This window comes from Hyperoodon ampullatus, assembly GCF_949752795.1.
Source record: "Hyperoodon ampullatus genome assembly, chromosome: 2".
NCBI classification, from domain to species: domain Eukaryota; kingdom Metazoa; phylum Chordata; class Mammalia; order Artiodactyla; family Ziphiidae; genus Hyperoodon; species Hyperoodon ampullatus.
This window is the reverse complement of record NC_136915.1, coordinates 7,061,991-7,132,752: the sequence shown is the minus strand read 5'-3', so window position 1 is coordinate 7,132,752 and position 70,762 is coordinate 7,061,991. Positions and strand designations below refer to the sequence as shown.

At 55.8% G+C, this 70,762-nt stretch overlaps 1 protein-coding gene across 1 annotated transcript; it reads right to left on the bottom strand.

Annotated features, from left to right (window-relative positions):
- Positions 1-21,224: 21,224 nt before the first annotated feature.
- Positions 21,225-30,116, bottom strand: SPSB1 (splA/ryanodine receptor domain and SOCS box containing 1; the record flags this gene model as incomplete). Its single annotated transcript, XM_079698655.1, has 2 exons — positions 21,225-21,352; positions 29,423-30,116. 2 exons carry the CDS (start codon positions 30,114-30,116, stop codon positions 21,225-21,227), a joined length of 822 nt encoding a protein of 273 aa, XP_079554781.1.
- Between the last annotated feature and the right edge of the window lie 40,646 nt (positions 30,117-70,762).

The window sequence follows — 70,762 nt, the reverse complement described above, 5'->3', positions numbered from 1 at the left end:
GGGCTTTTACAGAGTGGCCCCGAGGGTGGCAGAAGGCAGCAGGGCAGCAGCCAGGGCCGGGATGCTCTCTTGGGAGCCCTTTCCTTTCCTTCCCCTTCCTGGGCTTAGCTGAGACCAGGACCCTTCAGCAGGGCCCAGCCCCTTGCCCACAAACACCACTGCTGGGGCCCAATGGCTGAGCAGAGGCCGCCAGGATCCTGCTGAGTGTGCAGTTCCATCCTGGACCTGCCAGCTCAGGGAAGGGTGACCATTTCGGAACCGATCCCCTTCTCCTCTTGTAAATCACTCGCTTTTTCTTCTTTTTAAAAATCTCTTTATTGAGTCTGGAATTCTGACCCGAGTCCACGTAGGTGGGTCTGAGAAAGTGTAGGGAGCAGCTGGGTTCCCTCCCTCCTTCCAGTGGGCCCTTCCCCTGGCTTTACCTTCCTGTGACTTCCTGGGGAGCGGGGGACAGTGATGCACCAGGCACCATGTCCTCTTGGCTTTCAGCATCATTGGGCCTCTCTTCCTCCACCCCTGGCCTGTTTTTTGAGAGGGTTCTCTGTCTGCCACTGGACTGAGTGCTGGGCCCCGTTTGCATAGGTCAAAAGTCGGGGCAGGATCTAACAGGCAGGATGGTTCTCTGAGGCAAGACTGAATAATTTGTCACTAGTAGGAGTTAGGGCTTGAACATTAAGATGGATATGAGGCTAATCCTCGCAGGGGATGTGGTAGAAGAAGAGCTGCCCAGAGATGTCTGCTTCCGAATCCCCAGAACTGTGACTATGAGGCCTTTCTGGCAAAAGAGATTTACAGATGTGATTAAGTTAAGGATCTTCAGATGGGAGATTAACCTGGATTATCCAGGTGGGCCCCCTGTGATCACAAGGGTCCTAACAAGGGAGAGGCAGGAGGGCCAGAAAGAGAGAAAGACAGTTATGGACTGAACGCTTGTGTCTCCCCAAAATCCACATGTTGAAGGCCTAACAACCCCCAACAACTCCAGTGTGGCTATATTTGGAGATGGGGCACCTAAGGAACTAACTGAGACTAAATGAGGTCATAATGGTGGGGCCCTGATCAGGTAGGATTAGTGTCTTTATGAGACATGGGAGAGGTTGTGCTCTCTCCCCCTCCCTCCCCCTCCCCCCCATGCTTCCTCTCCCCTCTCCCTCCCTCTCTCTCTCCCCCCCTCCCCTTCTCCTTCTTCTTTTGTTTCGAAGTCTTTTTTCTATAAGCTTTTTCTAAAGTTTTATTTATTTAATTAATTTATTTTTGGCTGTGTTGGATCTTTGTGGCTGCCTGTGGGCTTTCTCTAGTTGCAGCGAGAGCGGGGGCTACTCTTCATTGCATTGCACGGGCTTCTCATTGCATTGGCTTCTCTTGTTGCAGAGCACGGGCTTTAGGTGTGCAGGCTTCAGTAGCTGTGGCACGAGAGCTCAGTGGTTGTGGCTCATGGGCTCTAGAGCGCAGGCTCAGCAGTTGTGGTGCACAGGCTTAGCTGCTCCACGGCATGTGGGATCTTCCCAGACCAGGGCTCGAACCCGTGCCACCTGCGTTGGCAGGCGGATTCTTAACCACTGCGCCACCAGGGAAGCCTCTCCTTCTCCTCCTTCTTCTCCTTCTCCTTCTTCTTTCTTCTTCTTCTCCTTCTCCTTCTTCTTCTTCTCCTTCTCCTTCTTCTTCTTCTCCTTCTCCTTCTTCTTTCTTCTTCTTCTCCTTCTCCTTCTTCTCCTTCTTCTTCTTCTTCTTCTTCTTCTTCTTCTTCCTCCTCCTCTTCTTTTCTTCTTCCCCTCCTCCTCCACTTCCTTCTTCTTCTTTTTCTTCCCCTCCTCCTCCTCCTTCTTCTTTTCTCTTCCCTCCCCCTGCCCCCTCTGTCATGTGCATACACTAAGGAAAGCCCACATGAGGACAATGTGAGAAGGTGACTGTCTACAAGCCAGGAGTAAAGTTCTCACTAGGAATTAAATTGGCCAGCACGTTGGTCTTGGACTTCAAAGCCTTCAGAACTGTGAGACATAAATTTCTATTGTTTAAGGTATTCAGTCGGTGCTATTTTATATGGCAGCCTGAACAGAGAGAGAGACAGAGAAAGAGCAGGAGAGAGGGAGGGAGGAGATGGAGGAAGAGGCCATGAACCAAGGAATGCAGGTGCCTCTAGAAATTGGAAAAGGCAAATAAATGGGTTCTTCCTAGAGCCCCAGAAGTCAGCCCTGCTGATACCTTGATTTTAGGACTTCTGGCCTCCAGACTGTAAGATAATACATTTGTGTTGCTTTAGGTCATTTTGTGACAGTTTGTTATAACAGCATGGAAAACTAACACAGGGGTCATCGAGGTCTGCCCTGCTCTGTCCGGCCTTCCTTCCCCTTTCCCTGGTGGCAGCTCCTGGACCTTCTTCTGGGAACCTCCCGTCCCTGCTGTCACTCCCTCCCTGTGTTGGGTGGAACTGACCCCAGCCCCCAGCCCCTGAGTGGAGCAAGTGACCAGAAAATGAAAACATCACAACATCACATCTCCCCAGCCCCAGGGCAGGTGACCTGAATCAAAAAGGCTCTATCAGGCTTCCCTGGCGGTGCAGTGGTTGAGAGTCTGCCTGCCGATGCAGGGGACACGGGTTCGTGCCCCGGTCCGGGAAGATCCCACATGCCGCGGAGCAGCTGGGCCCGTGAGCCATGGCCGCTGAGCCTGCGTGTCCAGAGCCTGTGCTCCGCAACGGGAGAGGCCACAGCGGTGAGAGGCCTGCGTACCGCAAAAACAACAACAACAACAACAACAACAACAACAAAAGGCTCTGTCCTGGGACTTTTGCAGAAACCGTGGAGGAGAGTCACTGAGGATGAATGGGAGCTGGGAAGGCTGGCGGCCATCAGCCCCTGCCGGGGGAGGGGCCTCCTTGAGATGGAGCCCACGCAAGAAATCAGGGACCCAGAACTGAGAGGGGGTCCAGGTGCCTCCTGACCTCTTGGTCAAGCCCCGAGCAACCCGATCCTGAACTTGCTGACACATGAACCACTAGACCCCCGACTGGCTTAACCCAGTTTGAGGTGGGATTCTGTCACTTGCAATAACGATGTCACCCCCTGCCATTTGTATCGAGGTCCGTTTTCTCAGGAAAGAAAGGGATGGAGTCACAGCCACAGCGCGGGAAGTCCTCCCCAACCTCATCCTGCCTCATTCCTATGGCGGCCACTGCAGGGCTTGTCGTGGGTAATCAGGAAGTATTGCCCTATTCCTTGGACCATTTGACTCGGGAGCTTCTGCGATAACCTGAGTGCTCCCTGCTTGGATGTGCCCACCCATCACTGTGTTGCCTGGAAGGAAACAGAGAACTACCCCTCCCCAGGTGGCCCCCACCTCAGTCCTCCCAGACCCCCTCCTGGCGAGGGAGGCCCTCTTTGCTGATGTTTTAATCCACGATGATCTGGAACCGAGGGCTTGGGCTTGGGGCACGGGAAAGAAAGCACGTGGTGTCTCGCTGGCAAATCTCGTGGATGCCCAGGTTATAATAGGCAGAGAGTGATGTGCACAGATACCAACATTACCATCCTCAGCACAGACACGGGTGGCAGGACTCCTCACGCCCTCGGGCAGGCCAGGGTCCACCGAGGTCCCCGGGGCTTCGGTTTCCACCTCCTTGGGGATAGAAGAACCACAGCTCTCCCTTTGGGATCGGGGTGGGATGTCCTGTAATACTAACTGTTATCTAGTATCTTCCACTTGCCCCTCCAGATCCTGGCCTCAGCGTTCCTGCCTCAGAGGCTGCCTGTATGAACCACAGCGGGTCTGTGCCCTCCACCTTCTGGCTGGGGAGCCCCACCACAGGCTAGAGGGAGGGAGGAGGCTGAGACAAGGTGTTCATTCTCCCGGGCCCCTCCTTTCAAGGCCTGTGTTAGTTTCCTGGAGTGGTCACTATGGGCACCACAGACTGGGTGGCTGAAAACATCAGACATTTATTCTCTCGCAGTTCAGGAGGTCATTATGTTTGAAATCAAGGTGTCCTCCAGGCCACGGTCTCTCAGGGCTCTAGGGGACAATTCATCCTGGCCTCTCCCAGCTTCTGGCGGCTCCAGCTCTTCCTTGGCTGTGGCAGCATCACCCAGTCTCTTCCTCCATCTCCACACGGCCTCCCCTCTGTGTGTCCTCTCCTCTTCTCATTAGGACGCCAGGGAGAGATTTAGGATCACCCGAGATCCAGGGTGATCTCATCTCGGGATCCTTAACAGATTACAGCCACAAAGATCCTACTTCCAAATCAGGTCACATTCTGAGGTTTGGGGAGACATGAGTTTTGGGGGGCAAGCCCTCTTAGACTGGCTGTATCCCCTGCCTGAAGGTCACTGCCCGTTAAGGTGTCCTGCCCTGCACGCCTCTCTCTCATCATTGTCCTCTTGGACCTCGGGTGGTAATGGCTCTCCTGGTGCCAACCCTTGTTCCCACGTTCCCCTTTTCTCCCTTGAGGTTCCCCAGCTTGTGAATAAGCCCTCCCTGAAGGATCCAGAGGAGCCATCTGCTTCTCGCTGGGATGCCGATGACGGGCACTCCTGCCCCTACAATTAGTATCATCCCCACTTGAAAGAAGAAACAGGCTCTAAGAGGCTAAATGAGTTGCCCAAAGCCATGTGGCTGAGGTGCGGGGCTGTAGGACTTCTCCAGGCTTCACAGTCACGGACAGTACCCTCCTTCTCTCAGGGTCCCAGAAAAAGCCAGTTCTGCCTCCAAGAGGGGTCCTTCAGGGTGTGGAGATGCAGCGAGAGTGGGGTCTGACCACCTGGACTGCTTCAGACTCGTGTCGCTGCAGGTGATAGAAGCCCAGCTCTCACAGGCTTCGGCAGGAAGAGAATTTAGTGGCTCATGTGCCTTAGAAGCCCTGGGGGTGGCCTGGCCTGAGGCGCCTCTGGATTCAGGTGTGCAGATGATGGCCCGGAATAGGTGTGTTTCCCTCCCCTCTCTCAGCTCTGCGTCCCCCTCTGCTGGCTCCATCCTCCAGCAGCTCTGCCCGGGGAGGGCCCAGGTGGCTCTCATCCTCCCAGCTTCAGCCTCTCAGCAGAGAGTTGCTTTCCCACCAGAGCCTGCAGGAGTCCCAGGGCAGACAGTGGTGGATTGGATCACATGCCGGGCAGGCACCTCCCCCGGCCGAGGAGAAGTCAGGGTACCAGGGAGACTTCTGGAAAGGTCAGGTGCAGCGTCCTCCAGCTTGGTGAGGTAGGTGGGCGGAGGTTTTATCAGTCACCTGCAGCAGTGGGGGCAGGGCGGGCAGACGTGGGCCTGGGGCTTCTTCCTCCTTCGTGCCGGGGTCCTGCCTGGCCAGAGATCCAGGAAGCAGGAGGTGGGCAGTCTGTCGGGGGCGGGGGTAGGTGCCAGCTCCTGGGTGCTGGGTGCAGGTGGACAGGACTTCAACACCATAAACCCTCCTGAGGGACAGGGCTGCTACTTCACAGTCTGCCCTTGAAGCTCCAGACACTGCGGGCCCCTAGAGCTCCCCAGCTGCGCCGCACAAAGGCTCTGATGTAGTGAGAGAACAGGCCGGACCCCTGTCTGCCACATCCTCGCTGCATGACCTGGGGTTGGCCCCTCTGCCCTCTGGGCCTCAGTTTCCTTTGCTGTAAAAAGGAGGCCCGCTGCCTTTGTCGGGACAACTAAGTAGGACACTTTGGAGGAGAAAAGGTTGCCGGGGGCCTCAGCAGACATTCACGAGCACCCCGTCCCTGTCCGAGCCTGAGATCCCGACCTCTGAGTTCCATCTCCAGGCCTGGGATGGGCTGGTGTCTGCAGCTGAGGTCTGTGTTTCCGGTCCCCTCCGTGTCCTTCTCTTCACCGTGTGCCCAGCCAGGCCCATAGAGGTTGGGCTGCTGGTCCTCTGCTGTCCCTGCCACCCCGGCGTCTTCAATAAGTGCTTGTCGGGAGGCTGACGTGTGGGAGTGGGGCAGGGACGGCTCTGTTTTCTCCGGGTCGGACGTTGAAGAAACACGTCTTATTCCGACCCGGTGCCAGGCGGCGGGGGGCACGGGGAGGCGTAGGGGCCGGGCAGCCTGGAATCAGAGCCGCCTCTGTCTGAACTCAGGCCCCTCCCACCCTCCCGGCTGCGAGTCTCGCTTTGGGCCAGCCTTTCCCCGCCCTGGGCCTCAGTTTCTTCCTCTGTAAAACAAGGACAGGCAGCCAAGCTCCTGGAAGTGCGGCAGCTTGTAAGTGAGGCAGAACGTTCCAGTGCCCTGCAGGGGCCAGGTCCCCGAGCCGCAGGCTTCGCGGCTGGCTCATCAAACAGCCTGGCGTGGTTGGCCTGGACTTTGCTCCCATCACTTGCCTCCCCGCTGTGCACTGTCAGACCGCTCCTTCCTGGCCCTTGACTCGCAGATTTTCAATCACTTTCAATTTTACAAAGCGGAGGCCTCCGCATGCTAATTCTTTGGTCTCCTCCTTTGCTCTCCTCCTTCTGCTTCCCCGGCATCAACAGGTTGGAGGCATGAGAATCATCCAACGGGGGGACGAGTGGCCCCTTCTTTGTTTCCCTCCCCAGAATTTCCCCGGACCTCCTTCCTTGCAGCCAGGGAAGGAAGATGCCTGGGGGGGCTGGCCCCCCAGTAAGGGGAGGGCCTCGGGCCCTGGTGGTCGGAGTCTGTCTGTATGACTGGGGGCGGGTGTAATCTGGGGCAACAGGAAGCGTCTCACTCACTCTCCCCTTAGAACGTGGTGTTACTACCGAATGCTCGGGCCAGAAATCCCCTTGTTTTGTGCGCGCTGTCTGTTGGTGTGAGGGGAAAGAGAAGGCGAGGAGAGAAAAAGCTCTCAGGAGTGTGCAGTCTCCTTCCCGAAGAGAAAAAGGCCTCTGCCAGGACTGCCCCTTTGTCTGAGGCAGTCCTGGCAGAGACCTGTCTGCAGCCAGAGGGGCGAGTGGGAGGGTCCCTCCTCATGGCAGAGCTGCTCGGCATGGTTTGGGGAATTGCCCACTGAACATTCTGGCCTAAAGATGCCCTTTAGTTCCAATAGGCCAGAGAGCCCCCGCAGAAGACACCACTGCACCCTCCCGGCTATTTCTCTGGGGAGCTGGGGAATGGCCCAGGTGCACGAGTCTCATGGCACTGACCCTTTCCGTTCTACCTGTGGCCCCCATTTTCCTCTGACTTGGATTCCAGAGGTCCTGCCCGGTATGGATGGAGCCTCCCAACAAGCGCTCATCGAAGACGCTGGAGTGGCAGGGACAGCAGAGGACCAGCAGCCCAGCCTCTATGGGCCTGGCTAGGCACACAGTAAACAGCTCACAACTCCCTGAGGCCAGGGTCCATCTCAAAGCATCTGCCTTTTGGTTCTGTGTAAATCTTTCTTCTGCTTACCCAATGACCCCCGGGACTCCTATAGCCCACACCAGAGGCCACACTGACCATGGAGCAGCTAGATTTTCTGTTACAGAGACTCAATCTGGGGCAAGAGAGAGGAAGTGGCACAGGGCTGCCGTGTACAGATGTTCAGGTTGTGTATTGCACAAGGGCACCTGGCCTGTGAGGACAGTTGTCAGTGTAGATATAAACTGACCTATATGAGACCACGTGGGCAAGTGTGAGAATCCAGGCCTGTGCTTGTGGGGAGCCCCACACTGGCCTGGACACCCTCAGAGAGGTGCCTGCACACTCCTGGCACACACACACACACACACATGTACAGCTGTGCCATCCCCCACTGAGCTTGGGGGGTGCCCCAAATTTCCTCCACCTGCCTGCTGCTCCCAGGGCTCCCCGAGGGCAGACCTGAGTCAGAGTTTGAGGGACAAGCAGAGACCAAATAAGCGAACGAATGAATGAAGGAGGGGGCAAGTGACAGTTGGGGCAAATGATGACAAAAGGAGCGGGCAAGCGGCTGAAAATCCTGACCTTGTGCCTTGACTTCCTGGACTGAGCAGAGCTCTGGACCCTGGTCGGCTTTGGGGTCTGGGCTGGGTGGAGGGAACGCCCCTTCTCTTGGTTTAACCCCTGGTGATTCTGGGCTTGGGTCTGTAGCCTCTCTCAGCCCAGACCTGGGCCCAGGGACCAGTGGGTGGATCATTGACCTTGGAGTCCGAAGTTAAAGCCTCCAGTGGCCACCTGGGTGTCCACTGCTCCAGCAGCTGCCACAGGCCACGTGGAGAAGGGAGTACCGGGGTCCCAGCGGGCCCCTCCAGGGGTGCCTGGGCTCCTTCCTCCCCCCACAGGCAGTGTGGACTCCTCGGCCCCCCAGGTGCGGGGCTGGGGCTTGGAGGCGGGGCAGAGGCAGGCAGGGCGACGGGGAGCTGTATCCCAGCCAGCCCGCAGGGAGTCTGCTCTCCCTTCCCCAGGCTCTGGCGAGAGGCTGGAAGACAAAGCTATTTTTATTTATGACAGTGTCAGTGGGCTGGCCTCCGTCTAGACAGCTGGTGTTATCATTCGAGGCCATCCTGGAATGCGCAACCCCATTTATTGAGAACAGAAGACAGTGTGCAGATTAAACAGCTCATAAAAATAAGCTGGGAACAGCACTGGGCCAGGAGGACCAAGGTAACCCAGCTAGGTCAATGGTCCTCATTTGTTTTGGACATGGGGATGCTTTCAGAGAAAACAAGGCGTGATGTGGCCCTGGGGAAGCCCGCAGCTCTGCTGGTGCCCCTCGGCAGAGATCCATGGGGGGCTGGGCGGGGGGGGAAGCTGCAGAATCTCCCCCTCAGGGGCAGGAGGAGACAAAGGACTGCCACCTGGCCAGGACAGGCCTCTGGAGAAGCCAGGGCTCTATCTGCAGAAACCTTTGCCTCCCCGGGGCTGCCAAGCACCCAGCTGCTGTCTCCTGAGGCTCCCACCCTCAGCGCAGAGGCTTTTGCTGGTCATCCCAGTTATCTGGGCTTCAAGAGACAGCCAGGCTCTGGGTGACTGATCAAGGAGTCATGTGTCCGGGGCATACCTCCTATGTTCATTCATTCATTCACTTATCCATTCATTTGTTCATTCATTCAGTCAATTCACAAATATGTACTGAGCATTTCCCACAGGCCAGGCAGCAGTTCAGGTCTTGTCTTCAAGATGCTTCCAGAGGGACATGAGGGGAAATAGACGTGAAAACACAGGTTCGTGTCCTGGAGGAATGTTGGAGTGATCTGACCTCACTGCTCCCTTAGTTAAAGGGCTACCTGGTACCCATGAGGCAGAGGCGGGCACACCAGCCCAGGCTTCCTCACCACCAGCCTCATCTCTCCTCAGTGCTCGCCCCCTGCCTGCCTCTCTGCACCCTTCAGCCCAATGCTGGCGTCCCACCCTCCCCAGGGCCCCCCTTCCCCTCCTCGGAGCCTGTCCAGGGGCTGCTCACTCTCCTCTGGATGGTGTTTCCCCAGGTCCCACCTGGGGCACCCATCCCAGACGTGCCCACCTCGAAGCCCTGGCAGCGCCCACCCCAGGCAAGGGTTCTCACTGCCACCTCTGTGGGCTGTAAAGGCTCACTGTTCCCCTCGCCGTCTGACATCCTGGGAGGTGGGGCCTGGGGGCTGAGCACATGTGCGTGTGAGCCCGACAGGCTGGGGCCTGAACCTCCTAGTCCTGTGTGGACGGTGCAGCCAGCTGCCCTGTGCCTCAGTGTCCTCATCTGTAAAATGGGGATGACTTGGACCCTCCACCTCGGGGAGAGGACTGCGTGGATAAGAGAGCGCTGGCACGTCGTGGGGGCGTCCCAGTGTTAGCACTGCTATTGCTCTGTGTTGTCACTTGATCCAATTTCTACCTTCGGGGCCTACACAGAGTTGCAAGCTGGGTGTTTGCTGATGGCACGAACCAAGTGACAGGGGGAGGATTGCTGGGAAGTCTCCCTCTCTGTGAGCAGCTCCGGGATCAATTTCTAAGCTCCAAACACAGAAATGTCAGTTCTGGGAAAAGGGAAGGAAGAGAAGGCAGCAAGAGTGGACTTGACCCAGGCCTCCCCAAGGGGCAAGGCAGCTGCTGTCCAGGCTGCTGTGTGGACACAGCAGGGCAGAGCTGGAGGGGCCAACTGGGGCAGGAGAGAGCTCCCGTGGGGTTAAGCACGGCAGCACCAGCTCTGCCCCCAAATCCTGGCACCCCTCTGAGCCTCGGTTTCTGCTTCTGAGGAATGGGGACGCTAGTGGCTCCCCTGCAGGCTTGCCAGGGACGGAGCACCCGGGGCTTGGGATCGCAGGATGCTGCTTGGACACCTGGGTCCCAGCTTCTCCTGTGAACAGAAGGTCAGGGCGTGATAGCCCATGACAGATAAACCCTTCAGGCAGACTGGCCCTCCCACCCTGACCCCCGTCCAGTGCCAGCTGAAGGTACAAGTTCCCTCTTGGTCATTGTCTTAAAGGCTGCCCTGGCTTCTCAGTGTCAAGTCCTCATCCTAATATGGTCCCCTGCCTCATCCCCCGGGCCTGGGGCCTTTGTGGTCAGAGAAGACTTGGCTGCCTCTCCTTCACTTTCAGAAAGCCCAGGGGTTTCTCCTGCTGGCCCTCTGGGCCTTTAAGAGCTGAGCCCTGCATCCTAGTCTCTTGTTCACTCCATGTGTATTTGCTGAACATCTTACTATGTGCCAAGTTCAAGTAGGAAGCCAGACAGACACAATGCCTGCCCTCCCATTCCTGTGGCAGGTCAAGTCCACTCCGTGCCCAGGGACCACACCCAGGGCCTAACACAGCGTCCTGCACAGAGTAAGGGCTTGGTGGACACCTGCTGAATGAATGGGAGCATGGCTGCAGGGGTGGCAGAAAGCTCTCGACATCTTGAGAGAAGCAGTAGAGCCTGGGGTGACGAGTCCAGGATTTGGTGTCAGGGAGGCCTGGTTTTGAATTCTGGCCTCACCACTTCAGCTGTGTGACCTTGGGCAAGGGAATGAGCCTCTCTGAGCATCTGAGGTCATGGCAGCTCCTGTCACAGAGGGCTGCTGACGGGATCGCACGTGTTAATGCGTGCAAAGAGAGTCTGCTGGCCCAGGGCGAGTTCTCAGGGTTGCGTTTTTGCTTAGACATAGACATCGTGATCACACCTGCTTTGGAGGGTGGCTGCAGAGGCTCAGAGAAGTGCGTCATTTCCCTAGAATCAGCAACCAGTAGCAGAGCTGGGGCTGGAGACCAGGTCTTCACTCTAAGTCCTTTTTTTTTTTTTTTTTTGCAGTACGCGGGCCTCTCACTGTTGTGGCCTCTCCCGTTGCGGAGCACGGGCTCCGGACGCGCAGGCTCAGTGGCCATGGCTCACGGGCCCAGCCGCTCCGCAGCATGTGGGATCCTCCCGGACCGGGACACAAACCCGTGCCCCCTGCATCGGCAGGCGGACTCTCAACCACTGCGCCACCAGGGAAGCCCTCTAAGTCCTTTTTTGAACCCACGTCCCTCAGGAGAGGCAGACCCCAGCTCCTCCTGGACTCCCGCTCAGGAACGACTCTAGGGGGAAGGCAGCCTCAATTCACCTGGGGATTCTGGGCCCTGTTCCCCTGAACACACCCCAAGGTACAGCAGCAACATGGCTGGGGGCTGACCCACTGACAGCCCCGGTGCCTGAGGGAACGGTCACCGTGCTCAGAATAGGTCTGGGAGCACAGGACCCCCTTCCCGGGACATCTGCACTGCGCTGAGTGGGCTCCACGCAGCCACCGTGATGCTCCCAGACAAACCAGACACCAAAGGGCGGGGCTCAAGGAGCCACACAGATAGGCCTGGGCTCTTCTCAGGAGTATAGCCTCTGGTGGGTTTTGAGACTGGAGCACCCAGGGGAATTCAGAGCCAGAGCCTAGACCAGGAGCTGCCGAAAGCTGGAAGAACTTCTGTATGCAAGCAGAATAAAAGACCCTGGATTCCTGAAGTTCTGGGTTTAAGGTTCCTTCAAGGGGCTGCCCGTGGGAGGCAGAGAGGCTGTGAGCTTAGACAGCATTATTATTATTAGCAGTAGTAGTATTGCTGTTTCTACCCAGCCCTTAAATGGCACTCACTATGTGCCAGAAACTGAATCCTGTACCTTACAAAGAGCCACTCAATGAGGCAGGTCCTATCACCATCCCTATTTTACAGAGGAACCTACACAAATGAACTCACTCCCCTTCCCCCCAGAAAACTCCTATTCATCCTTCAAAACCCCGCTAGGGCATCCTTGGCCTGATCTCCTGGTAGAGTCCATTGCTCCTCACTCTGCCTCACTTGGATGCAGAGGCCCATCTCCCAAGTTTTTCTGAGTCTGAATCCCTGGTGTCCCCACGTGTCTGGCACAGACAAGGGGTCAAGATGGGCTTGCCTAATGGGATAACAAAGGCTGTGGCACCTCTTCTCCTCATTCCCACAAGGCTTCCTGCAGGAAGAGGTTGCTTTTCTCCCTCCTAGGTGGCCAGGATGACTTCAAGGGCCTGTCCTCCAGAGATGAGTCTGGGCAGGCTGCTGCTTCAGTTCATCCCCAGCTCACCCTTCCAGGAAGCTACGGGTGGGGTATACTCAAAGGGGATCTCCAGCTTCCAGGGATGGCTGCAGGGTGCACGAGGAGAAGCCATAGGACCAGAAGGACGGGTGCTTTCTGGGAGGGGCAGGCTTATCTAAGATGCTTATTTTTCCCACTTTCTTGTAAACAGATATTACAACCATCAGACCTCGGGCATGCTTGGGCTTTGCAACTTCTCCAGGCTTTGCCCCACACCCAGGCCTCATTTGATTTTTGCAACACCATGAGCTTGGCTAGAAGGTATCATTATTCCCACTTTACAGGAGAGGAAATTGAGGCTCCATAGGAGTGTCCAAGAGACACGGGGTTGGCAACTGATATTCTGAACCTAAATCCCAAACCCCAGCCCCTCCGCCCCCTTGCCTGGGTCTCTCTGTGCGTCTGTAGACTGTCGTGGGCTTCACCCTGCGGTGGGCAGGCCTGGGGACTTCCTAAATTCTGCCACCATTTCTGGACTGGGCACACGGGCTCTTGGGAGAGGGCACCCTGGTCGCCATCTCTCTCTGGTTCTCTGGAAGATTCAGAAGTTCAAAGCGAGCAGGGCTGCAAATGGGTGGTGCAGAGGTGGGTGCCTGAGGGCTGGCGGGCCGGCTGGGGCGTCTCCCCTTGTACCCCAGGAAGGCAGGCCGGCGAGCAGCTTCCCCTTCCCCACATCCCATCACCCACCCACCCCCGCCCCGCCCCTCCCAGCACAGCCCTCAGAGGCGTTTCATTCGAGGAGGGCGAGCCAGACACGGGCGCGCGAGCAGAGGATGTTTTCTTGCCCAGTGGACAAAACATTTCTGGCGCGTTCAGGAGGGGACTGAACACTCTGTCCACTTTGGCGGCCTTCAGGATTCCTGGACGGACACAAGTGTGCTTTCACATGCAACAAGATTAATTGCACAGCCCCCCTCCCTCCCGCCTCCTCCGCGCCCCACCTCTCATCCCCTCCCTTGTCCCTGGTCGCCTGCTCTGCTGCAGAGCAGACTTCTGAGAAATCATTCCAAGTGGCCTCAGGAAGTGAACACTTGGATCACGTGACTCTCGCCACAGGCCTCCTTGGTGGGGGGAGGGGACCAGAAACATCCCCTAACCCTGAGTCCTGTGGACCCCAACAGTCTCATGGGACTTCTTGGCCTGCTTGATGGGGTTGGCCTCTGGCCTGACACGGTGGCCTCCATCCAAAGGTTGGTCTTACTGGTGCCTCCCTGGAACTTCCCTGGTTCACTGGGATTTCCAGAGGTTTGGGAACCTTCCAGAACCACTCCCCTAAAATGAACTGTGGTCTCAGCCCCGGTCCCCTGTGGCCTTCTGTGCTCCATTGGAAGAGGCTGGCATCAGGTGGCCAAAGTGGGACCAGGACGGAAAAGCGGGGAAGAAAGGTTGAGGTCTGTGTCCACGCCTCCCAGGGGACAGCCCTGGCACTAGGGCCTGCTCCAAGGGGCGCTCACCGCAGAGCTGTCCTTGGGGGTCTCGAGGTTGGTTTTAGACCCTGCCTATACCAGGGGAACATTCCACAAGTTTCGGGTGCCTGCAAGATGCCCTGAAGTCAGGGCCACGCTGCCACCCCAGGTGGGTTGAATGCTTTGGAAATCGGACTCCCACTCCCGCTGCACTCAAGGAAGAGCAGGCCTGGGCTGCGCGGGGGGAAGTGGCAAAGCCTCTGAACAGAGGCCCGTGGGCCAGTGCCAGGGCCCCCGAACCCGCTGGGGCAAGATGAACTCCAGCGGGAGGCAGGCTGCTAACCAGTAAGCAAGTTGTAAAAACCCAGCTCAGACACAACATCTGGCAGCTGCTTCAAATAGTTCTCTGTCTGAAGTTGGAGTTGCTCGCAGCCCTCCAGTAAATCAAGCCATGTGCAAAGAGGAGCCCTGGGCCGACCTGAGACACCCTGCTTGGCCCGGTCCCAGCCTCGCCCCCGTCTCTCTTGCTCTTTAAATAGCCCGGGGTTCGCATTCCATTTCCTTGTACGATCAGCACAAGCGGGGCCTGGCTGGAGAGGCTGCAGGGATGCGAGCTGCCTCCTCCCAACCCCCCTGCGTCCCAGAGAAAGATGGAGGAAAGCGGGCAGTGAGACCCCACAGGGAACTTGGCACTTGGGCCTCCCATCCCTGGCTCGGTTTCCGAGGACCCCTGAGCAATGTCCACACCTTTCCAGACCTTGCGAGACCCGCTCACTATAGCCGGTCAGAGGGAGACCCGGAGAGAGGGGCCACATCCTCTGTCTGTGGTCATGCTTCAAGTTCTCTCCACATCCGCTGTGGTTTCCACACACAGCCTGGGCACCTACCTCACAGAAGACATCCATCAATTCCAGAGCAGATCTGCTCTCGTGGGACTGGCCATCAGAGGCTGGGACACAGGAGGGCCATGGTACCGTAGCTAGTAACTCTGGGAATTCTTGCATTTTTGGAAGCACCCATCACAGGTCTGGCACTGGGCTGTTTTCTATCTTCATCATTTCATAAATCCTCATGGTCATCCTATGAGTGGGTATTATTATGAACTCTGTTCTAGAGATGTGTGTAGACGGTTGAATGGTAGAAACATAGGTCTGTGTCCCAACCCTGGAACCTGTGCATGTGACTTTCTTTGGGAAAAGGGTCTTAGATGCCATCGAGTTAAGGATCTGAAGATGATTTCATCCTGGATAATCCAGGTGGGCTCTAAATCCAGGGACAATTGTCCTTATAAGATAGATACGGAGACACAGAGGGGAGAAGGGCATGTGACAATGGGGACAGAGATTGGGGGATGCAGCCCCAAGCCAGGGAAAGCCTGAAGCCACCAGAAGCTGGGAGAGGCAGGAAGGCTTCTCCCCTAGAGCCTTCAGAGGGAACACGGCTCTGACCACACCTTGATTTTAGACTTCTGGCTTCCAGAACTGTAAAAGAATCAATGTGTGTTGTTTTAAACCACCCGGTGTCTGGTAACTCACTGTGGCAGCCTCTAAAAACTAATACAATGTGGAGATTGGGGGTCAGAGAGAGTGGGCAGGACCACACAGCTCTTAACTGCTAGGTAGTCTGGCGCCCTGACTGTGAGACTGGTTTTTAGAAAAGTGACCTCATCTCCATCCAGAAGGACAGAAGCTCCCAGACCCAGGCAATTTCCCTGCAAGATGCCCTCCCGGGAAAGTCTCGTTTCCGACAGCGGCTTCAGGAGATTTTGTAGCACAGACAAGAGTCTCTGGGCGCCCCAGGCGCTGTGCGAATAATCACATCGGCTGCTTTTACTGACCACTTACTATGGGCAGGGCAGTGCTCTAAGTTTTTTACAGATGCACTTTAAAATGGTGAATTTGATGTTATGTGTATTTCACCTCAATTTCTAAAAAGAGCCAGCTGGAAAGTGGAGAGGCAGGGGTGCCTTGTACCAGGTTCCCTGATGTGCCCTGCTCTAAGCACACGGTGTCTCAGTGGACCCCCCCGGAGGAAAGTATTGTTCTCACTTCACAGATGGGGAGAACAAGGCTACTGGGGTTCTTGTTCCCTTCCGGGCAGTAAGGAGGGTAACTGGGCATGAATCCCGGGCTGTCCTGGCTCCGGAGTCCAGGCCTTTCCCCTATCAACACGCGAACCAGCAGAAAGGTGAGGTTCTTTGCTTTTTGGCTGAAGTTCCCTCTACCTGTACTCATCAGCAGCCCAGTGGTGGCTTTGCTTAACTGAAATCATCGGGAAGGCACTTCATAAACGGGCTCTGGTTGAAAATTTTTCAAAAGATGGGGCCTGGGGGTGCAGGTGGGAGGGGGAATGGAACGTCTGCTCCCTATGCCATGAAGAGACAGGGGCGGGCTGGGGGGTCGCCGGTCTGGGTGGGCGCTGAGCTTGTGGGAAGGAGCCGAGAGCATCTCCGGAGTGTCCAGCCCTGACGGAAGGCACGAGGGCAATGGCGCCTCTCAGCTCCTGGTTCAGCTTTCCAGGGGCTGATTTCCCTGGGGAAACCGAGGCTCAGGGGAAGAGCCCGGGCCTGAGGATTCCCCGCCCCCACTCCAGTGCTTCCCCTTGGACCCACTCCGTTCACTCCTCCAAGACAAGGGCCTCTGCGCCTGGGTGAGCTCTCTGGGGCTGTTGCTTACGCTCTGAAATAGTGGATGGAGCGGATTCTCATGGAACCTTCCACACCAGCGCTCGCCAAGCTTCTCTGGGTCACAGCCCCTTGCAGGTCTCTGAAGGAAATGAGGACCAGCAGGGGGTTCTGTATGGGTCCAACTCTGCAGGAAACTCTGGGGCCCCAGAGGACAACGTCTCAAAATCAGCTACAGGGTGTTTCAAGATGCAGATTCCCAGGCTCCACCTACTGCATCAAAGTTTCTGAGATCTTGCTTTCTCCCCAAGGTCACCTGGTGATTCAGATGCAGGAGGTACTTGAACTTCAAGTTAAGGTCCCCAGGCTAGGTCTTCTTACTCCTGTGCTTCTCTAAAACACATTCTTAGGGGTGGCTGGAAGGTCCACCCTCAGAAGAGCCAGGGAAGGGATTCGTGAGGCCTTTGCCGTTTCTGCTTACAAAGTAGACCCAAACAGGCTGCCGCTGGGCTGGGTGGGAAGACAGACCCAGGGCAAGGTCAGTGCCACCTTCCATCTAGCCAGCTGCCCTCGGCCTGGGCTTTTCTGGCAGGAACATCCCCTCTGCCCAGGAATAGCATTATCAGACCAGCAGCTGTTCTCTGGCCCAGGAAGAAAAGTTCCAGAGAAGTGTTAGCTTTCTCTTTTAGAAAGAAAGAAAGAGAGAGAGAAAGAAGAAAGAAAGAAAGAAAAGAGAGAGAGAGAGAGAGAGAGAGAGAGAGAGAGAGAGAGAGAGAGAGAGAGAGAGAGAAAGAAAAGAAAGAAAGAAAAGAAAAGAAAAGAAAGAAAGAAAGAAAAGACAGAAAGAAAAGAAAAAGTCAGAGCCCCATGGAGGGCTCGGAGGGCCGAAGCTGGGACAGGATTCTGCTGAGTACACCAGGAGGATGCTCGGGCAGTCCTGCCCGGCGTCAGCTGAACCCCAAGAAACCGTCGGAGTGTCCTGAGCCGCTTCCTCCAAGCTCGCTAGGCCAGGACATCATTTGTTGATTCTAGAGCCCAATCCCTAGCTCATGATTTCCTCCCTGGTTGCCATGGCCCCGCGCAGAAAACACAGCAAACTCCTGGCCCCAGGCAGCTCATTTATTTCAAATATTCCTTGCAGCTGGCCTCCAACCATGTTTGGGTGTCTGGACTGGAGCATGAACTAATTGCTCTGTCTTCGGCCCCCTCCCCAGCTCCCCCTGCATACTTTATGGTTCAGTACAGCCACATTCCTCATCTCGCCGCCGCCGAGGAGGAGCGGGAGGGAGGGCGGGTGGGAAGCCGTGCGCAGGAGATGGACGGTAGGAGGGGGCTCCTGCCATCTACGGCAAAGCCGAGAGCCTGCTACCTGCTCGAAGGCGGGGTCTTAATTACAACCACATGGGCCAGTCTGCACGATGGTTTTATTAAGACCACTCCCTTCAACACAAAACCCTGTTCCCCTACAAGTCTCCCGGCAGCACAAAGGCCCTTATTTTCCCTGTGCTTCTCCTGCCGCCCCCCGCCCCGCCCCCCGCCTCACCCTTCTCCTCCTCCTGCCACCCCCTTGTCAGCAAGCTGGAGTTCCAACCCGGACATGAACTCCAACCTAAAAATAATTTCAGCCCCCCCACCCCTTTTCCTCCAACTGCATCTGGGGAAGGCATCTAGGGGTCCCTTTTCTCAATACGCATCTTGATCTTTGGAGACTTTACCTGGGAAGAAAGAGTATTTGTCAGGAGGTTGGTTGAGGGATGTTTGGTTCATTCTCAGAGACCAATTCCAATCCGGGAGCTGCCATTTTCCAGAAGTGCAGGAGCTAGGAAGGCATTTGTTCGCATGCTTGCTCAGAGGCCCAGCCCTGTTCTAAAGCTTTATTTCGCTCTTGCTACCCTCCTCCAAGGTGGGCACTATGGTGACTGCCATTTTGCAGAGGCTCATCCCAGATCACACAGCTTGTGAGGGTCAGAGCAACACTGGGACCCAGGCCTGACTCAGGAGGCCACGTGCCCCTCGCAGGTCCAGCCATACGCCGAAAGAATTTCCCTTTACCCTGCAACTTTTCCAGAGGCGGAGCTGACACAGTCGCCAACAGTGGTCTCCAAACTCTCTTAGACAAGGTCACTTGGGGAGCTGGAGAAAACTGCACATTCCTGGGCCCGGCCCCAGAAATGCTGATTCAGTCCATCTCAGGCAGGGCACTGAGACGAGCATCTTAACAAACACCTCCCAGCTGGTGCTGATGCAGGTGGCCTGAGGAAAGCTGGCCAGGAGGCTCTCGGCGAAAGGGACGTGGGACCTTGGTGCCAGGGGTCTTGGGCCCTCAGACCAGGGTACTTTTCCCAGCACCACCAGATCCTGACATGCCTTTAGAATTTAAAGTGCCCACAGGGAGCTGAATGCACTCGTTAATTCTTTGGAAACCAGTCACTCTTGACTCTTCACTTTATCACTTGCCAATCCTCTGAGCCGGAATTTCCTGTCTTCTCTGCTGGGGTGTGGAGCAGGGGGACTCTGCCCACAGCAGTTGGCAGAAGGGGTTCACTCAGCATCCCTGTGCACTTGGCTCTGGGGACACAGAGACGAAGGAAGGACCAGCTCCTTCCACTGAGTGCCCGGCGCTTGGGCTCCGAGCCCACATCTGGGCTCCAAAAAGCCCAGTCAACTCAACGACAAGTTGGAGGCGCTTGCTGATGTGCAGAATCCTTTCTACTAGGTCAGCAGTTCCCTTACTCTGAGCTGCAGGCTCACAAGCTTCTGAAAAAGGATGGGGATGGTCTAGGATCACCCCTCTGGAATTCTCCTTCTCCTCCATCTGGGGCTGCAGCTGGCATCCCACCCTCTGCTAAGGGGTCGGGGTGGGGGGGAAGCACCCAATTATCTGTTGAAAACCATGGACCCGCCCTTTTCCCTTCCCCCAAAGCACAAAGAGGGACTCCAAAGCGGCTGTGTATTTTAATAAACTTTCCTTTATTAGGTTACTGACTATTATCAACCATCATAAAATAGAACGGGAGTTTCAAAACTGTACAGGCCACAAGGCTCTGGGCTGAGAGGAAAGAAGGGTGGGGTCGAGGTTCAGGGAGCTGGGGGGCGGGAGGTGCAGAGACACGGCAAGGACCCCGGTGATTTGTCCAGCGTCTGTGGGAGACGGCTGGGTCAAGGCGATAAGGCTGGCATCTGTATAAGTGAGACCCTCTCATGTGTAACATTCATCAGAACATGACCCACCCCGAAACAGGAGTGAGGGAAATCTTTAGAGGTCTTACAGGTTAGGTTCCCCCCACCCGCTGGGGGACATAAAACCTCCAAATAATAAAGGGGTAATTTACATTCCTCACCCAGTCTTGGCACCAATTTTGTGCTTTAAAAAATATACTCCACTGGAAGACTTTTTTTTTTAGAGGTACCCTACAGCAGCTGTTTAAAACATAATTCTTACAGACAAATATATATGCATATATATTAAACATTTTAGACAAATAAAGTCATCCACTGTACCTGTACAGAAATGAACAGAAGGCAGACTCTAAGAGAGGCGACTTCAAGACATAAGAAACGGTGACTGTGGCGGCAGGGGCCGGGGTCTGCTACATGGGGGAGCTGTGCATGGGAGAGTGCATCCCTCTCCTGCTGGCTGCCCGCCCTGACCCCCCGCCCCACCCCACGGCTCTGGGGCACCATGATGAACCCGGACAGGGGCACCAAGCGGAGACCTGCACTGGCTTCTCGGACACGCAACTCCGCTCCGGTCTCCCCCACCCCGCCCTGCTCCCGGCCTCTCACTCATCCTCCCGTCTCGGTTCGGCGGTCCTCAGGGAAGCTAGAGCTTCTGAGGATGCACGTGGCAAGTCTCAGGTAGGAAAGCAAAAACAAAACCCAACCCACACCGAAAAACCCCACAGAAGACTAAAGAAATAAAACCACGCGCAAAGACGGATGAGCCCTAGCGACGGGTGGCTGCCTGGAGAGATACGGGGCGCTGCCACTGCCCATGCAGACGGGTCCCCCAAGGCACTCATATTGCACGTGAGGCTGATGCCCCCTCAGGGGCCCATTCGGGCACTCGGAGCAGAGCCCCCTGGAAACTGTAGGTCAAGGGACCCAGACAAAGACACCCCTGTGCCCACGTGGGGACCCACGACAGACACGACCCAGCAAAACGGCCAGGTGAGGCACACACATCCCAGGGAGGGGCAGGTGGAAGAAAAGCAACAGAACACTCCAGAGAGAGGCGACCCGAACAAGGTGTCCTTTCTAAATGGAATAAATAAATGGCTTCTGTTATTGTTAAAAGAATAAATACAGGGTACGGGGGCACCGAAAGCCAGGACTAACGCTGGGTGCTCACGTGCCTGGGGAAGGTCCAGGTTGGGTTTCTGCCTCGGTGGCCACGGTGAGCTTCTGACGTCCTGAGCTTCGTCTGGCGCGGCTGCCCCGCTGGGCGGGCACCGGCCCTCATCTAAGCACCTCTTAGCACCCCCGGGATCTGCTCTCGGCGCCGTGGGGCCCGGCAGGTGCGGGAGCACCCCGGCCACCCCGAGAGCAGATCGGAGCTCAGTGCAGGCGTTTATCCTCTGTGTCCTCTTCCCAGGAGGGGCTGTGATGCGGCATGCGGGGAACTTCAGCCAGTGTCCGGAAGGGGGACAGAGGGGCCCGTGTCCAGAGCAGTCTGTGTCCGGCGGGGCAGCCGGGGAGGCTGCGGAGGAAGAGCAGGACTTCCATGCCGCAGACGCCGGTCCAGGGCGCGGGGCGCGGCGGTGGCTCAGTGAATTGGCACCGGGGTGGATGGGGGCGGTCGTGCTGGCGGTCCCGGGTGGAGCATCACTGGTAGTGGAGGTAGGCCTTGAGGGAGGCGGGCAGTGGCAGCGCATGGATCTCGCCCAGGCGCTCCTTCCCCAGGGCCAGGCGCACCGAGCGGCGGCAGAGATCCATGAGCGGCAGGGGTTCCGCTGCGGAGACCGAGGAGAGACAGAGGACGCTGGGTTAGCACAGCTCTAGGTGGTTCTAGAACAAACAACACCTTGACAACAGCGACAGCCATCATTGATACTGGTTTTAACGCCCAGATGAGATGACTCCAGATTAACTCATTTTACACTTTACATGAATTATTCGTTGCTAGCACGGAGAACTCACTGGACCAGGCCCCTTTGCAAGCCCTCATTCAATCCTCACAGTGGTTTATTATGAATGATTTGATAATCACAGGGAGATATACCATGACCATCATCCCCATTTTACTGATGAGGAAACTGAGGGACAGAATCCAAATAACTTGCCCAGGGCCACACCGCTGGTAGGACACGGAGCAAGCATTCCAAGCCAGGCCGTCCCTGCTCTAACCCATCACACTGGAGGCCCCCTCAGTGCACGTCCATCCGGGGCACACAGGATGGACTCTCCCCTGCACGTACCCCCAGCACCAGACCCCACGCGGACCTTTAGAAGGGGAATCATGTTGTGTTAACCCAGTTGCTCACGGGGACTGTTCTCCAGTCCCTCTTACAGCTGAAGGCGCTCAGGCGCAGAGGAGACCGAATTGCCAGGGCTACAGGCTGGGATCCAAATCCCGGCAGTCTGGGCCCAGCTCATGGCAGAGCTGCCTCAGGAATCTGGATTCGAGAAGGGCTTCTAGCTGCAGCCTGCAAGGGCACCTCTGTCCTTGTGTCCCGGAGGGCCTGGGGCCTAGCTTCCTGCAAGAGAGGCTCCGTGCAGCCCGCGTCTCAGATAAATTCTCAGCTCCAGAAGGAACCGGAAAGTCATGTCCTCCAAGGCCCTGGAGGCTGCTGGGAGCATGGTGGGCCCTGCTCACCCCGGACCTCTTGGAGCTGACTCCTCCTAGCTCTCGTACAGGTGAGCACACCGAAACAGCCTGGGGTCCCCCCACGGCGTCCTGGACAGGCAAAGAGGTGAAATGAGGGCATCTGTGGCCTCATCCACGGTCTCCCTTGTGTGACGGCCAGTCTGTTGCTTGCAAACAGGCCTTTTCCCTCCTTCGTGAACAAAATAAAGGTCAGACCAAAAAAGTGAGAAACTCCCCACCATTTCCCTTGAGATCTCATTCCACCAATAAAAAGTGGACGAAAGTTCTGTAATATTCACCAGTGTGTCTCAGAATATTAAAAATAACATTTAAATATTCAGTTATTGGGAATTCCCTGGCGGTCCAGTGGTTAGGACTTGGTGCTTTCACCGCCGAGGGCTTGGGTTCAACCCCTGGTCGGGGAACTAAGATCCTGCGAGCCACATGGCTCAGCCATAAATAAATAAATTAAATTAAATTAAAAAATTAAAATTCGGTGATTGAAGGCCAAATCCTAAGGCTGGGGGCGCTGGGGGAAACGGGGAGCGACAGAGTAGGGGTTCCCTTTGGGGTGATGAAAGCATTCTAAGATGGCCCGCAGCAATGGCTGCACAGCTGTGAGCATGCGGGAGACCACTCCATCATGCGCTTTAATGGGTGAAATGTATGGCATGTGAATTATATCGCAATAAAGCTGCCATTAAAAAAAAAATAATAATAATACATCTTAGGCTTGATAGTGCATTTACTAAATTCCAGGCTTTAAAAGAAGACAAACAATGGCTCTTCATCTCCCATGGGCAGTCACAGGAGACGGGATGGAAGCAGTAAATGTTTTTCATGGAAAGCTTTGAAACGGGGCCTTCCCTGGAGGCAGGAGGATGAACTAAATGACCTTCCATCTTTGTGGGTCAAGGATTCCACAGACCCTGGTGGGTTGGGCTGGGATCTTCCCACCTGCCAGCCCGCAGAGACTTGGGTCTCCTTCACTGGACCTCGACCTGCCTCGGTGGCCCCAGATCTGGCCCCTCACTTTCACCCTGCACAGCAGCCTGACCTCGAGCAGATGGCTCCCTCCACCCAGGCCTCAGTTTCCCCAGCTGGAAGATGAAGGATGTGGACCAAAGGCTCCCCGGAGTCCTACGGGCTGAGCTCCTGAAGGCCAGCGACGCCTCACAGCAGCTCTCAGCCGGACCTGTGGTTGAGGAGTGAGTGGTCCTCTGAGCAATCGAGGGGGAAGTTCAGCTCCTCTCCTCTGCTCAGAAGCTCTCCTCCATCCTCCTCCGGCACCCCCGCCCACAAGGATGTGGCTCAGCCCCCACTGGGAGGCAGAGGGGCTTCCCCTGGTGGCCGAAGGCACTTGAGAAAGTTCCAAGAGCCACTGCCTGTGGCCCGAGGGCCCTGCCGGGCTGGGCCGGGGGGAGGGCCGAGAGGGAGGTCCCGTCACCACCTCTTGGCTAAATGGGTTTCGGGTCAACTTACCAACACCCTCAGGAAGAAACGTTTCTAAACAGCAGGTCAGTCCCACCCCACCACCACTGATCCTGCGGGAGGCAAAACAGCGATGGCCAGGGTCATGGTCTGATCGCAGAGACCGTGCGTGAGGCTACAGAAACGGACATGGGCACGGTGCCAGGGAAAACGTCTGTCCCACAGATTTTGGTTGGTCGCTCACAGGACCCAGAAGGCCTCCCCGACGATCTCAGTCCTTTCGCCTGGGGGGCTGCAGGTTCTGCATCCGGCTCCATCCACGTGGCCAGTGCTTTTGCGGAGGCGCGAGGGGCCTCTGGCTGCCACGTCCGCCTCTGGGAAGCCCAGGTGCCCGCTCCTGTGCGTGGTTTATATGAATGAGAAGGGGTGGTGCTCAGGGACCAGAAAGCGAGGCAGGCGCTATTCCTGGGAGCAGAAGGTCGAGCAACTGGACGAGGCCACGCGCCCACGTCCATATCTCCAGGAGAAGCGGCCACCTGGTGGCCTGTTTGAACACGCACGGCCGGGGCCACCTCCCAGTTCTCCGAGAGACTGCAACCCAGCTGGAGCCCCAGAGCCCGGTGCTGGGTCCAGTTCACAGGCTGTGAATGAACTTGGGGTCTGTGAGGTCAAGGATGAACGTCTCAGGTCAGGAAGTGCCCGGTTCACTGACGTTCCCGCCCGCCGCCTTCACAGCTGCCGGGACTGGCCCTACGCTCCCTCCTGCAAGCAGCTTGCCGTGAAAACGCTCCAGAAATGTGTTCTAGAAAGTCGTGGGTGGAGGATGACCATCCCGGGACCTGTGTGTATTTTCCCTCTACCTCAAGGCGTTTTTACAAAAAAGAAGCAAAAGAAAACACCAACCCCTTGTCTTTGCCAACTGGGGAAGGATGCCTGACACCCGGTCAGGTAACGTGGGCACGCTTGGTTCTCTGGCCCCAGTTCTGAGAACCTGCTGTTCTCATGTGACCTTCCCCCCGCAGAAGGAAGCCCCTGCAGGGCAGGGTGATCAGTCCCCCCGACGAGGAGCTCGCCCAGAGCCCAGCTGGAATGGGGGAAGGAAGGAGCCAGCGTCAGGTGCGGGCATCCCAGGAGGCTGGGAGGACACCAGGAGGAGGTCACCAAGGCAAAAAGCAGGAGAAGAGGTGGGCCTTCCCTGAACCCGCAATCATGACAAACCACACCAAATGTATCTGGGAGCCAAAAAAAGGGAGAATTTGAAAATGCTGAACTGCAGGGCAATGCTTCCTTAGTGGGAGGCACCCTTAAAAGCAGGAGGGAGCAGGGAGGGAGGACCCAAGGGTCAGGGACTCTCCCTTGTGTGACGGCCAGTCTGTTGCTTGCAAACAGGCCTTTTCCCTCCTTCATCTCCAGGGAGCGTGGTGGGCAGACCTAGGGGCCAAGCTGGGCCCTGTCCCCCACCTACAATGACCATCACTGCCCCTTCACCCCAGAAAAGAGCAAGATGACCCGGCAACCCCTCTGGTTGCAGCCTTAGCCCTGGAAGTCTTGAGCCCCTAGAAAGAGTCAGAACAAGTAGCCTGTGATCAGAGGTGGTTGGACAGTGGTGGAGGTCACATAGGGACACGCTGCCTTTGCTCTGGCCTCGGCCAGCTCAGCCCATGGCCCCAGCACTGGGGCAGAGACTCTGCGGGGGAGGGTACACCTGGCGTCCCGGGAAAGGCGGGCTGGGAGGACAAAATGCCCAGCGCAGCACCCGGGGTGGAGGGGAGGGGGCTGGGCACAGGCCTCTGGTGACTCCGGCTGACCTGCTCTGCAAACAGCTGCTTCCTGCTGAGGTCAGGACCTGGCGGCTGGGGTGGGGTGGGGCTGGGTGGGGAAGGAGGGAGCAGACTTTCCAGACAAGCCAGGGAGCACTAACAGGTCAGAATCACCTCCAAGACTGTGAGAGTGAAGCCCGGCCCAGGCCTGACACCAAGAAGATGTATCTGGCCAGACCTTCTGGCTGTCACTGCCTGCTCCCCCGGGTGGACCCTGACATTCCTCCTTCCTCAGCTGCAGTGGAAAGCCAAGCAAACCCTCCTGGGCAGAGGACTTGGGTGTCCTTGACTTCACTCCACAGACACTCCACCATCTGAGCGCTGGGCTCTGTCTGCCTCTGTCTCGTCTCCCCTGCAGGTAGTAGCACAGGGAGGGGGACGTGCTGTGGGTGAAGTAGCACTGCCCCTCCCCCCCCAAATTCAGGACCATCTGGAACCTCAGAATGTGATCTTATTTGAAACAGGGTCCTTGCAGATGTAATTGGTTAAGCAGAGGTCATACTGGAGCAGGATGGGCCCTGTCCTTATAAGAAGAGGACAGATACAGAGGAGGTCACGGGATGACAGAGGCAGAGGCTGAGCGATGTGTCTACAAGCCAAGGCATGCTGGCGTGGGACGGACCCTCCTCCGAGCCCTCAGAAGGAAGCGACCCTGCCCACGCCTTGGTTTCGGACACCTGAACTGGCACAGAATACATTTCTGTTGCTTTAAGCTCCCCAGCTGGCGGTCATCTGTTCCTGGGGCCCCAGGAAATGACCACACCACCCTCCTCTCATCTCTACATCAGCCCCTCCCTCAGGCTTTTGAACCCACCCCATCCTGACGACCCTCGTCAAGGTCACCAGTGATCATCTCATTGCCAAAGCTGATGGACAAGTCTCAGCCGTGAGTGTACTTGATCTGGCATCACTGTGTCCTTCTTGAAGTATCCTTTCCTCACTGGGTGCTCAGGACACTACTCTCCCCTCCAGCCCCACGGCTATTCCGCCTCTCCTTCCCCGTCGTCCACCCGGTGACGCGCCCCAGGGCTCGGCCACAGCCCTCTCCTCCTTCCTTTCCTTGGTGACCTCATCCAGGGGTTGCAGGTTTCAGCTCCATCCCCACTGACCAATGTCCTGGACCCTGTCTCCAGACCCGCAGAGCCTCCAGGATGTGTCACTTCCCCGCATCCAGGGCACCCACCCTGGCCCTCACCGCCATCACCTCTTCCCTGGACGACCGTCACGGCTCCTCCCTGACCTCCCGGCGGCCACTCTTGCCCCTACTGTCCATTTCTACACAGGAGCCAGAGTGACCCTTCTAGGACTGAGATCTAACATCCTGAGTGGCTGGGGATCCTGCCCCACCCTCATGGGGTTTCCCATCCAGATCCTCCAAAGTCAGCCAGCAGTGCGGACTGGGGCTCTTTCATGTCTGACCAGGAGCGGGGAGGCGAGAAGCCACGGGGGCCCTGGCACTGCCTGGCATTATGGTGGGGAGAGAGGGGCGTCCTCATCGGTAACCAAGGCTGTCGAGGGGGCCCAAGCCTCTGGGCACTTCCGGGGCACTTCCCCCCCGCCCCGGGTCCAGCTCAGGGGTAGCCTCTCGTAGAGCATGCCCATGCTACTCCTCTCCCCCTCAACCCCCTTTTAAGTTTCCCAAACAAGAAAAATTGCGAAAGCATCTGACCTCCCATCTTATGCAGAGCTGACAGGGCATCTACTGATCACGCCCGTCTGGGCCTCCAGGACTGTTTCCTCAGAACTGCTGCTGAGCCCTGTCCTGACTCGGCAGGGGAACAGTTCTGCTTGCTCGTGCCCTGACTTGCCACGGGGGGCAACAGGCCCCAGCCTCCTCCCAGCCACTCTGGGCTCTGTGTTCTGCCTTGGAGCTGGGCATGTAAACAGTGGAGCCATGTGAACCCCCCAGCACTGATGGACTTGTTTCCCGAGGGGACAGGGTTGCCCCGTTCTTGTAGAGGCCAACAGTCTCAGAGGCCTGGCAACAAGGCAGCGGACCCAACAATTCACCCATCTGGCGGCACACAATGGGCATTAAAGTCCCCGGGGCCGTGGTCACTCTCTGTTGGGAAGAGGGAGACAGAGCTGCAGGCAGGGTCCCCTGAGACCCTAGGTCCTGGGGCTTCCAATCCCTGCCCATCCCCACACAGGGCAGATGTGGCTGTGGACCTTCTACCCTGTTACCTGGAGAGACAAGACTCCCAGCACTCGCCCTGCTGGTTCCCTAGACCAGGTCTGAGGCTACTTCCTCAGAGAGGTTATCTGCTGGATGCACACCTAGCCGCCCCTGCCAGGAGCCCCAGGACCTAGGGTGCTGGCTGCACAGGTGAGGCGACGCCCCGCCTGGCTGCGGGCTCACTGTCACGGCCCAGCCAAAGCCTGAGAGGGGCAGCGAGGGAAAAGGGGCGGCGGAGGCCTCCAAAGACAAACATTTTAAGAGTTTGCTCTGACTGATGGCTCTGGATGTTTCCTCTGGTGTCTTCCAAAGACTAAAGTGGGGAAGAGGAAGAGTGGGGGAACCTGAAGGTTTGGAGGCTGCAAGACCAGAGGAAGCATCTGTGCTCCTGACCCTTGGCCTCCCCCATGGCTCACCTGGCCTGCAGGTGGGGTTAGATCTCAGGTGCCAGGCCATATCCGCCCCTTAAAGAGGTCAGTGCATGGATGGACGAAGCTTTCCAGCCCACCCCCTTTCCAAGGTGAGATCTGCAGACGGTAGAAGGGACTCATGAAGGAGTGAGGGTTGAGCGTGGGTATGGACAGTTCTGGAACGCTGGGGCCTCCTGCCGCCATGGGCTCCCAGCCACAAAGCCACAGAGCCCTCCGCTTCCCAAACCAGGGCAGTGCTGCCACAGGCAGGCTATGTTCACACGTGGTCTGAGAAAGGCCACTCCCTTTTCCAAAGGGACAGGTGGAAATTGCCGCTGATTCAGCCTGTTTCTAATCCATGTTCTCCTCTCCAAAGGCCTCCTGACATCATAACTAAACAAACCCCCTGCAGGGGACTGTGTCCCAAAGGAGCCCACTCAAGGCTCCAGCACCAGGAAAGACCCTAAACCTGTCTAATGAATGAGAGGCCATTGGCTTTCATTTACGTGAGAGGCCCTAGTGCCCCCAAAGCTGCAAAACCCAGCTCAATAATATGCTGGTTACTGTGCTACAATGTGGTCAACTGCAGATCAAACCTGGAGGCAGGTCAACCAGAAACAAACCATGTTTATCAAAGACCATCCATCCACCCATCCACCCATCCACCCATCCATCCATCCATCCACCCTTCTATCCATCCACCCACCCATCCATTCACTCCTTTAGTGAGCCAGCCATCCATCCATCCATCCATCCATCCATCCATCCATCCATCCATCCTTCTATCCATCCACCCACCCATCCATTCACTCCTTTAGTCATCCATTCACTCCTTTATTCATCCATCCACCCATCCACTCATCCATCCACTCATCCATCCATCCATCCACCCATCCACCCATCTATCCATCTACCCTTCTATCCATCCACCCACCCATCCATTCATTCCTTTAGTCATCCATCCACCCACCCATCCATCCATCCATCCATCCATCCACCCACCCACCCATTCATCCATCCATCCATCCATCCATCCATTCACTCCTTTAGTCATCCATCCACTCATCCATCCACTCACCCATCCATTTATCCACCCATCCACCCACCTATCCATCCATCCATCCATCCACCCACCCACGTATCCACCCATCCATCCATTCATCCACAAGGTGCTGCCATGTAATCTGCAGACTGGCTAGAAATCCTCACTTAACCAGAGGTAGGCAAGAGTCTCCTCCGAGGATCTGAATGCTGGGATGTCTACTTAAAGACATTTAAATTTCAACAACTGTAAACTTCTAGCTGGGCCCAGCGAGGACCAAAGGGGACAGAGGGAGTCCAGGGACACTGCCACCTTGGACAGAGCAGAGGACACTTACGGTCAAGTCCATTCAAGTAGCGCATGCGGATCTCACAGTGGCCCCAGACGGCACTCACTACGGGATAAAGTTTTTTGCCCTTGAGTCCCCGAAAAGCTACTCCCATGTACTGTCCATCCACAATGAAGCTCAGGGTCCCGTCGTCCATATCCAAGGCCACCAGGAAGGAGTCAGGGACAATGAACGTCTCGTCCGGCTCCAGAAAGGCTGGGTACGTTTTGCTCGGCTGGTTTTTGCCGTCATGGTAGAGCCGGTTGCGCCCCAAGTCCCAGCCCCAGGACTCGTGGTTATTCCCCACGAGTGTCGTGTACCCCACGGAGTGCAGGGGGGCGTCTGCCGTCGCCACCCCCACCACGGCGTGGGTGCCGCGCTGCCTCATGGCCCACGTGATCTGCCACACGTGCAGCCCACGCGTGTACCCGACTTTGCCCCTGATGGCGTCCGTGCTCTGGGCCACCGGATGCCGGTGAAAGATCAGCTTGTCGTCCTCCTTCACAAAGACATTGAGCGAGCGGTCATTGTTGTTCCAGGAGTGGAGCAGCTGGACGTCGTAGGACACGGGGGGCATGTCCAGCAGCAGGTCCAGGCGGGTGGGCTTGCAGTAGTCCAGACCCTGGAGCTCCTGCTTCAAGGGCCGGTACGTGGGGTCCCTCATGTCCACCGTCTTGATACCTCCAGTGACCTTCTGACCCATGTCGGCCTCCCGTTTCACCTGGTCACCAACGTCCAAGGCAAACTCATCAATCACGGGGTCTCTTCTCCAGTTTTCCAATCAGGCCTGGACGGCACTCCTAAGGGAGTTTGCTAGGCGGCCTCTGCCCGGTGTGGAGCATCTGGTACTGCCTAGTGGATGGAAGGAGAAACAGGAGGCCAAGTGAGCAGGAGGTGCGGAGAGAAGGGGAGAAATTAACTCGGTTCGTATCACGCCGGCACGTCCCAGCAGTCTGCCTTCCGGGCTCCAACCACACCGGATTCCGGGCAGGCCAGAGCCTCGGCACACAGTGAAATTCCCTTCTGTCCCCGCAGCTAGGTTGGCATAAAGCAGGGAGGCCGTCCACCTGACGGCCTTGGGGTGGGCACTACTCGTAACTGTGTCGGGTGTCCAGCCCGAGGCTCACCAAATACCTCATCACGGTTTCTCGGGGCAGAAGGCCAAGGTGGCCCGATGCCGAAATCAGCCCAGTGCAGTGGGCATCTCTCCTGGTCGAAGCAAGGGGACGCTTACTCCCTGCGCCCACTGTTTGGAAGGAAGGTGAATCCCCGAGTGGCAGCAGAAGCTGTTTGAGATGCCACCTCCCAGTCCCTCTCTCTTCCGGCACAGCCGCCTCCGAAGACGTACCGCCGGTTCACACTAGGGAAGGGAACCCCAGTGCGCACAGAGCTCCCGATCAGCGGTCCCTGAGGCCACAGCAACCCCCCAGTGGGCCCCGAGTCGGGTGGGCACAGAGGCTCTCAGCCCCGGTAGCTCTGGACCAACTCGTCGATGGCCACCCCTTCCCGCCCACACTCTTCAACTTCTCCTCGGGTCCCCACAGCCCATCTGGGGAGGAAGTCTGACTCCAAGATGCCTCACTCCCGCCCTGGCTCCACCATCCCTTGGCTCCTTTAAGGGAAATCGGAGCCTTGGGTTGGAGGAGAGATCTCAGTGCATCCGTCCCTCGTCCTCTGTCTCTGCAGCACCAGGGGGAGGGGCTGAAACGTGCGATGGACAGGACTCCGGCCATCCCTGCCACGCCTGTCCCCGGTGTCCGCCTTGGAGAAGGGACAATCACGAGCTACTTGGGTTTCCCGAGCCTCACGCAAGAGAGAAGGTGGTTCCCGCCATCAGAACCCCACTCCCGCCCCCGGCCCGCAGAAGGGACTCTTGGCTGCCTGGTTTGGGGGGGATGGGCTCCCAGGACTGACCAGACAAGGGAGCAGGCAGGCTCCTGGCTACATAAACACGACCAAACGAGGACACAGAGGAGCTGGGCGAGAGGCCATCGGTGCCTGGCTGATGGAGAAGCATCCCAGGGCCACTTGTTCCAAGGAGCACGATGGTGCCTGGGACAAGGAAAACACAAAGCAGCCCAGTGTAGGGGCTGCAGCGGGCATGTTGCTGTCCCACTGTGGCAGAAGACAGAGCGCCTGCCGGGGGACGAGGGCAGGGACCGGCTGCAGGAAATCTGGGAACCTGGGACCGCTGGCCTCCCTGTCGGGCGCCCAGGCACCAGCAGGGCCAGGAGGAGGGGTGGGACCTGCGCGGGGCCGGACGCCGGTCTGGTCTCTGGCTGCCCTGGAGACGCCTTCCTCTCAGCTGGGAAGAGACCCCATGAGACGCCGTCCTCAGGGTGGCCAGGGCCCCTGGAGACTGGCTCTCGGCAGACACCCGAGTGGGAGCCCTTGGCCCGGACCTCTTACCTCTGTGGGCAGATCACCCTTCTCGCCCTCCCCTTTGTGGTGTGGAACAAGAGGCTCCCTCATGGGCACTGCTTCAGAGAGGGGCTGGGATCCCTCGTGTCAAAGGTCTGCAAAGCTGTACAGAACTGAGGGGTCCCTCGGCGGCCGGGAGACCACCCTGGTTCTGGAAAGTTCTGTGGATCTGGTGACCTCACGACCTAGAACTCCCAGGACAATCCCAAGTTCAAGCTTTCAGTCCCATCAACTCTCAAGAGCCATCGAAACCTCCAGGACTCCCCCCAGGGCCCTGCTGAGCGAGCACCCATGGCTCTGGGGCCTGATGACCAGGATGCGGAGAGCCTGGGTTTGGTGTGGAAACGCGGTCCTGGTAACTGCAGAGACTGGCTGCTTGGCCTTCCCTGACCCCCCTCTTCCACGCCTCCCCAACAGCATCTTTCTGAGCCGGGGGAAAGCTGGTCCAAGGCAGATCTCAAAGTCAGAAGCACCCCACACCCATCTCTGTCTGGATACCCCCTCTGGCTGGTGCCCAGCAACCTCTCTGTGCAGGACCCCGTGGGGACACAGGTCAGCTCTCTGGGAGGACCAGGAGGGAATTAATATCTGAAGAGAGTTCATTTCACCGCTTCCTGGAGTGAAGCAGTCTGTCGCCGTCCTGTCGGCTGGCTCTGGCCTCACAGCAGGAAGGACCTCTCTCCCAGAATCTCACGGCACTGAAGACCCACTCCACCCACGACCCATGGGAACAGGTGGGAAGAGTCACGGGGAGGCTGGGGATCGGGGGAGGGGAGACCCGGGGCAGGTGGGCTGTGTGCGAAGGGAAGGTGGTGGGGAAAAGTCCTGCTAACACATTAGTTTAAAATACTTGGGAGAGAAATGGGTGGGAACAGAGAAGGGCCACAACAAGGAGGTTGGGGACAAGTCAGAGGTTGTGGGGTGGAGGGTTGACAGGGTGTGGGACGAGAAGGGAAGAGAGCGAGAGAGGGGCTCATGGGCCAGTAAACCTGGGCCTGTGCACACATATAACTCCTACTTCAGCTGGACCAGGATCAGGAAACTCTCTTTGTCAAGGGCTGGCTAGTAAATGTTTTAGGCTTTGTGGGCCCAACAGTCTCTGTGTAACTATTCAACTCTGCCTGTAGCACGAGAGCAGCCACAGACAATGCATAAATAAGTGAGCCTGGCTGAGTTCCAATAAAACTTTATTTACAAGAACAGACCAGCAGGTAGTCGGCCAACCCCTGAGCCACACTAAGGGCCCTGCACAGGGATCACTGCAGTAGGAAAGCACAAGACGGAGGCGAAAAGGAATCTCGTGGCAGCAAGGTCAGTCCAGCCTCAGAACGAGGGGTCAGAAAAGACAACGTAACCTCACAGTGACTTGTTGGCTGTGTGTCCAGGTCAGCTCCACCAGCGCTTCCCTTTCTGAGATTCTACCTCCTGGCTGCCAAGCAGGTTTACTTACATGGCCCTTGTGTTCAGCTCCTACCCTCCTGGTCCCCCATATTGGGAACCATCCAAGCGAGGGAGCCCTTCTGGCCCCTGGACCATGTGACCTTGAGCACAGGGATGTCCCTGGGAGGAAGAGGCTGGGGAGAGGGCGCGGACAGGGCAGGCAAAGATGCCTGAAGCATCTCAGGACCACTCCCACACAAGGGCACCCCGGGGCCTAGCCAGGGACGTGAGCCACCCCTTCTGCTGTTCCTGGGCCGTCCTGCCATCTGAGTCACCTCCTAGGTGGTCAATCACTGTGGCAACCCTAGGGCCACTCCTGACTCACCTGTCACCTGCCCAACCCCACCCTGTGTCCAGGCCGACACCTCCTGCTGTCCACACAGAGCCGCCTACTTGCCACGCAAGGCCACTGAAGCCATCCAGCTGCCCTCCGCTTTCCGTCTACTTCCAAATGTGGCCGCAGAGATCCACTAGCCCTCTTTTTGGGGACTGTAGCCTGGCAGGGCGCTCCCTTCCAGGCTCCGCCCCAACCTCACCACCTGACTCTGCATCATTCCTCCAACAGTCCTGCTCCCCCAGCTTCCAATCCTCGGCCTTCTCTGCCTAGGATTCGTCCTTAGCTTTTCTGAGCCTCAGTTTGCTCCTCTGTAAGATGGGTGTCCCACGCTTACCTAAGACTCAGCTGAGACAATGTTCCAGAGAGGACCTAGAAAACTGGCATTTTCACTTTTTTGTTTTTATTTTTAGACCGTGCTCCGTACACTGAACGAAGATCGCTGTTAGCCATCTTCTTGGTCACCATACCTGGTCCTACAGATGGACGCTGTCTTTGGGCCAGACCCAAGTGCTTGGAATGCTGAGCTAGAGCAGATCAAGTTTAAGGACCCTTCTAAGCCGGGGCCAGCAAATAAGGGGCCAGATGGTAAATATTCTAGGCTTTCTAGACAATATGTAAGTGAATGGGCATGGCTATGTTCCAATAAAACTTTATTTATAAAAACAGACAGTGGGACTGGATTTGGCCCAGGGGCCATAGCTTACTGATCCCTGTTCTAAACCCAAGCAAAACTGCTGACACTCTCGTTAAAATACCTGGACATGAAGGTCGGGGTGGGGGCAGGGGGGAGGGGAAGTGGGTTACATCATCCAAAAGTGCCGAGTGATGGAGATGCTGTTTTGGCCTGTGCTGATCCTGTTAATGCCGGGCCAAGGCGGGAGTCCCCGGTGGGCACCAAACTTCAGGTAGGAAGTGGGAGAAGCAGTACAGGCCCCGGCTCCGGGACCAGCCCCCTTTCCTGTGTCTGAGACACAAATGCGGATGTCCAGGCTTTGCAGGGCCTAGAGTTGCTACAGGAGTGTCAGGGCCTGGGCTGGCTCAGCAGGTCCTTGGTGAGTCCCCAGGAGGTGGGAGGACCCAGCCCTCATCCCCACCCGGGAGAAGCAAAGCCACAGAGGGTGCGGAGGGGGTGGCCGTGTATTGCCCTGCGGGGCTGGAAGAGAGAAGTGGGGGACAGAGGTGGTCTTGTTGCTGCCACCACTCCCCAGCAGTCACACGCAGACACATATACACACACGTGTGTGTGTGCACACTCAGAGCTCCAGCAGCTGTGGTGGCATCAGGGCTAAAGAGCAGGAGGGAGGCGAGGAGGTCCAGGCAGTGCCGTGGCCGGCGGACCCCACTCCCCTTCAGTGCCCTGACGGCAGTGCTCTTTCCCAGAAAGCATCGCACATTAGCTACGTGTTCCTAAGAGCACATCCACCCGTTCCTCCTCACGGCTGCCTCAAGCCAACCCTCAGACAACAAAGTCCTGCCCCCCAACCTCTGATCGCCCCAATAAGACACTGTTCTCACTGTCCTCAGTCCCTGAGGCTGCAGGGACAGGTTGCTGCAAACAAGGTTTCAGCGCCTGGTGCTTCCCAAAGACCAATGACACAGCCAGAAAGGGGTGAGAAGAGACACCAGCATGCCCCGGGCTCGGCGGGACAGGGGACTCTCGTGCTTGGTGGGCGGGTCATTACCCTTGTCAAATACAGCAGGATGAGTATCTCAACCAGGACTAAGAATACGTGTGTACAAATGAGTAACACACACACACACACACACACACACACCCTAGAAGCTTGGCAAGGCTTCTCGGATTTTGCATTTACTTTCAATAGAGTGAATGAGATCAAAAGCTCTGGGACAGGGCTTCCCTGGTGGCGCAGTGGTTGAGAGTCCGCCTGCCGATGCAGGGGACGCGGGTTTGTGCCCCAGTCCGGGAAGATCCCACATGCCGCGGAGCGGCTGGGCCCCTGAGCCATGGCCTCTGAGCCTGCGTGTCCGGAGCCTGTGCTCCGCAACGGGAGAGGCCACAGCAGTGAGAGGCCCGCGTACCGCAAAAAAAAAAAAAAAAAAAAAAAAAAGCTCTGAGACAGACGGGAAGGGACGTCTGCGAAGCCCTATAGCTTGACTTGGTTGGACACTTGCCACCTACCGAGAACCCCCTTCTCCCCCAATGCCACACACATCGTCCTCACTGGGTCAAAGGTCAGTTCACGGTTCACTGTGAAAAGGGATGCCACTTGGATCCTCTAACGGGCAGAAGCCTTCCATGCAGCGTTCCCAAGAATCCACCAGAGCCACCCGTCCATAGCGGAATTCTAAGTGGATGAACCTCCTCCAGCTGCTGCCACCGGCAGCCAGTTAAGTGCTCTCTGCTCAGGGTCCGGGGACCAGTGCTCCTACCCCGAAGACCTGCTTCAGAGAGGGTTTGCTGGGGACCACAGCTCTCCACAGGAAGGAAGACCAAAGCCTAACAAACCACCTTCCCTCTAGTTCCTTGGGCTCCTCCAGGTGGCCTCTCTGTGCCCATGGAGGGAGGGACAACAGATCCAGAATTAGTGGACGTGCAGGGAAGGAAGCCCAGGACTGGACGGTAATCCCCAGAGGGTGGGGAGGCGTAAGAAACACCCCCGAAGCGTACTGCTTGCGGGTCCGAACGGTGGGCTGGGTGAAGGGCACCCGGCCTTTAATGACCTACGGCAGTGATTCTCTCTGAAGGGGGAGGCAAGGGCATGCTCCTATCCGTGTCTCCTGGGCACACGTGGTGGAGAACGCCTGTTGGATACACCCATGGCTTTCACTATGCAAGTCACAGAGAAAAGTGATGCTGGCAGAGTTCTATGGGTGACGGGGGACCGGCAAGCCTCGTGGGATGCACAGGGTTAACAAAGGTTAAGGGGACCTGGAAAGGATGTTGGGGAAAGGCCGTTTGTGCACAGCTGTGGGCGTGGATCCCAGACAGACCCCAACTGGGACATGCTTCTCGGCGTGCAGGTGCCATGTGGCAGTCCCCATCCAGGTGTAAAATACACCGCGATCACCCACCGACCAGCTTTCCAGGGGTCTAGTCTACAAGACCCTACACAGCCCTGCCCAGGGACATGTGGGCAAAGATGCTCACTGCACCAGGAACTCCAGCAGCCTTGGAGAGAGGGAGGTAGCCCCTCAGATGTGCTGATTCAACACAAAATGCAACATGATGTTGTTAGATTTTAAAAAGCAGATCGGAGAACACCATGCAGAGCACGATCCCATGTCTGTAAGAACAGAATTTTTAAAAGATGCTATCTGTGCGCGTTTGTCCATAGGCATAGAGAAAGGTTTGGAAGGATAAACACCAAACCTTCCACAACGGTTAGTCCTGGAGGGGGGTGGTGGGAGGCGGGAGGAAAGATGCGTTCACTTTAGGGACTTTTTGAAATGAAAAAAAAATTTTTAATGCATGTATTCCCTTTTGCAATGAAAATAATGTTTAAGCAAAGAAATAAGAATTAAAGCCTGCAAAATGCTGACTGAACGCACTACAGTCACAAGCACAAGTTGTCCCCAGAGCAACTGTTCCTACAGGCTCTCCACGTGTGTCACTTCTTATAAAGCAAGCACAGGATAAATGTTTAATTTACCCAGGAAGATATACATGGAGACAGTAGGGCATTTAAAATAAAAGGACAAGAATTCCCAGCTACAGCTCTGGAGCCATCCCCAAAAGGGACAGTATTTCTATAATGAGCTCTCCTAAGACTTCCAATTACACTGTTTCCACGTCACAAATTTTAATTTTCCCAGCAAAAATGGGGTAGCTATCTGTCTCCGTGGGCCCCAAGCAAGAAAAGAACTGCTCCGTGCTCAGACTGGAAACCCAGCCCTGGCAGCTGTACGTGGTTCTGGGCCCCGCCAAGGCCAGGTGGGGAGGTGAGGAAGGAGGACCTCGGCAGGGGTGGGGCGGGGGGAGCAGAGGCTGGAGGGGGCAAGAATGCCAACCCTGGCTCAGCTGGGACCGCTCACTCAGCACCTGCCCGTAACTCGACGCTGTCCCTTCAAGTAAAGCCACAGCTCCGCAGTTCCGCCTTCCAAAAAAGCACGTTCGGATCAACTGGCCCTGGAACTACTAAAAATTATCCTTTCGTTTTGTTGTTAAAAAAAAAAAAAAGTTTGTTGAACGAGCCATACCCTCTGTTGGAGACACGTCCAAGGTGACCGGTGACAAATGGATGGAACAGGGGTGGGGGGCAGGGGACACACAGAGGCAGCCACTGAGGAGCGGCAGACGTACACTCACCCCCTTTCAGCTCAGTTCCCCCTCAGTGCGTCTGACTGACCCCAGAACAGTAAAACCATTGTTTCGACCCAAGATGGGGAAAGAATAAAATTCAGGATGTGGAACAAGGTGACCTATTTATAAAGCCTCCTTTCACCTGCAGATCAAATAAGTTCCCTCCCTCCGCCTCCCCACCTCACACGTCGCTGGTTGCAGCCCAGGATTTTGCAAGAGAAGCAGGCCTGAGCGATCGGTTATTAGATCAGGATGCAACTTCTGCAGCCTGCATATTAGGGTTTTGTGCTTCATCAGCCGGGGCTCCGGAACACATTTTGTTGGTGGGAGCGCCCAGGGTGGGTGTGCTCCGTGCAGCCTGGCCATGGAGCCCCGGCCAAGGTGCCACCAACCAGAGGACAAGAGCCATGTGGTTACCCTAACCCTAACCCTACCCCATCTCACCTGCAACCCTTGAGGAGGGATGCCCGGGAAGACCCAGGAAAGCTGTCTTCTTGCTCAAGCAGGATGTAAAAGTCAGTGTCTGGCCCTAGAATCAACCAAAAGTATTGGACCTTTCTGGAAAGTTCTGACGAGTGATTCTGGAGAGAAAATCCCACATGGGCCGGAGCTCTAGCCTCTGACTTCAAAAGACCAAAAAATGCACCTGCTGTAAACACCTACAGAAGGACCCAGATTACTCATGGCACTTTCAGAAAGGGCTCGAATCAGTTGAGCCTTGTCCCTGGGAAATAGCATCAGCATTCATTCAGAGACTAAAAATTAAAAAAAAAAAAGTCACGGCTGCAGCCAAGTCAAGGTTGTAACGGCAACGGCCTGTGCTTTGTTCAGATGAGAAGCTCTGCTCTTTGGAGGGAACTGAGTGACACACAATGACACACAGCGACCTTCCTGAAGTTTTCTGAGACAGCAGCAGATGTGCCTTTGAGCGGCAGTGGGAAGGAAGTCTAGATGGTGACCCCCAACCTTGCTCAGGCTGGGTGGTCCATCAAACTGGGCCTGCCTGGTCCACGCAGGAGCTGGGGGGCCCCGTGGAAAGGGGGCAGGAAGGCAGCACGGAGGACAGTGCCATAGCCACCTCCGAGGGAGAGCCCATGGGTGCCCAAGGGGAAAGGCTTGGGGATGCAGGTGCTTCCTCACCCCACCTGGCTGGTGGCAGAAGCCTACAATCCCCGGGTGGCCTGGTGGCCCCAGTGAGCTCACTCCGGTCCCGAGAAAAGTGGGGCTCACCTTCCCCGAGGTGGGCACCTGGAGAAGGCTCTACAGGGAAACAAGGGTCCTCTCTGGAGGCCCTGGCCTCCTGCAGGATGCTCGCTTGCCCGCTCACTCCACTGGCCGCCGGCCTCCATCAGGGTCCCTGGAACAAAGTCTGGCCACGCCCAGGCTTTAGGGCCCGGAGGCCTGAGTGGGAGCAGGTGACATTCTGGCCTCTTTCAGCGGGATGTGCCAACTGGGAAAGGTCACTCTGAGAGTGATCATGTGGGTCACCCCACATCCCTTCAGGAAGAATGAGCAGGAGGGAGGCCAGGGAGAGATGTAAGGCCGCGAGAGGAATCAGCTCACAGAGAGGCAGAGGGGCCCGGGTCCCCTTATCCCTCCCGGCAGACCCCGGTGATGCTCTCAAACCACGCGGGGGTGTAAAAGGAGGGGCAAGGGCAGCATGCAGGGTAGCTAAAGCACTCAACACAGCATCGGGCGTACACAGTAGGTGCTTAATACATGCTGCTCCCTGCCCCCTCCTGCCTCCTTTTTTTTTCTTTTTTTTTTTTTTTTTTTTGCGGTACGCGGGCCTCTCACCGCTGTGGCCCCTCCCGTTGCGGAGCACAGGCTCCGGACGCGCAGGCTCAGCGGCCACGGCTCACAGGCCCAGCCGCTCCGCGGCATGTGGGATCTTCCCGGACCGGGGCACGAACCCGTGTCCCCTGCATCAGCAGGCGGACTCTCAACCACTGCGCCACCAGGGAAGCCCTCCTGCCTCCTTTTAACATGAGGAGATAAATAAAAGGACAGAATCTTGAATGCCAAGTGCAAGAGAGCACTCAGCCAGGGAATACCAAGACAGGGGCGAGTTAAGTCCTCCCAGGGTGGCCCAAGGAGCCCAGTCCCATCGTGTGAGACCACCGTTCCAGCAAAGCCACCTGTCGTTGTACAACCTCTAAAACCCCATTAAATAATGTAAACCCTTTAGGTCAAGAGCAGGGGCAGAAGTCCCGTAAAATGTCTACAGTGGGGAGAGGCCGTAGGGATGCTCTCTTGCAAACAGGTTCACAGGAGTGGTTCTCAAAGTGGGGTCCCCGGATCAGCAGATCAGCATCACCCGTTAGAGATGCAAAGGCTTGGGCCCCACCCACCCCTGACTTCCTGAATCAGGGACGCTGAGGATGGGGTCCAGCACTCTGCATACTAATGAGCCCTCCAGGGGATTAGGACACTGCTGGTTTGAAGGAATTATAGCTCAACATTTTGGAATCTCAAATCCACATTAAGTGAGAACTGACAGGCGTGGATTGATGACCACAATTTAAAAAAATTTCTTGTTCTATCTTGATTTGAAATATTCCAAATGTTATACATGCTCATAAGAAATCTCAAAGAAATGCATACAGTATAAATTAAAGCATCCCCCTCCCAATCAAGCGCAGATACAGGGGCCGTCCACTTATAGCAAAGGATCACACCACACACACTTTTTCCAAGCCATAATATATCAGCTCCTACATCAATTTTATGCGTTAGTAGCTGCATAATATTCCATTATCACAATTTTGGTAACTTTCCCTTATAGAAGGACATCTGGGTTGTTTGACTGTAATGATGGTCGTGTGTGGGAGGTTAAGAATTTCTCCCTAACAAGCTGGCCTTAGAGCCGTTTCTTTTTTCTTTTCTTTTTTCTTTTTTTTTTTGGCCACACCGTGTGGCTTGCGGGATCTTAGTTCCCCGACTAGGGATTGAACCCATGCCCCCTGCAACGGAAGCATGGTCCCAACCACCGGACCACCAGGGAAGTCCCGTGTTTCTTTTCATTTTCACGGCCACCTCTCCTCTCATCACCCTCAAAATCTTGGGCCCTCAGAACCCCCCATCCCCCACTGTCCATTCCTTGAAGAAAAAAATCAAACGTGAAAGTAACCTACCAAAAGGCTTCCCGATCTTGGAAATGACCGTGGGGTCTGAAGGCGCTCAGGAGTTTCTGCACAACTAGTTGGGTTGAAGGTTTGTCAACTGGACCTCGAATGGACCGCAGCCAATGAACTTGGGCAGGATTCTAAAAGGAATGGGGCAGTCCGTCTCCTAGTGCAACCTAATCACCGTACCCTGGGTGGGATTTCACGGAACTCAACAGGATGCCAAGGGAGAGGTAAATCCCTGGGCCTCACAGGCCAGCTGGTGAAAAAAGGACTTAAATATCCTTTAAAGCCACAATAGCCTGCAGGAACTTCCTCTTTTAGGTTGCTGGTCTTCCTCCTCCAATCCTGTCAACCTGGAAAGTCCTGAACACCTGGGCTGATAACTCGACAAGGCGGGGAGGAGAGGGCTCAGCAAGCCCACCGGTGGCGGATAAATTCACCCTGAACCTCCAGGCAAGTGGAAGGGGCCGGGTGCTAGATTCCCATGGCACTAGCTGGTCACGTGGGGGTGATGCAAGGAGGCAGGAAGGGAGCTCCCCAGCCACATCTATGGAGATGGACACAGCCATCCAAGACGCTAGCTGAAAGGATCACTCTTTGAGAGGCACAGAAAAAGGTTTGCTGTCTTAGGTAAAAGGAAGGACACAGCTGTATCTGCCCTAAGAGTAAAATCTAGAAAAAATTATACAGGCACATGCAGGAAAAGAGATGAAAAGGAAGGTGCAAACATGGTGTTTCTCTGTTTAGAGTGATGAGCTTATGAGTTTCCCTTTCTTTCACATTTCCTTACTGTTGTCCTATTGTTGTTACAAAACCATAAATGGATGAATCCAAATGTCCATCCATGCATGATTGGATAAACCAATTGTGGAATATATATTCAATGGAATATCATTCAGCCATAAACAAGAATAAAGGACTGACACCTGCCATAACATGGATGAACCTCAAACCCTTTATGCTGGTGAAAGAAGGCAGATATAAAAGGTCACCTAGTGATGCTCCCACTTTTATGAAATAGCCAGAATACGTAAATCTGTAGAGACAGAAAGCAGATTGGTGGTTGCCAGGGGAGGGGGAATGGGGAGTGACGGCTAATGGGTCGGGGTCTCTTGTGCAGGGGATGAAAACATTTTAGAACTGGATGGAGGTGGTGGCTGCATGACATCGTGAATGTACTATATGCCATGGAACCGTCCTCTTTAAAAAGGTCACTGTTATGTGAATTTCGCAACAAATAAAAAAACATAAATGGATGAAAACCATGCACTTCTCCAAAATCCACACGGCAGGAGGCAAGTGTGGAAAGGGGCTGCAGAGCAGAGAGGAGCTCAGCGCTTGCAGAAGCCTGGCAGGCAGAGCCAGGCCCGTCAGCCAGGGTTACACATGGGTACACAGCTAACGATATTCGTATGTGGGGAGCGTGGAGCCTTCTAGAGCTGAGTTCTCTGCTCCCCGCCCCACCCCCCTTGTCTTTCCTCCGAAAGAAAAAGCACAGAGCTGTGGTTTGGCAACCCCGCTGCCTTGAGACGGCACCTGTAGATCGAGTTTCTCTGGAGGAATCCAGAATGCGGGCCTGCATCCTCATCCCTGCACCCAAAACGTGGTGCAGGCAGGGACTGACCAACACATGCACAGCTGCCGCTGGTCTGAGAATGAGGATGCACAAGAGCTGAGGTCATGGGGGACACCCCGGCCACACACCCCCGACTCTGGGTACAAGGCAGGGCTAGGATTCCCAGGTCCCAGCTTTTTCACAGAGCAGGTCAATACCCCAAGGCCAAACTGGCAAAGGCCGCGCACTCTGTGTTATCAGGAAAGCATCCCAGCCACTCAGCCCCTGCTCACTCCCTGTCAGTGCCTGTCTGCCAGCTAAGACGCCACACCACGGGGCTCTGGCTCAGGCCAGCCGGGCCCCAGGCTAACGCACAGTGTGACCGGACCTGCTGCCATATGCAAACCTGCTCTAATGGGTGGAGTTTCTGTGTTCTCGTGAGGGTCGTCGCTCAAGACCTGGAGAGACCCCAGCTTCTCATGCCAGGTGCTACCATCTCCCACAGACCCCTTCTGGCCAGACTTGCTCGTGGAAAACACGGAAAGTGGGCCCCAAAGGGCCATGCTCAAGGCCTATGTGTATACAGTAGGTGCTCATAAACACCTGAGTTGTTTACTTACCCGTCCCACAAGCACCTGCTAAACCCCAGTTGGGGGGCGTGGGCTTCCCGAGATCCTTTCTTTGTTCCTTAGTCCCCGAGAACCTCGATGAAGTGGATGATTCAAAACTGTGGGCCACAGATGGTCGGTGTCTGGGCAAGTAGGAGAATGTTCCACCTACGCTCCCAGAAAGCATCTTCCCCAGGTGGAAACCAGCAAAAACTGACAAAACCTACAAGATAGACACCTGGTCTGTAAATGTTCAGCTGATGAGTGTTTGGAAAACAGCCAAGTCCAAATAAGGTGATTTAGGGCTGGAATGCATTCCAAAAATATTTATTAGGCACCTACTATATACCTTATGCACATACATACTCTATAGGTAGAAATCATTGCCCCCATGGAGCTTACAGTCTAGTGGGGGAGACATACAGCCATGGTAACAATCACTTGAACAATCAATGCAAGCTTCAGGGCAGAGATTTTTATCTGTGTGTTCATGGTGGGAGCCCCCATGCCTAGAATGTTGCCTGGAACAAAGCAGGTGCTCAAGAAACAAGCGTTGACTGAATGAATATCTAACATAAGGCCAGGTAATAAGTGTTAAAGAAAAATGAAGCAGAGTAGTGAGGACAGAGCAAGGGATGGGAGAAGGTGGTGAGGGAAGGCTTCTCTGATACAGTGATACATGGACAGAGACCTGGGGGAAGGGGAGGAGAAAAGCATGCAACTATTCAAAGGGAAGTGTGTTCTGGGCAGAGGGAACAGCACGTGCAAAGGCCCTGAGGTCTGAGCATGTGTGGCATGGCGGGGGAAAAACAGAGATGCGGTATGGCCAGAGCAGAGAGAGGAAGAGGCTGAGGAGACAGTGCAAGGTGTGCAGAGGGCAGGCACACCAGGCCTTGAGGGCCACAAAGAAGGGTTTTGGATTTTGTCTTCAGTGTGACAAGAAACCGGCAGAGGGCTTTGTGCAGGCAGAGGGCGCAGTGCTTCCCTTCTAACAGAATCCCTCTTAGCTGCTGTGTTGAGAAGAGGCTGTTGACAGCTGGAGACCAGCTAGGGAGTCCATGCAAGGATGCAGCTTGGACCAGGGGGTAGTGGAAGTGGTAGGATCCAGAACGTTACCCAAACTAGCTATAGTCCCATAGGTGAGATCATACCTTGCCTAAGCAAAGGACTGCTTAAGCTTAAAAGGTGGCGGTGAGTGAGGACACAGACACAGAGCCCGGGAAGATGGTGGCCTGATCCATGGACCAAGGACTCCAGCTCTTGTTCCATCTACTTCTGTGACAACAGGGGTATCAGGCTACAAAGCTTGAGGCGCAAATCCTGGGGGCCTCTTGCCCGTTTCCCTGAGCTCTGGTTCAGTGCCTCCCATTTGCCCCTTTCAGAGGCAAATGCAAATCTTCAGTATACCGAGCGTCCCACCTCAGGTTTATACATCAGTCTCTCGTGAGTTTGGTAGATATCTCTAAACTGTATCAATATTGGATACACTGGGGGAAGAAGTCCAGTTCTTGAACCTGCAAAATGTAGATGGGCCATTATGACCCCAAGGGCCCAGTCCATCCCTTTGGGATCCTCATCTGAGTAGCCCTGAGGCCCCTATTCAAGACTTCTCAGAACTGAAACACGGTGGATCAAGGAGAAGATGGAGAAGACTGCAGTCTGGGGCTGGGCTGCCTAGGCTTAACCTTCAGCTCCACAAGCTGGGCGACCCTGGGCAAGTGCTCCAACCTCTCTGAGCCTCAGCTTCCTCATCCACTGAAATGGAGACAATGACTGTTCAATCCTACTGGTTTGCTTTAAGGATTAAGTGAGGATCCCATGAAAAGCTTAGCACTTAATAAAGAGCCAACACTGGCCATGTATTTGTAGTTTAGTGGTCTGAGAAGAAGGAAGGGAGGGCTTCTTGAGAAGGCGTCTCTGGTAGCTCCCCAACGGTAGAATGTAGCCATGCAAATCCTGACACCCATTCCCCACTGCAAACTCAGCAATCTCTCAGAGAACAGCCACCTCGGGGTGTCCATGACCCAGCTCTGTGGCTGCCTCTCGCCATCTCAGGCTCACTAATGGCGACACAGAGGTCTCCACGGGAAGCCCGAGGCTGGCAGTGGTTCTGTCTGCCTCTGCAGAACTCTCCCGATGCCTCCCCCTCATTCCCCGCTGTGCCTGCTCCGGGAAGGGGGCGATGGGCGTGGCAGCCGCGGCGGTGGGGTGCCATGCCTCCGTGCTCTCTGGGGCCGGGCAGTCAGGACAGACACATCTGGAGAAGTTTCTTGGCAAAGCAACTTGGATCTGGGTTGAGCCTGGTCCACTTATCACATTTGAGAACACAAAAGAAAGAAAGGGGAAGTGGAAAAAGGGAAATTGGTCCAATATCCATTTAATGGGCTAGTCTGGGGTGACAATCAGGGCAGAGGGAGGAAGAAGCCAGACGGAGGCACTTGCTTGTCTGGCAAAGTTGTCAGCCCCACTTTGGAACCAAGCAAGCCCAGGATGGGCCATTTGAGCTGGACCAGGCCCCCCCCCGCCCCCGGTACCTAGCAGGAGCCGTGCACCCGCCTCGGCCGGGCTGCTCTGCGACTCCATACAGACCGCGCTCAGAAAGGTATTTCCTCTGCAAGCTGGACTTTCCATAAAATCACGACAGCAGCGCATCACCTTCACAGGCGACATGGGGAGCAGAGGACGTGTCCCCCACCCCTCAGTGTCAAGGAAGGCCAGCCTCGTCACAGCCGCGGGGGGCACAGACCACAGACCCAGGTGTGGGGAGCCCTCCCCACCCCCAGGTGGGCAGCCAGGCAGTGCGGTCCCATAACTGCAGGAAGACCCCGGTCCCCTCCCGCCCAGCACACGGAGTGCTTCTAACGCTGTCCCAAGTTTCCGTTCCCATATCAAAAGCGCCTCTTTTCTGCTGAGGCGGCAAGACCTGCCAACAAAACAAGCCGCTGGGACCCGCGTTTCTGTAACACAACGCCTTCCCTTGAAACGCACTTCAATGAATCACTGAGGTTAAACAGTATCGACAGCTGGGCTGGTGGAAGGAATCCGTGTGAAAGTCGGACAGAGGCGCTCAGGCCCCGCCCCCTGCGCCGTGTCCCAGCCCCCCGCCCAGATAGCCCCGCCCTTGATTGACAGCACCCTCCCTCCAGGCCCCCAAACGGAAAAGCAGACGCGCCTGAGATCCTGCATGCGCAGCAGTACGAGTCCCTCCTTGGGAAGTGATCCCTTTAGGAGCGAGGGAGCCAGTCACCCCATGTGCCCTGCATCCGGTCACGCCCTGGGGAGCCCGTGGGCCCGCAGCCGGGGCATCACCTGGGAGCCTGTTGGAAATGCAGACTGCCTCTGAACGGCCCTAACACAGGTGCTCCGTGTGCCCAGGTGGATGGGGGACGTGCTGTGGGCCCTCCCCAAGGGAGAGGCCAGGAGGAAACACATCAGCAAGAAAGATAAATGGAGGCCCGTCCATCCCTCTTCAGGAAGCCAGTCCTGAAACGTAGCTGACTCCCAACACACCAAATCTAGAAGCCGACGAGTTTAACAGAAGTCACGGGCAGAGCCTGTCAGGGCCCCGTCGGGCGCACAAAACAGGCTGTGGTTCCCTGGCCCAGACGTTCTGGAAGCCCCCGGTCACTCGGGGTCTGGGAAGACCAAGGTGGGGGCAACACCACTTCCGGCCCCCCTCCCCCCACCCAGCTCCTTCTGAGCCCTCCTCAGCTCTCTCTCCAAATATCCCCGAGTCCCCCACCAGCCAAGCCAGTCCAGCCGCGTCCAGGAGCCTCACGCTTCCTTGCGGCCACACCTGTTATAACGCCGTTCCTTTCACTTCAAACAGCCCCCCGCCCCGGGCCAGAATCCGGCCATCCAGGATCGATCCCTCTCGACCATGGAGCCCTCCCTCGCTGGCCTCCACGACCTGGGCTGTTTCACAGCAGGTCTCCATTTCCCTGCAAAGTCTCCCCCAAAACGAGCTCAGGATCCTGGGTTCTGCCAGAATCTAGAATGAAGGTCACCCCCGGGCCCAAGCAGCATCCCGGCTGAGGTCCACAACCCTGCCCTCGACCCAGCCCCACATGGCCTGCCAGCAAGTGGCCTCACAGTCTCCCAGACACCTACCGGAGGATCGGAGTTCTGGAATGTTTCGGGCCAGTGCCCAGGCAGTGTCGGTGGGGAACCGCAGGAGGGAAGCCCTTGGTCCTCAGGCCAGGGAGAAGGAAGCGGAGTGCAGGCGGCTCACTGGTGCCCCGGGAGCAGGGTGTCTCCCTGCCAGTGGCCGGGCCCTGCAGGTCCCCAGGCCTCCCTCACCCGGGCTGGATCAGCCCTGGCCTGAGTGAGCTCCACCGTCACCAAGGGGAAGCGGCCCTTGGTTACCGCTGGCCAGGAGAACACAGAAGGCAAAACAAACACTGGACTCCCTCCTCACTGCTGGGAACAATTACAAGGTAACCGGCCAGTTTTTAAAAGCCCTCCAGAAGGGAGGCTGCAGGCCCAATGGGAGGCTGGTTTGTAACCCGTTCCCTTCCCGCTGCTGCCGCTGCATCCTCCCCGAGACCCAGGGACTCTCCCTCCACCCCACTCAGGGGACGCCCAGCAAAGCAAGGCTGGAGGCACAGAGGAAGCGGGGCAAACAGTCACGGGCAGGCAGTGCGCCCTTCCAGTGCCCAAGGCGTGTTCCAGAACAGCAGGTGGGCCCAGCCTGGCAGGTGTGGACCCCAGCCGGCATGCAGGGGCAGATTCATGACAGCATTCACCACTTCCCCCTTTCCAGATCCCCTCCCAGCAACCACCAGCTGTCTTGTTCCCAAGCAAGTTGTCATGAAACGAACAGAAATTCACCAGCGAAGAATAAAGTGCCCGCTTACCAGGCTCCAGCTGGGGCTGGTGGGCCATCCACCAGGACTGCCCCCGGGCCATGGCCACTGGCCAAGGGCTGTCCCCGGGGAGGGGGCTTCAGGTACACCCTGGGCTCTGATCCCCAACTGACGCCTGTCAGCAGACCTGAGACCCCCCAGCCAATCACACACCTCCTCCTGGGAACAGAGGACACCCCCTGCGCCCAGGGCCTTGTCTGCATCCAGACCCAGAAGCAGAAACCGTGGGGAGGCCCCAGTGGAAATGGGGGAGGGGGAGAGCTGAGTGACACCCCAGCCCCATCCCCAGGTCTCCCCCAGGTGCGGGGCACACGCAGGAAGAGGTTTTCTTCCCCCCACCACGGACCTGCATTTGAGCCTCAAGGTCCTCCAGGTACCGGTTTCAAGCCTCCCTCTCTTCCCTGCTCCCTCACTGGGAAGGTGGGGCACCTTTTGGGGGGCCAGACTGCTGACCTTGGATGGGGAATGTGGCAGCAGGTCCAAACCCCCGACAAACACGACCCGTCTCACCCTCTTGAATTCCCTCACCCCACCCCACAGGGCACACTGCTCAGTTTTCCCATCCTGCTGAAGTCACACTGGTCTCCGTGAGAAGAGTCCATCCTGGCTTCACTGGCCTCCCAGGGGACAGACAGAGACAGACAGACAGAGACAGAGAGAGACAGACAGACAGAGACAGAGAAGCAGAGAGAGACAGAGACAGAGGTAGAGATACAGAGGGACATGGATATAGAGAGACAGAGACACACACAAAGAGACAGAGAGAGAAAGAGATACAGAGAAAGACAGAGACACAGAAAGACGGAGAGACAGAGACAGAGAGACCCACACACAGAGACAGAAAGGCAGAGAGAGACAGAGACAGAGAGACACAGAGAACGAAGTGGACAGGAAGCAAGGGAATGGGAAGCAGGAGGGTGGAGACCCTGCAGCCTCAACAAACTTGGGCTCCGCGCCGCGGCTGGCCCAGCGTCCCCATCAGGAGGGCGGGGCTGAGGCTCTGAGTGGGAGCTGCCTCCCGTAGTGCCGGGGGCGGGCAGGCAGGGATGGTGGGGAGCGGGGGGCAGGGCAGGAGGTTGGGATGCACCTCTGCCCACCCTCCAGCCTCACCCTGCTCCCCCGTCCCCCCAAGAGAGGGTCTCCTGTCCGCAAACCAGGAAGGTCCTGAAGTTAAAACAAGTCAACGACCTCCCTGGCGGGGCGGGCCAGCGGCTCCAGGGTGAGAACCTGGGCCCCTGTGGGTGCGAGGACCTGCCTGGGCTGTGCTCTGGAACGGGGAGGGGATCCAACAGTGGCCACAGCGGCAGTGGCAGGCACCTTGAGGGGCCCCCCTTTATAAAAAAAAATCAAACCAGTACCTTTGGTGGTGAAGGCCTGGCTCACCTGAGTATCAAGTCCCCCCACCCACCCAGCCGAGCCCCTGCCCGTCTCAGAGGGACCTGGGGGCCAGCACCGGCCGCCCCCGCCCCAGATGCATAGAGCCATTGTTCAGGGGGCGCTGGGCAGCGGGGGTTATACCAGGCTTAGAGTCTCAGACCCGGCTCCGGCGCGCTGGGAACTGAAGTGGGGCATTTCTAGGACAACTGGACAGAAGCTACCAGAAAGGCCCCCTTCACCTCTCACTTGAGCTGATGGAGAAGTTCCTTCCAGACCTTCAGGTGTTGACGTTGACCCTGGAGGGGGACGGGGAGGAGCCAAGAATCACTGGACTAAGACGCCAGAGCCTCTTTGGTGTGCCCCCCGCCACGTCCCTGCCTCCTTTGGGGGCGTGGGCTAAGGCAACCGTTGCTGCTTTACCCACCAGGACCCCAGCTAGGGAAGAAGCCCCTTAGTGCTATTTTATGTTTGAACATCCATAAACTGGCTTTCTCTCTCTTTTTATTTTTGGCCGCGCCTCGCGGCACGCGGGATCTTAGTTCCCAGACCAGGGATCGAACCCGTGCCCCCTGCAGTGGAAGCGCGGCGTCTGAACCACTGGACCGCCAGCAAAGTCCCCCACAAACCGACTTTCTCCTCGTAGTCTTTCTCCTCACATGGTGAAGGAACATTTAAACCATCAGGAAAAAGTACAAAGAGTCTTGACACAGCCTCGTTCTTCTCTAACCACTAATGACCCGTTCGGCAAATTCGATGGCCTGTCCCGCGAGGCAGGGCCTGGGGCGGGGCGCGCACGGAGACTGAGGCCAGCAAGCCGCCTGATGCCCACAGCCTCACAGGAGAGATGACGTCTTCAGAGAGCTACAGTAGAAGCAGGATGCACCACCTGGGGGGCTGCTGAGACGGGTGGCGGTGGAGGAAGGGTGGAGGAGGGGTGGGACCCTCAGGGAAGTCCCCTTTGAGGGGTCCTGACCAAGGCTGGGGTTTCAGTAACAGAGATGAGCTGAGGGAAGAAGCAGGCAGACCCCTCCACCCCCTGGTGAGAGAACCCCGCCCCCCATCAGAGGCGGGCAGCTGTGTCTTTGGGATCCGAAGGGTAGTCAAGTGATGAGAATGCCATCTGGAAAATGTGAGCAGTAACTGGAGAGAGGAACACGGTGTGGACGGCAAGGGCCTTGAACGTCATGACAGGGATTCAGGACTCAGGCACTGGGGCCAGGTGGGGAGGCGACAGATCAGAAAGCCTGCTCCTAAAGTTCACCCAACACCCCGCCCCGCTCCGCCGCCGGGTTTCCGGATGGAACCAGAAAGCACTCAAAACGGAGAGATGACGTCCTCTCCTTCCACAGTGCAGCTACCCTTGCACGGCTTAACAAAAAGCGCAGTGAGAGGCAGCAGTTCCATAAATACTTTGGGGGAGGCAGGCTAAGAACCCGCAAGAAAGAATTAGAACATTTCTTTCAGGTAAACAGAAAATTTGCAGTGCGTTAACAGCCCAAGAAATAAACCAACATCATGAGAAAGCATCACTAATTTTTCACCTGCGAGAATGAGAGAGAGGGACTTCCCTGGCGGTCCAGTAGTTAAGACTCCAGGCTTCCACTGCCAGGGGCATGGGTTTGATCCCTGGCTGGGGAACTAAGATCCCGCATGCCGTGAGGCGCGGCCCCCCCAAGAAAAAAGAATGAGAAAGATAATAAATACCTATTCTGCAAAGATAATGAATATACTCAAAGAGGCCAAAAAGTTCCCAGCACATAGTAGGTCCTCAGACAATTCCGGATGCTTACACGGCCCTCACGACACGTGAGGCACTTTTGGGCACTTTGCCTTTCATATGTATTAATGGGTTAGGCGGCGGCTGTGATTATTACCGCCACATGACGTTCCGGTGAGCAAACCTTAACTCCAAAGGTCGTCTTCCAACCACTGACCACGGAACTGGATAACCACAACCTGCTTTTAAAGCACAAAGATATCTTAAAGATCACCCAATAAAAATGTTTCATTTTATAAAATGGTGCAGCTGCTGTGGCAGGTAGTAAGGCAAACCCTCAAAAAGTTAAACATAGAATGACCATTCCCATATGATCCAGCAATTCCACTTCTGGGTACAGAACCAAAAGATTTGGGAGCAGGGTCCCGAACAGATATTTATATACCTGTGTTCACAGCAGCATTATTCACAATAGCCAAAAAGAGGAAGGAGCCCAAGTGTCCACCGACAGATGAATGGATCAGCAGTGTGGAGTGTACACACACACTGGAATGTCATTCAGCCTTAAAAAGGAAGGTAATTGCGACACACACTGCAACGTGGATGCACCCCGAGGCTAAGTGAAATAAGCCAATCACAAAAAGACAAATGCCGTGTGATTCCACTCATACGGGGCACTGAGAGTAGTCAGGTTCATAGACAGAAAGTGGAAGGCTGGGTGCCACGGGGGAAGGGAATGGGGAGTTAGTATTTAATGGGGACAGAGTTTCACTTTGGGAAGATGGAGAAGTTCTGGAAATGGATGGTGGTGATGGCTGCACAACAATGTACTCAATGCCACTGGACTCTACTCTCAAAAATGGTTAAAATGGTAAATTTTATGTATATTCTACCACAATAAAAAATGCTTCATTTTCCCACGATGAAGAGTGGCCCCCGCTTGCCACAACTAGAGAAAGCCCTCACACAGAAATGAAGACCCAACACAGCAAAAATAAATAAATAAATTAATAAACTCCTACCCCCAACATCTTCTTAAAAAAAAAAAAAACCCAAAATCTTAAAAAAAAAAAAAAAAGCTTCATTTTATATGAAAATAAGGAAAATAAACCTGAGGCATAGAAAGTGATGAACGGGGGGTCCCTCTATCCTGATGCTACGGGAACAAACGCTGAACAAAGCTAAGGCATTTGGCAGCCATCCCTGGTCCCACCCCATGTGCATCTTTAAGCCAATGGCCAAGACGGTTCAGACAAGGAGCTGTTTTCCCAGGAGTCATGCTGGAGAGGAAAATTGGCAGAGAGACAATGTCACCATTTACTTGGCTAATGCGCTCCTTAGACCTCCTGGCCAATCTCCCTTCTTTTCACTTGGAATAAGAAAAAGAAGGACGTGAATACTCGCAGGCGTGCTCACATGCTGTTTCTCACTGCAGGTGCTTCACAGACCCGACCAGGAGACAGAACTGGCAGGAAATGGAGGTGGACTTCAAAAGGAAGATAAATTTATGAAAGGCCAAGCCCAAAATGGCTAAGAAGCTGGGACAGGTTGCTGTCCAGGAAATGACTCATGTCTCCCCAGCTCCCTCGGGGCTGCTCTGGGAACAGACACTGAACAGCGTAGATCAAGGTTCTTGAGGTTCTCGAGAGGAAGGCGGCTTCTGGTGGATTCCCCTGCGGACCCTGAGCCCGTCAAGCCCGTCTTGGACACCTGTAGTGGCAGGTGCCTAGCATGGCCCCCAAGGGCAGCTCAATCCACAGTCGTGGGTGAAGAGCATTGAAACCAAGCCGGAATGCCACAGAGCCCGGTGACGACGGGGCACTCTCCTGCAGCCAGCCACACTTCCTGTGGCCTCGGTCACCCTCCCTGCACTCAGGCGGCAGAACCCAGCAGGCTTGACTTCAGGCCCCAGCCACTTTAGGGAACGTGCTCTTCCAAGTTATGACCTGCTAATCGATAAATTGAACGGCCTAAAAAAAGCATCTTCTCTACCTCGCAACTACATTTGAAAACCCTGACTATGACCTTGACCTTGAAACACTGCTTTCCGTGATGGTTCACTCCCCGTTCTGCAAGGCTCCCATCCAGCTCCTTCACCAGTTTTTCCTCCTCCCCTTAAACACAGATGCTCTTGAGGGGCCCTCTTTCCACGGGCTCCTCTTCTCTCGTGGCTCCAGGGAGCATCTCTCCTTGAACTTGACACATCACCCTTATGGCATCTGCATCCCTGAATGGCATCACTCTTACGGCAACCCTGCCCCTCACTCCCCCTCAGCTCTTCTCCAGACTCAAACACAGCCCCCTCCCAGCCTCTGCATCTCTGCCAGGGTCTGTCCTCGTTCTCCTGCTCGGTCACCCAGATTCAAACCCCTCATCTTCCTGGATTTCTTCTCTTCTTGGCTTCCCACATCATCACCAGTTGGTATAAATTAACCTGTAACTGCCCAAATCTGTCCCCACTCTCACAGTTCAGGTCATCATCACACGCAAAGTTAGTGCAAGAGTCTCCAAATTGGTCTCCCTGCCCACAGCACCTCTCTGACCCCAACCGATCTTCCTAAAACACTCTCATTTAGGTATTGGTCTTTTTTTTCATTTTGAAAATTTGTAATTCAAACATGTACAAAAGAGACACATATTTTCAGCACCTAAAATGAACCGCTGTCAACAGTTGGTCACATTTGCTTCTGGTCCTTTTATTGCACATTAGTCAAATGGTCAGAGGACTTGAAGAGGCAACTCAGAGGAAAAAAGTAAATGCAAATGGCAGATAAACTTGTACCAAAAGACGCCCAATCTGTCTAGTAAACGGGGAAACAAAAAATTAAGTACTAATGAGCTATCGATCGCCTTGTGCCCCCCCAGATTACTACACAGTCAGTAGACAGATGGCGCCTACTGCTGGCAGGCAGGGGAGGAAGTGTGCACCCACGTGGCTGGTGGAATCTGAAATCTTGCAGCTTTGGGGAAACAAACTGGGGACTGACCCAGCAATTCCACTCCTGGGGCTTGGGTCACAGAATAAAAGCACCCGGGGACTTCCCTGGTGGCGCAGCGGTTAAGAATCTGCCTGCCAATGAAGGGGACGCGGGTTCGAGCCCTGGTCCAGGAAGATCCCACATGCGGTGGAGCACCTAAGCCTGCACGCTGCAACTACTGAGCCCATGTACCGCAACTACTGAGCCCATGCGCCACAACTACTGAGCCCACGTGCTGCAACTGCTGAAGCCCGTGCACCTAGAGCCTGTGCCCTGCAACAAGAGAAGCCACCGCAGTGAGAAGCCCACGCACCGCAACGAAGAGTAGCCCCCGCTCACCGCAATTAGAGAAAGCCCATGCACAGCAACAAAGACCCAATGCAGCCAAAAATAAATTAATTAATTAAAAAAAAGAATAAAAGCGCTTGTACTGAGGATATCTGTACATGTGTTTATTACAGAGGCACTGCCATTTTCTGCCAGTCCAAATTAAGTGTTTCCATCATATCTGACTCATCAGGTGGACGACTCTGGTGCATCTGCACCATGAACCATTCATCACACAGCAATGAAAAATCAAGGTAGAACCACACTGGAGCCTAGGGGCATTTCCACACGCATTCAGTGAGAAGAGCAGGGTAGAATATGAAAGGCAAGCCCATTTTAATCAAATAGCGGTGTCCCCACACATACCTACACATATATGCCTGGGAAGGCAGGAAGATATGGAGCTACTCGGGGTGTCTTACCCCTCAATAAAAGGTTGAGGTTAAAAAGAACTAGAAAAGAACAGATGTTGGCGAGGATGTGGAGAAACTGGAACCCTTGTGCACTGTTGGTGGGAATGTAAAATGGTGCGGCCACTGTGGAAAACAGTACGGCAGTTCCTCAAAAATCTAAAAATAGAATGACCATATTTCATTTCTGGGTAAAGACCCAAAAGAATTGAAAGCAGGGTCTCAAACAGGTATTTGTACCCCTGTGTTCACAGCAGCATTAATGTCCACCAACCAATGACCGGATAAGCAAATTGTGTAAATCCATTTGAACCTTAAATATTAATTGACCTTAAAAGGAAGGAAATCCTGTCATAGGCTACAACATGGATGAACCCTGAGAACATTATGCTAAGTGAAATAAGCCAGTCACAAGAACACAAATACTGTGTGATTCCACTTATACGACGTACCAAGAGTACCTCAAATTCATAGAAACAGGAAGTAGAATGGTGGATGCCAAAGGCTGGGGGAGGGAGAAACGGAGTTGCTGTTTCATGGGGACAGAGTTCCAATTTTTCAAGATGAAAAGAGTTAGGGAGCTGGATGGTGGTGATAATTGCACAACATCATGAATGTACTCAACACTAGTGTACACTTAAAAATGGTTAAGATCTTCTAACTCGAAAAGACACATGCACCCCAGTGTTCACAGCAGCACTCTTCACAATAGCCAGGACATGGAAGCAACCTAAATGTCCATTGACAGATGAATGGATAAAGAAGATGTGAGATACACACACACACACACACACACACACACACAATGGAATATCACTCAGCCATAAAAAAAGAATGAAAGAATGCCATTTACAGCAACATGGATGGATCTAGAGATTATCATACTAAGTGAAGTAAGTCAGACAAATATCATATGATATCACATATGTGGAATCTTAAAAAACGATACAAATGAACTTATTTACAAAACAGAAACAGATTCAGAGACATAGAAAACAAACATGGTTACTAAAGGGGAAAGGTGGGGAGGAGGGATAAATTAGGAGTTTGGGATTAATATATACACACTACTATATATAAAATAGATAAGCAACAAGGACCTACTGTATAACACATGGAACTATATTCAACATCTTGTAATAACCTATAATGGAAAAGAATCTAAGAAAGAATATATATATTTTTAATATATATATTATATATATATTATATATTATATATAATATACATTATATAATATATATATATCTGAATCACCTTGCTGTATGCCTGAAACTAACACAATGTAAATCAACTATCCTTCAATTTAAATAAAAAAGAAAAAAAAAAAGATGGACTGAATGTGTCCCCCCAAAACTCATATATTGAAATGCTAACCCCAAAGTGATGGTTTTAGGAGGTGGGTCTTTGAGAGGTAATTAGATCATGAGGGTGGAGCCCTCACAAATATAATTAGTGCCGTTATAGAAGAAACACGAGAGAGATGATCTCTTTTTTGCTGCCACGTGACTACACAATAAGACAGCTATCTGCAAACCAGGAAGAGGGCTCTCATCAGACACCAGCTCTACCACCTCCCTGATCTTGGACTTCCCAGCCTCCAGAACTGTAAGAAATGTCAACTGTTTAAGCAGCCTTGTCTAGAGTATTCTTTTTTTTCAGCCCAAGGTCACGAAGACGAACTTCTGAGACAAGCACCAAAGACTGTTCCCACACTGACCTCCACCTGCTTTGTCACAGAACGGCTTTCCCAAACGGTTCACGTGCTCCTGCAGCTGCTCCTGTCCCCTGTTTGGCTCACACACATGTCTGTGCTACTCCACGCCATCCACCCGCTTGGAAGACCGTCACTACAGAACCAGGCAGACCCTCTGGAGCCCTCTGCAAGCTCTCCATCACCTTAAACACCTAACTGAGCAACCACAGGGCGCAGTCCCTCACCTTTCCGTGAGCTCATGTTAGACTTTGAAACAAACCCTCCCCATGTGCCCGGTGCCCTAACGCAGACACCTAGCGACTGATTAAAAACTTTGGTGAGAAAGGGCACCCCGTGTACCCCCAAACAGTGGCCTGAGACCCACGCAGCCCATCAGGTTTCTCCTTTTCTCTGCACAGATGTGTGGCTGCCTGCTCCTGGGCTACTCTGAACCAGCTGTCCACCATCCAGGGCAGTTCTCCTCCCTGGACTCTAAGGCAGCAGGCCCAGAAAAAACCCTAAAAGCTCCAGAGCATCAACGTTTCGAGAAGAAAATGCCTGTAGATGACACCAGCTGCAGAATGTTCTCCACACCCCTCCCACCGCACACGTCCGCACTCAAGCCCACCATCCTCCAAGGCCGAGATCTTGGAGGTCTCCTGGACTCCGCCCTGACTTCTGGTTGGCTGTCAGGCTCACCTTCCAAGACAATCTCCACCCCACTGCCTTCTGCACCCTCTCACCTGTCCCCTCCACCACCCCCATCGCCTTTCCAGAGCACTCCCCACCCACAGGGTCATTCCCCTCCTGGTCTGGCATGAAGTCAACTGACCGTGGGGCACACACCCTCCATCCATTCGGGATCTCACCTTTGCCTTCCTCTCCACCTGTATGCCCCCCCCCCGCCATGGGAACCCCTCAGCTGGGGCCACCCGACCCTAATGCAGAACTGAACCACCTCTGGTCCCCCCTGTCCTGCTTCTCACCCTCGGAACTCTTCCAGCAACCTGCCTGGGACGCCTCCCCCACCGCCCCGTGCCCCCCGCCGAGAACTCTCCTGCACTCCATCAGAGCTTGGGCAAATCTTTCTACCATTTACCAACAACTCCAGGAAATGCAGGCTCCACACGGGCTGGCTTAAGATAGAACAGTGGTTCTTAACAGGGGTGATTTTACCCCCAGGGGATATGTGGCCAGGCCTGGGGACATTTTTGGTGGTCACAAGCGGGGTGACATCCAGTGGGTGGAGGCCTGGGATGCTGCAAAAAAATTATCCTGCCCGTAAGGTCAACAGTGCAAGGTTGAGAAAGCCAGAGACAGAGTGGGCTTCGGATGAAAGGATGCAGTGCATCCCTGGGACAAAACCGCCTTCATGTGGCCAGAAGCACAAGCCCGGACACCCGTATCTGTGACTCTGAGTCAGGGCAAGGCCACGCCTGGAGGGAGGTGGCTGAGTAGGGACTCAGTGCACATCCCAACACTGTCACCAGCCTCCTCTGTCATCCTGAGCAAGACATTCGGCCTCTCTCATTCGGGCATGAGGTTTCCACATCTATAAAATAAAGAGTCGAAGGAGATCAGCTCTTCCCCAAAGTGGTCTGGACAGATCCTTAAGCACCTGAAAAACTGTTTCTGAGTTTGGGGAAATATTATACCCCCTCCTAGAGACTCCCAGGGCCCATCTGTGTCTTAAAGGCTCTGAGAAGTCCTGCAGGCGTGGAGCTTGGTAGATTTCAACTCTAGTGGGTCCCACCCTGGAAGAGAAGGGGACATTATTCCCACACATTTTCCCGCCAAACCCCAGGGACAGCAGTTTGGAGGGCCTCTGAATCTCTCTTGGTTCTGCTGCTTCTCGATTCTACAACGAGCAGGGCCCTGCCTCCTCCCATAGCCATGCTTCTCTGGCTCTGAAGGAGGTGTGGAAGCGTGCTGCCGAGCTGCATGTTCTACAGGGTGATACAAGGGGCTGCTTCCTGCTCTGCCAACTCTCTGTGGGGCCACCCCTGCCCCCAAGACCCCCGAGGGTAGTGGACCAAGGTCAGGGGCTTGCTTTTTTGGTGGGTCATCTTGGCTGGTTCTGAGCGTCGCTGGGCCTCTCCTCTTAATCTAGCCCAGGGTTTGGCAAATGATGATGCCATGGGCCAATCTGGCCCACGGCCTGTTTTTGTAAATAAAGTTTTATTGACACACAGCCACTCCCTTTGGTTTACAGGTTGCCTCTGGCATTCCTTCTCGCCCGCTATACCAGCAGAATCAAGTAGTTGCAACAGGCCTAAATATTTACTATCTGGCCCTTAGAGTTTGCGAACCCTTGATCTAGACCTTAAGAAATGGTGTCGACCATGGTGTCTACAGGGGCCAAACTTCCCCCCCCAAACTCCTCTAAGAGCCTCTTCTACCATCCCCAGGCCCCCGTGTCCACGTGTACCTGGATGACACACAGTGACCAAAGCACAGGAAAGAAGAGCCAGGATCCTGCCGTCTGCCCACCCCACGCCCACGCCATCTGTCCCCTGCACCTACACATCCTCCGCCACAGCCTCCCCTGGACCCCAGTGATGCGCCTCCCTTCACAAACCAGAGCTCATTTACAGCAGAATATATCAGCCTTTTCTTGGTTATGCACCCCATTTGCAAACTTTTAAGCACGTATCCTCTGAAAGACAATATATTGTGCATGCATTATTCTCACATGCTTCTGTATCGCTAGATGACATGCATTATGAAACACACACCCAAAAAGACAGAAATTAAACAGGAGGACATAAAAGTATAAATAAAGCTACAAATTTCTACCCACACCCTGGCAGACCATCTTAGAAGCAGCCACTCTGGAGGCGGCTGGCTCACGGTGTCACCCGGCGCCCCCAGGTGCTCAGCACTCAGACAAGGGGCCTATGCTCATCCCCAACCAGCGGCAGCAGAGAAGGATAAGGACTCATCCTGACACCCAGCCCTGAGCGTCTGCCCCAGAAGACCCGGGGTGGGGGGGCGGGGGTGGGGGGAGGCCTGGGATCTCAGGACCCAGGAGCCTCGCCCACCTGGCTGCAGCAGGAAGGGAAGGATTAAGGACCCCCCAGAGAAGGCGCCAGCTGCTCCCAAGGCAGTGAACACCACAGTGCATCCAGGGGGATTTTTATGTTTTGACTCAGAGGCAATAAGTCTTTCAAATTAAACCAACGCAGACTAAACTGCAGTAATGAGGAAAGCCCCTTCCAAACCGTCGGCGGGGGGTTACCACTGCCAGGCGAGTGGGAGGGAAGACGGCAGGGCTGGGGAGCCGTGGGCAGGGGAGCAAGGGTGACCTTGCCCAGCGGCTCCTTTCTGGAAGGTGGGCACCGCAGCTGCAAGAGAGCAGGTGGGCACGGCAGCTTTGGGGGTCCTCAGACTCACCCCCCCAGTTCCTGGGCTGGGGCCCCTGCCCCTCACTCCCATCCTTCCAGGCCAGCCCGCCCACCAGAAAAACACTGGGCCAGAAGCAGGCAGTGACCCTAGAGGAGGGAGGTCCCATCTCACCTTCTTAGCCACTGCTCAGGGGGCCATTTGGGCCACCATTCAGACCCCACCCACTGACTTTCTGCCGGCACGTCGGGCGGCTCCGAGGGGTGATGCTTCCTTACCCAAGAAATCTCATGAGCACCAAAGGCCCCCCCGCCAGGCAACCACAGGCAGGCAGAGCAAATTCAGCCCCACAGAGAATATTCTGCTGGACCGCTCCAATGCCAGCCGGCAGCTCAGCCGTGCTCCTGGTGACCGACGGGACACAGGAGGTGCGGGGGGGTGGGGTGGGGCGGGCGGGTTACTATGACCTCACGGACCTCAGACTCCTTGTAGCATCTTCTCTGCTCCTGGGAGGAGCCAGGGCGAGCGAGCAGATCCGGATACCTCTTCCCTCGAGTTTTTATGGAGAAAAAAAATTCAACCGCAGGGAGTTTTGTGCCAGCCCAGGAAGCAGGGCCACCCAAGTGAAAAGGCGCACCGGGCAGCCAGCTGCTTTTAGAAACACACCCTGCTCATCCGCCACAAACATTAGCCGGCAGCTAAAAGAGGGAAGTGAACAAAACAGCTCTCCGGATAAGACAAGGGCTGAGAGGATGCTGGGGGCAAAGCTAATGATAGGATCCAACTCCGCCACCCAAATGTGTCCAGACAGCCTCATACGGAGAGGGCCGCGGGGGTGAGCGTGCCAGGCTGTTACAGGAGGAAGCGGGAGGGGGAGGGGGCTCCCCCCACCCCATGCCCGGGGCCCGGGGCCCAGCTCTGTGCTGGGCCCACCTGAGGTCCTGGCCCCAGGCCCCCTCCCAGCCGGCCTCTAGCCCAGCCCAGCCCAGGCTTCACTAGGGGTCTTCCCAAACGCTCATCTGATTGCACTGCTTCCCTGATTAAAACCATCTGGAGGGCATCCACGAGACATACAGGTCACCTAGGCAAGTGTACCAAGTGCCTGCTATGTACCAGGCACGGGGCCACCTCAAGGATAACAGTCAAACGCTCACATATGAAGGCGTTTTATGACCTGGTTCTGACTGCCTTCCTGGCCTCATCCCGGCCCCCTTCCCGAACACCCACCAGAAGAAAATATGCACGCTGTCCCTGACAAGGTGGGGTGGGCAGCTGAGCTGTCTGCCCAGCACCGGGCTTCTCTTGTTCTGGTGATGCAGCTCGATACTGTCTTGGACTCCCTGACCCCAATCCTGGCCCCGGGCTCTAAGGGTGGGTACACAGCCTCGGTCTGCTGCATGGGGACATCACCCACCCTTGTGACAGTGAGTATGCAGGCCAGTCAGAGCCAGTCCTGAAACTTTTGCTTAAATGACCTTCTGAGAATGAGGCCAGGAAGAAAGAAAACAGATGCTTAAACAGAGACAGAGGTAATTACTGATGCCAGGGTTTGAGCTTCTGGATCCAGCTGTGCCTGAAACCCCTTGACTTTTTAGCCGCTTACAGTTCAGCAAACCACTTGCCTTTTGCTTAGGTTGTGTGGATTGAGTTTTTTTATCTCTTGCAACTGGAAAGTTCTAACCGACCCAACAAGCCAAGCTTTTTAAAGACTCCACTTTTTTGCTCATGCTGTTTCTTCCACCTGGAACGTCCAGGCTTTCTTATCAGGCTTTTCCCCATGTGTACTTTGAGCTTGGACTCAGATTCCCTCTGGAAAGCCTTCCCAACCTCTCCCCAGTGTCATTTCGATGCCTCTATGCCGTGTCTTACGCTGTTGTACCCACGTGCTCTTTCCGTCTGTTCACGTGATCCTCAAATATGTGCTGGACAGCCAAGCCCTGGCCCTCAGTCCGCTCGCTCCAGGTGGAGAGATGCTGTGACTCCTGATCTTCTCACCTGTCCCACCGTCCTTGCAGGCAGGGGCAGGCTGCTCTCACCGGGCACACAGCAGGATGACGTCCGCAGGAGGAGGGAGCAACCCTGCCTCTCGGTGGTGCACTTCACGCCCGGCCACATTGTGTGTGTTGAAGAGGCAGAAATCCAAGCCCGTGCAGGAGTAAACCCCGGACCATCCATCTATCCAGAACCCGGCCACCCTCACCACCTCTGCCCTGACTGCCCTGTGGTTTTGCTCGGGGCGGGGGGAGGTGTGTGTGTGTGGGAGAAGCAGGTGCCTCACAGCCCCGCCTCCTGCACCTCCTTGTTCCTCCCCCCGACCCTCCCACGCTGTGTCCTGCCTCACTGGCCTTCTGGCTGTTCCTGCCACACGCCAAGCTCCTACCTCAGGGCCTTTGCACTTCCCAAGCCCTCTCTGCCTGGTACACTGAGCCTGGGTACCCAGATGGCTATTCCCTCACTTCCATCAGGCCTCTGCTCAGCTTGCCTCATCACAGAGACCTTTTCCAGCCACCCCACTTTAAATGGCTACCGTTCTTTGCCCCCAGAACCCCTGCCTCCACACTTTCCAATGACATCCACTTGGTTGTCTGCTTAGGACCTGTCCCCCTATAAGAACACCTGCCTCAGGTTTGTTCACTGCTGTGTCCCAGGGCCTGGAGCAGCGCCTGGCACACAGTAGGTGCTCAGGGAATACCTGTCGAATGAGAGTGGCTCTTTCCGTTCTGAGAAGCCACTTGCCCTCACCACCATGCTCCGCAGAAGCAGGGTTTAGAGTCCCCTCCTACACCACTTTCCTAAAGGGGGTGGTCAGGCATCCATATATCCTCCCCCGACCTGCTCTGGAACCTTCCTCCAACTGACCTGCAGACCCTTTATTCCTTGAGAACTCAGTCCCGAAACCCGGCAAGAGCTCATTCCTTCACAGCCCAAACAATCCTTAGTGTGCCCGGCCGGCTGGCACCCAGAGACAGGGGCAGCCTCGGTCCCTGCCCTCCTCCCGCACTGGCTCCTCTTTGCTGGAAAACCCGGGAGCAGAAGCAGCTCCGCCAGCTATACATCCCGGGCCCCGGGGCCCCAGCTTCCAGTGTCCACATAAGCCCTCCATTCAGGGGGCAGCAGCCAGCGGGGCGGGGGGCTGGCTCCCAGACGGGGCTCCCGCGGCCCCCCACTGCCCGCTGGCACAGACCGGCTCACGAGATGCCTCCCATCACAGCCCCGTCCCTGCCGCCCTCACCCACTCGGTTTTCCGAGAAAGAATGTGTCTGCTCTGGCCCCGACGATGCCGGCCCCCCCCCGAGACACGGAGAACAGACTTGTCCCAAACACGACTGTCTGGACACTGTCTGGCCCCGTGTCGGCTCTAAGAGGTCAGGGGTCACAGGAGTTATCGTCCCAGAGAGTTGTGGCTCCGAGGTGGTCACGCCCGTTCCCAGGGAGTGTCTGGGCGCCTCTCCACCGCCAGGAACCACACACAAAGTTCCCTTTATGGGAACAAGGCGGGCCCGGGCACTGGCAGTTTCGGCCTCAGGGAAACTCAGGTTTGGGTTTTCTCCGAGGGCACAACCGGGCCTTTGTCTGGACTTTGCCCATCCCCACCCGGGGTTGGCCTCCTTGCTGGGTACACAGAGCATCCAGGACTCAAGCCCTTCCAAGCTGACCCTTCCGAGGCTGGGCACCAAGACACACCCCCAAAGACAGCACAAGGGATGTTCCCCACCAAAACCTCACCGAGGGCCTACTATGCACTGAGCCACGGAACCGCAGTGGAACCTGCTACAGAGGAGGGTGGCAGATGTGACAAAGCGAATTAGGCCAATTCACTGATGCTAGGAATTGCTGAGAGCCCCACTACGTGCTGGTGCTGTACCTGCAAAGCGCCGTCCACCTGGAGCCCATTTCAACTGCCTACTGCCTCCGACACACCGACTAGTTAAGAAAAGCAGGAACGTGTGATTGTCCAGCAGGGATTCAGCCCCCTGCTTTGGTGCACGAGAAAGATACGGTCTAAAAAACCTAGGGAAAAGGAAATGGAGAAAAACCTAGGGCCTGTGACCGAATGGGGCAACCAGGATGCCCCGGGGAAGAATTCGGGGGCCGAGGGAAGCTGGCCTACATCAAGCCTGCGTGTGAACCCCTCTCTGGGGTCTGTATCCCGGCTCTCCTTCTTGCAGGAAAAGTCCCCCCGAACTTCCCACTGGCCACAGGGAGGAAGAATCCGAGAGGAGGGAGGCAAGAGGTCCACAGTCCCACGGTTCCGAGGTCCCACAGTTCCGAGGTCTGGCGCTCGGCCGCTGCCGTCTGCGAGCACTGCAGCAGAAAGGTATTGCTCATTGCCATGGGAGCCCAGCAGCGGGATGTCGATGGTGTGGACATCAGCAATTGTCTTGCTGAGGCCCAGGGTGCCTTAAGGACCTGCAAAGGCCACTTCCCCAGAATCTGCCCAATCTGCCTGGTGCCCCAAGACCCAGGGGCGGCCAGGTGTGAGAAAGAAACCACCTCCTTGGAGGGAGATGGGCCTGGTGTTCTCCCCTCTCTGCTCTGTGCACATCTGGGTTCCATGAAGCCTGAAAATTAAGCCCAAGTTAAGCCCTCTGTGGCAGACAGGGTTCCAGGCCCGGGGGGAGGGGCAATGCTGCCCAGCACTGACTCTGGGCACCAGGCAATGTCGAAGCATGGACCTTCGGGGTCAGCCTTGCGCCCGGGCCACACAGCAAGCCTCTTCCAAGACCCACCATGATCTCTGCCAGCAGGCCCTGAGGGATGGCTCCCCAGGCCAGCCAGGGGGAGAAACAGAAAAAACCCCAGCGATTCTGCAGAAGGAGCATCCCCTCGGCTTCAGCCCAGCAGGAATCAGTCTGTTCCATCTAGACAGTCAAAGCTGCCAGCCCAGCTAGGGCACTTGAGGGAGCGGAAAAGGTCGGATGCTCAGACCGAGGGTCGGTTGTGTGGATTTCCTCTTTCTGATATGGCCAAGGGAAGGAGGGCCAGTGGCAGACGCAGCCGGCAGGCGCTGCTGCAGGGGCGACAAAGTCCTCGAAGGCCAGAGAGGGGAGGGGCAGCCACCCTGCCCCTGCACACGCACTGCCCCTCCACAGACAGCATCAGAGAATGACGGCCAGACACTGTCACCATGGGGAAGGTCACATGTGGGTCAGTGCCGGCAGCACGGGAAGGGAGTGACCTATTTCCAAGGCCCATTCAGGAACCTCCCTGCAAACCCAGACGTCTGACGCAGCCAGACAACAAAGGACAGGGGGCTGGGGGGGGAGGGCTGGAGGTGTCTGATGGTCCAAGGCGGCACGCCCCGCCATCACGGGGGCCCCCCACCGCTGCAGCTCGGCCTCCTGCTGACCGTCGGAGTGGCCGGACCGGATGTACACCCCCGCCTGCATTAGCTCTCCTGACCCTCTGGATTATTCTGCCACTTTTTATGCTCCGTGGAACCAGAGGTGGTCCTGGCCTCTCCAGAATTCGGCCCAGGACCTCAGAAGCACATCTCTCCCCAGCAGTTAGGCCACTTCGCACAAGGCTTTGAGAAACACGCGTCACCCTGGGTCTCATTCATAGAAACCCCTTCTCAATCAACTTCCAGTCAGGACTCTGAAGTCCCACTTTGCCAAGAGGTCAAATCACGATACAAACTGGGGAAGAATAACAAACGAGAATCTGTCGACAGCGTGTGGAAGTGAGAGACAGGCACGGGCTTTGGAGCTGACAAGCCGGAGTTCAAATCCCAGCTCTGACCTGAGATGTCCTGGGCCTCAGTTTCCCCAACTGTAAAGCAAGGACAATAACCATCTGTCTCACAGGGACGGTTTGAGGGTTGGACGATGCTGGGACACAAGCATCCCAGTGCCTGGTACACACCGAGCGCTCGCTAACGACAAGCGACAGAGATGGGGCCAAGACCAAGAAGAAGGAGCCCAGGCACCAGGGACTGAGCCCCAAGGGTCTGGGTCGTTAATAAAGAGCCACTCGTGACCCTTACAGGTGGGAGCTCAGGAACAGCAGGTACTGAAAGCCCCCGCCCGATGCTACTCCTAGGTGTGAGTTACCTGGGGTGGTCTTTGCCCACCTGTGAAACAGACTCAGCATGGCTGCTCCCCCAGAGGGTGAGAGGCTGTAGTGAATAAATGAACAGCGAGGGCCCAGAACTTGGTCAGCAGTGCCCACTGGCAGTGATCTTGCTGCTGCTACCACATCCCCAGCCCCACTCTGCCCAGAGACTGTCCCCCAAGGTACCCACTGCAGCTGAACAAACCTCTCCCATGAACTCGGCAATGCCCCTGGCCAGGACAATGCCCCCAATCCTGTCTCTCACGACTCAGCATGATTCACACCGTAACATCGCTGAAATCAGACTGCTGTTGAAGTCCATGGCTCGTTACAGGGACAATCAGAAGCTCACTACCAAATGGTGAATCTTCCTCTCGATGGGTCATGGATGTGATGAAATACAGCATCAACGAGCGGCCTGTGTCTGTCTCCCTCACTGGTTCATGAGCTTCTGGAACATCTCTCTTACCCAGTTTTGGCTGAATAGTCAGTGTTCACTAAAGGTCTGAGAACCGACCTGCTGAGACGCCTCTGTCTCGGGTAGCAAGGTGATGCCTAACAGGTCAGGGCGAGTTTAAATCAAGTGCAGGGCCTGCTCCCCCCTGAGAAAGGGCCCAGGTACTTGGAGGCCATTCTGTGCCATCCAGGATATTTGGAATTCCACCACACACACATGCTTTCTTTGTCAAGACTTCTGGCTTCACCCTCCATGTACCACTAACCCAGAAACTCGACACTCTAAAGAATCGGCTAAGCCCAAGGAATGCAAATGTTTAAGGTCCACCGCCTGTGATGCCTCTGCAGACTAAACTGAGGAGGTTTAAGAGCTTTTTTCAGCTGTGTGTGTGTGTGTGTAGAAGAAGGTTCAAAAGAAAATAGGACTATTTCCAGTACCTGTAATTACACTGCTACCAGTCCCACTGCCTTGGCCTGGGGAGGGGGTCAGAGACTCAGGAATTGAGACGTGAACAGAGCAGAGAAGCAAGATGACTATTTTGAAAGGTGAGGACGGTCTTCCACTGGAGCCTGACCCCTCCCGGTCATGCCGATCTTTCATGAGCAGAGCTTCCTGTAATTCCGTTCCACGAAAACCAGCCACGGTGGGAGGTGTGGCTTCAAAAACACCAGTGATATAAATGAAAAGTCCCCACAAGGAAACAAGAGACACGGAGCCCACCATCCAGGGCACCGTCAAAAGGAAGGACGTGATCAGTAGGAGTGGGGGGCAGCCACACAGGGGTGCAGTCAGCCCCTACAGCTGGGATAAAGTGACGGCTGAAAACGCATCAGCTGATTCAGCCCCATCGTGTTCCACGCACTGTCTTAGGCGCCGGGCTGCCTAACTAGGTAGATGGAGCCCCCGCCCTCGTGGAGACAGACAGTCCACAGAATCTGAGCTAATATGAGCTGATTCGATCAAGGATGCTAACTTTCCCACAGTCAGTGAAGAGGCTGGCTAGCTCATTCATTCATTCATTCCTCCAACAAGTTCCCACTGAGGCCCCACCAGGTTCCAGCCAGTGCGCTAGGCAGACACCAGGACCTGACCATAATAACCAAGATCTAGCCCTGGAGGGTGTTTCAGGGGCTCCCACCACATCCCCCAAGACTCCCACGGCCCCTCCTGGATTCCTTACAAACCCCAAGGCCCAGCTCTGTATCACCAGTTCCCAGGGTGACGTGGGGTGAATCCACCTGGCTGGGGGAGGGAGGGAGGGAGGGAGGAGGTGTTATGGGTCGACCCTGAAGATAGAGATGCACCCAACATACAGAGGGCAGTCCTGGCCGGAGAAACAATAATGGTTAATTATCACCCTCCAATCTATCTTATTGCTGCTATAACCTCCCTGCCTAGAACAATGGCCAGGATATAGTGGGTGCTCAGTAAATATTTATAGAAGGAGGTTTCTGCCATGTAAATTTAAGAGGGAGGCAAAGAGAAACCAAAGGTGGGGGGGTGCCCAGAAACAGTGAGAAACAAACACCAACCTGGACATCTGGAAGCCTTGGCAGAGAACTCTGGCCCTGTCCTGAGCAGGTAAGTCTGGCTGTCCAAAAGAAGTCACCTGACCCAATGGGCTTGAAGTATGGATTCCTCTCCACCCTTCTGAGAGTCCTACCTCCGACTCCAGGACCAAGCAGGCAGGTGGCCAGCCCAGGGCCAGGCCCAGCCAGGGTCCTCCCAGGAGGTCTGGGGGTGGATGCTTGGGGACAGGAAAGGCGGGGAGGCAGCAGCTCAGGTGGCCAAGGCACCAGCGGGTGTGGACTCAGGAGGTCGCTCCAGCTGGGCTGTCCTGTCTCCGCCCACCAGGCTGGACAGTGCTTTGAAGCCCCGCCCTTCCAGAAGTGGCCCTACCCACATCACCCCTGACCCAAACCACACCAGACACGCCTGGGCCTGGGGGGAGCCTGCACGTCAAAGCCCCAGAAACTCCATCACCCGCTGCCGCTGAAATGCAGCTGTGCTCCGCTCCTCCCCAGCCCCCGCGACCCCCTCCCTCTGATCCGGGTGGACACCTGAGGGCTTCTCCCCACTCACAGTCAGCCTCGCAGGCCAGGACTTCACCAAACTCCTAACCCCGGGCACCCCCCACCTCCTCCCCAACTTCAGAGGGGGACAGCGTCAGCCCGGGGGCCCGAGGGGGGAGGGGGCTGCAATGTCCTCATCCTTCCAGGCGGCCTCCTCTCCTGCAGTCCAAGGCCCCAGATGAGGAGTAGCCACTGGGGGTGAAGCCCTGCCCTGAGGGAGGTGCGGCGTGTCCCACGGGCAAGGTGAACGGCACCTGGCCGTGGTGGCCCCGTCCGTCTCTCTCGCCAGCCTGCCGGGTCCACACTCTGCCTGCAGCCCACGTGCCGCTGCTGCTTGGTGTCCGCTCAGCTCCCACCTCCCAGGACGCGCTGCAGCCCACACCGCCGGGGGCGGGGTCAGTCCCTCCCACCCACGCAGACGCTCCAGGGCAGGCCCGGGGCACCAGGAAGTCCCAGAAGAGCCTGGGCGCAAAAACCCAACAACGGTTGGTCCCTCCTTGGAGCTGGTCCCTGTACCAGTCATGCTGTGTTATGATTATAGCTCACAGGACTGTCCCCACCACGGACGGAAAATCCTCAGGGGTCCCTGCTGCGTCCAGAGTCTGGCAGAGACACTGACCTGGGCAAGCCGCCCGAATTGCCAGACGACCAAAGATCAATTCTCTGAATGAAGGCAACACCGGCCCCCGAGGCACCAGCCACAGGTAATTAAGTCCTTCCTTTTGTCCTTGTGGTGATCCTCATGCCCATTCTTACACACATGGAAACTGAGGCTCAAAGAGGCTGAGTCACCTATCCAGGATGAAAGCGAGAATCAAAACTCATGGTCTTCCCAGGCTGCTGGAAGCCTGACAGTAGAGGCGGGGGTGGCCTTGCGGACAAAGAGGAACATGGCCGGAGGGCCTCGCGTCCTACCTCCTGTCCCACCGCTGCCTGGAGATGCGTTGCCTCAGGCAGGGCCTACACAGCTGGGGAGGGAGCACGAAGAGGCAGGGGCCAGAGGGAATGGACTGCACGGGCAGCGCAGACCCAGGGGGGCCAGACTGGGGGAGGCACGCACGGCCACCCCCCTGGCCAAGGACCCAGGGGCATCAAGGGCCTCTGGGTTCCCATGTCCATCCTCACCCCTCGCCGCATCAACCCAGACTCCCTGGCCCCGCCCTCACCAGGCCACAGGAAGCGCCGGTTCCCCCCACACCGCCCAACATACACACACACAGCATCTTCCCGGAAAGGAAGAGGGAGAGCAGAGGCTTCCTGTGGTCCCCACCTGGCTGTCAGGGGTGCGACCGTCCACGGCATCCCCTGGCTCCCCGCTGGCTCCCGGGGGACGCTTGGTCAGACCCTCCCACCTGCCCCGGAGGCTCCAGGACAGGCCCGGGGCACCGGGAAGTCCCAGAAGAGCCTGGGCGCAAAAACCCAGCAACGGTTGGGACTCCCCTCAGGCCTTCGCCTGTGTCCCCGCTTCCTGTCTGTGCGACCAGGGCAGGACGGAGCCCGGCACACGGACAGAGGCCGGAAGGTCAATGGAGAATAAAAAGCATCCACCCAAGAAGCCCGCGGATCTGTGAGGGCTCAAAAAAACATCGGCCCCCTTTTGCCACAGGAAATCAGCTACGCGCGGCTTCTAAACCGTCTCTTCCCACACGGTGGCCTGAAAATCTCTACCCCACACCTGTGCATGTGCACACGCGCGCGCAAACACACACACACACACACACACACACTTCACCCCTTCACCTCTTGACTTGCGAAGGCAATGAGTTTGTATTCTGTCTTCCACCCTGGATCCTGGACAAATTACTCAGCTTCTTTGAGCCTCAGTTCCCACATCTATAAAAACACCTAAACTGAAATACCAGACACAAAATACCAGACACCTAAAGTAAAAACCCTGGAGTCCTGTTGATTTTGATGATGGTATTTATTAAGCGCTTACTGCACACTGGGGACCATCTAAGCTCCTGAGCATATGCACATCCCCTGCCACCAGTGAAAGATCACTTCCCTTCTTCCCTTCCTTCTCTCTCTCTAGTTCTTACACATCTGAAGGGCCAGCTTCAGTGTCACCTCCTCCAGGAAGCCTTCCTGGATTCACCTTCTGACCTCATCAGAATCCTCCAGAACTCCACTCACCTCTCATTGCTTTTATTACCCGATGCTTAACATGATATTGTTTGAGAGTTATCAGTATAGTTGCCCTTTTTCCCTTCCAGAAAGCACACAAAGCAAGCTCTCAAAGGCCAGAATTAAGGATTGTAAATTCCAAGGCATGTTCCCTCCTCGGAGCAGGAAAGCCCATGG